General features: G+C 38.7%; 2 protein-coding genes across 6 annotated transcripts in view; both read left to right on the top strand.

The window, feature by feature from the left end:
* Positions 1-15,698: 15,698 nt before the first annotated feature.
* On the top strand, positions 15,699-52,526 carry SPART (spartin). 5 transcript variants are annotated; one of them, XM_017854135.1, is made up of 9 exons: positions 15,699-16,043; positions 27,158-27,969; positions 31,666-31,863; positions 33,778-33,933; positions 36,611-36,734; positions 42,492-42,686; positions 43,988-44,146; positions 44,231-44,321; positions 51,473-52,389. In XM_017854135.1, exons 2-9 carry the CDS (start codon positions 27,160-27,162, stop codon positions 51,738-51,740), a joined length of 2,001 nt encoding a protein of 666 aa, XP_017709624.1. In that variant the 5' UTR covers positions 15,699-16,043; positions 27,158-27,159; the 3' UTR covers positions 51,741-52,389. The 5 variants fall into 5 exon arrangements, with proteins under 5 accessions (XP_017709624.1, XP_017709627.1, XP_017709623.1 ...); XM_017854138.1 differs by lacking the exon at positions 15,699-16,043 and adding an exon at positions 16,056-16,160; XM_017854134.1 differs by lacking the exon at positions 15,699-16,043 and adding an exon at positions 16,147-16,404 and having other exon boundaries at positions 51,473-52,526.
* Positions 52,527-59,022: 6,496 nt separating this feature from the next.
* Positions 59,023-72,089, top strand: part of LOC108516582 (uncharacterized) — a 119,798-nt gene continuing 106,731 nt past the window's right edge. Inside the window, 2 exon segments of the mRNA XM_017854132.1 lie at positions 59,023-59,246; positions 61,010-61,089. Coding sequence (XP_017709621.1) covers positions 59,164-59,246; positions 61,010-61,089 — 163 coding nt within the window. The 5' untranslated portion in view covers positions 59,023-59,163.

Raw genomic sequence — 72,089 nt, 5'->3', positions numbered from 1 at the left:
CAAGCCAGCCCTGAAGGTTAGCCTGGTGGAGGAGCAGGGCCCACACTTGGCCGAGGCCATAAGCTTCCTCTTCACTGTGGTACGGACGCCACCTGAGAAGGTCTGGATTTATGTAGAGCACACAGGGGAGAAAGAAACTAGGGATTCTGCATCCTAAGAGCAATGTCTTATTCAGAGCATGATACTGAAATGCACTTTTTTCAGTAACTGAGTCACTCCTAGACAGGCTGCTTAACAAAGATGTAGTGAATACATGTTGTCAGCTATGACTCTTTAGATCTGGGTATAGCCACACCCCTTCACAGCTGGTCACCTCCTGAGCCTGATTCTTCTTCCATAAGATGTTTTTTTTATTGTTGTTGTTTTTTGTTTTGTTTTGTTTGAGATGGAAGTCTTGCTCTGTCACCCAGGCTGGAGTGTAGTGGCGCAATGGCAGCTCACTGCAACCTCCACCTCCTGGGGTCAAGCGATTCTCCCACCTCAGCCTCCTGAATAGCTGGGATTACAGGTGTGCGCCACCACGCCCAGCTAATTTTTGTACTTTTTGTAGAGATGGGATTTTGCCATGTTGCCCAGGCTGGTCTTGAACTCCTGACTTCAGGTGATCCGCCCACCTCGGACTTCCAAAGTGCTGGGATTACATGTGTGAACCACCACACCCAGGTGACATGGGTATTGCTTGTCTAGTGTCTAGTATAAGGACTGGAGTGATAATAATGCCTGCCTACAATGCAGCATCCTAGGCATTGCTCAAGGTAATTTTTGCACAGCATGCTGACAACCTTGAAACATTACACAGGCATAAAATCTTTTTATTATTGATATTCATGCAGTCAAGAATTTACCTTAAAACCAAAGAGCAAAAATATCAATTGTAAATATCAATAGAGATTACAATAGTCATCAGTAATAGCTTTCTTACTATAGTAAGAAAGAAAATTATAGTAGTATAATTTGAAATGTAAATAGTAGCAATAAATACTTAGTAAAGTTTAGAAAGTTTTCAGTTGCAATTATCCATCAGAATGAAAAGATGGTTTTAGAATGATGCAAAGGGGCCAGGCGTGGTGTAAGCACTGTGGGGGTCTGATACAGATGGATCACCTGAGATCAGGAGTTTGAGACCAGCCTGGCTAACATGGCAAAACCCCATCTCTACTAAAAATACAAAATTAGCTGGGTGTGATGGTGGGCACCTGTAATCCCAGCTACTCAGGTGGCTGAGGTGGGACAATTTCTTGAACCCAGGAGGCAGAGGTTGCAGTGAGCCAAGATCATGCCATTGCACTCCAGTCTGAGCAACAAGAGGGAAACTCCTTCTCAAAAAAAAAAAAAAAATTAAAAAATTAAAATAAATAAAATAAAATAAAAAAGAATGATGCAAAGGGATTGAAAAAAATTGTTAATGTTGCCTGAGATTTACAAACTACTTGATCTATTAGGTGAAACCACTTGAAAGTGCTGATAGTTGAACATTCATATGATTCCACCAAATATCTGCATAACAGTGAGTTTTAAAAATTAATAGCAATTTCCTCTGGTGGTGCTTGTGTTTGAAAAATTTATGGATTCTATAATTCAAAACTTGTTTTCTTTTAGAGAGTTCAGAAACATCCTGAAAAAGACACAGATTCTATTGACTATTTGAGGTTCTGCTTAATGTATTTTGTTCCTGAAAGTTTAAGGTAATACAGATGGCACGCATTTTTCAGAAGACTGGAATAAAAACAGGTATATAAGTTGGTTTGCTTCCACCTGGAAACAGTTACATTATATTAATGTTGAAATTGATACAGACAGCATTATGAGGTTAATGTGCAATATCATTACACCATGAATTTTAGATCCATCATAGTATGTCTGTGTCTAATGTGAGTATTAGAGAAATATGACAGCTCCCAAGACATTTCTGGACAGAGTTGTCTAACCATCACAGATTTCCAAGTTATTACGGAACTTTAGAGCCTGCATGGCATCTCAAAAGGTCCTTTGTCTATGGAGGTATTAAAGGACTAACTACCAAGAATAGAAAAGGGTCGCTTTCTGGTGAAAGTAGTGCCTACTCTAACATAGCAATATAAATATTGATGTGAAAATTCAGAGCTTAGTAGGGGAAGGGGGCAGGAGAAGAAGAATTCTTACCATATTTATGCAGCAATCTTTTATCTGGCAAGTTGATTCACTTGCATATATGGCAAAACACATGCCTTTAAAATTTTTCACAGATCTCTAAAAACAGAGAGAGTAAAACCTGAAGGGTAGTTATGAGAGTGAAATGCATTACTCTGTATACAAAGTGTCTAGCACAATGCCCAGTACTTGGGAGATGCTACAAATGCTAGTTCTTTTACTTCTTATTATTCCCATATGCATAATTCTTCTCTTCCCCATCTCAGTATGAAATAGTTCCTAGTGTCACACCTAGTTATCTAATCCCCAAATCTGAAAGACACTCTTAACACCTTCCTCTCTGCCTCATCCTCCTACCCCCAAATCCAGTGAACTTATTAGGGTAACTCTAACATTCCTCATTCTAGAACTGTTGATTTCGTTTGACGTTTCCCTGATGGCAATGCAGAAATTTTCTCCAAAGATCAAAAATTTAAGTTTAAAAATTTATTTTAATTCACCTGAGTGATTGCAGAACGAAATTCAGCATCCACTACGTTCAAATAGCTTTTTTTTTTTTTTTTTAACTACCTCTTACATACTGTTTAGTGTTCCAGGCACTATCCTAAATACCCTATACATACTGGCTCATGAAGCAGTTACTATCATTACCCTGTTTTAGCAGTGAGGACACAGATGGCACAGATGAATACAGCAAACAAACTTGCCCAAGGTCACCAAGCTGGCCAGTGGCAGATCCAGAATTTGGACTCTGAATTTGAACAGCTGGCTTCAGGATCTGTCCTCTTGACTACTGCCATCTGCTGTCTCTTGTGGAGTACAGAGCTTTGCATACATTATGTTACTTAATCCCAAATAAAATCATATGAAGTTGTTACTGCTTTCTCAACAAGCCAAGTTGGAAACAAGCTTTGAGGGTAAGTGACTTGCCTAAGTTCATGTAGGTAATAGGTAAGACTGTTAGGACTCCAACAGTTGCATGTGATGGTCCATGACATTAAGTGTATGTCTATATTTAGAGCTAACCTGAAGAGGTCATCTCTAGCCTTGGCAAATTACTCTTTTTTCTAACATGTTTCAGATTCTTCCAAAGTATATTACCTCTTGGGAACTGGATAACCACTAAGACACTGTGGTATAAGAAAAACATACTAAGGTTTTAAAGTCAAAGCTCCAATTTAAATTACAGTTTTACCACTTACTAGTCACAAGACCTTGACCGCGTTATGTAATGTCAGTAAACCCCACTCCATATAATTTTGTGGGGGGAAGAGTTTAAAGACAATATAGGGAAACTCATCATGCTGAGCATACAGTATTCAACAGAATGTTAATTTCAATAAAATATCAGTTCTGAAAACAACCTTTGAGAACCTTGGCTTTGTCTGATACTTGCTGTGGTTTGGAATATATTACATAAACTTTCTGAGGTTCTACTTCTTCATCTAAGCATAGCCACCTTATTCGTTCTGTGGGGATGGGAGGTGGTGAGATAGAATGATGAATAAAAAACAGTCAGCAGAAGACCTTCCACTTGGCCCCCCAAAATAATATTTATTAGTCTTATTCCCAATTTAATTTTGCAGAAAAGTTAATGGGAACTATTTTTATCTAAAACAGTTAATCAAATTCCAAAACTGCTTTAACTTATTCTGATGGAGTAACTTATAGACTTGGCAAGTAAGCCTTAATATAAATGAGTTTGTGTGAGCTTGTTAAAATAGGATTTTCTTAGCATTTTAATTTCCATGTCTCCAGGACTGCATAAGAAGCACCCTGCTGTTATAATCAAACCTCGTGACTAAATACAGTTCAGTGATGCTCAGTTATGCTGTGATCTGACACTACAGGGACTTCTCTATATGTAAATTAAACTAAGGAAATATTTTGGATTGCAGAACTGACTCTTTCAAAAGTAACAGATTCTTAAGACCTACTTGTGTCCTGAATGAGAGTTTTTAAAATGGCCAACAGCTTCTTTTTGTTGGTAATAGTAATACAGTACCAATTGTTCGAGCCAAACTGGGACTATGAGAAAAAAATAAGTAAATTCAACTTTCATTTCTCCTCTTCATATATTAGTCATGACAGCAACAAGTCTTTGCAGCTGTGTCAGGGAGATGATGGTTTTTCAAGTTAGTACTGCTTTACGAAAAAGAGCTTTATTTTTTAAAGAAACAGCAGCAATTAGAAATCCAAACATGCAAAGAAGACTAAGAAATAAAGACCATTCATAAAATGAATATGATTGAATAACAACCAAAAAAAGTGTTTCTGGGAAGAATCGTTTGAAAATTTTAACTGTAAAATATAACTGTTGGTGTATTTTTGCCAAATCTCATAAAATAGCAGGTTTTTCTTTTTTTTTCTATGAATAGTGACTTTGCTTATGAACCCTTTATGAACTGATGCATTTAAATCTGTTGTGCACTGTGTTCTTGGTAATCAGCTCTAATATCAGTTCATTTGGGCAATCGGGCTCAGATGGACCAGCTCCAAGAACTGAGAGTCCTGGAGCTGGAATTTCTGGGCCTTGATCTTTCCATCCAAACCCTGCATATTGCCAGAAAAGTGTTAGCTGTTCTGGAATGGGAATCCTCCCAAGACAATCAAGGATGTTCCACAATGAATTCCTGGTGCTCGGTGGATTTTGCCGGCAATTCATCACACATTTTTCTTCTTGGCTGCTCCCATAAGTAATCAATTCATGAAGGGCTAGTGTCTGACTGATGATACAGTGAACCAGCACTAAAGATAGTCTCTTTATTCTTGTAATCCACAATTACACAGAATTTAAAAACCGAGAATACCTGAACGTAACCAGTTATTATTTTAATAATTGCTGTTTTGCCAAGGGGTTCTTTCACATTCCACTTATAGGTTCCTTTTATAAAAAGACAAGCAGTGTATAAACAGAAGTTCTGTGGGTGTGACTTGCTGCAGGTTGCACAGCGGTAGGACCTTCTCCCCTGAATCCGGTATTTCAGCAGGATCCTTAGCAGGGGCCTCAGGGGCTTTTTCCAAGGTGGCCATACCTTCACATTCTTCTAAGAAAATGACTGTTTCCATCACCTCGCCTCTGTACCAGCAAAGATGACTTGTGCCTCCTCAGGAAGCAGGTCCCAGATAAAGTCAACCACCCACCCTTGAAAATAACTGATTAGGTATCCGTGGTTGTAAGAGCGGAAGCATCCATGCTCTGCCCCACTCCAAGGAGGGTTCTTAGCTGATGGTTACCTGGATCCCAGTGGCAACTACAACCCTGAGAACCTAGGAAGTGCAGCCTTCATGAGGAAAGGGAAAGTTGCCTTTCTCAAGTGGAGGAAGAATATCTACATTAAGACATTCACAAATTGGTGGGGAAAATAGGTTTGAGGGATAATGATTAAAACTGTCTTTAAAAGCACTTATCTTTACACTGCTTGAAATAAAACAAAGCACATTTAATACACAGAATAATAACATATGAAATATTTCGCAAATTTCAATTTAGTAAATAACGCACACTAACTTCCATGTATCCTCCCTTACTTATGTTGACAAAAAAGAGTCAAACTCTATAAGATATTTGAAGAGATTTATTCTGAGCCAAATGTGAGTGACCATGGCCCATGACACAGCGGAGGTGCTGAGAACATGTGCCCAAGGTGGTCGAGGTGCAGCTTGGTTTTATACATTTTAGGGAGGCATGAGACATCAATTAAATACATTTAAGATATACATTGGTTCAGTCCAGAAAGGGGGGGACAACTTGAAGTGCGAGGGCTTCCAGGCTATTGGTAAATGTAAACATTTTCTGGTTGATGGTTGAGTTTGTCTAAAGACCTAGGATCAACAGAAAGGGCTGTCTGGATTAAGACAAAGGATTGTGGAAATCCAAGTTCTTATTTGCAAAGGAAGCCTTCAGGTAGTAGACTTCAGAGAGAATAGGTTGTAAAATGTTTCTTATCATGCAGGAGTCTGTCCCACAGACCCTGACCCAATGACGGATGAATAAAGTACACTGACATACAGATATTCTGCTTTGCCAGTCCGGCTGAGCGTCCAGGCCGCTTACAGACTCCAAGCAGGGTGCTGTAAAGCACGGCCTCAACCAGCCAGGGAGACTCCTATTTATTCAGTAAAGATTAATTGACAAAGGCTTGAGTCAACACCACTAAGGGGTAATTGATATTGCAGACTTCCTGAGTCCATGGCAATTAAGCACCCACAGTAGATCAAAAGTTAGTCTTAGGACCACATGAGTAAACAAGCTAGTTAGGTAAACTCTCCACATTCCTTTGTTTCTACTCTAATTTATTTAACTAAAGGGACAAGACTGCCTTCAGCCAAGTACTATATGTAAAAACCCTCAGGACTTCCCAAAGGATTTGTGTATATTTTCTATAACTAAAATTTTTCCCACCAGCCTGACTGAACCCTCACATTATCAGACTTAAAGTCTGTGTTGATGTTAATGCCAAGGAGCTATTAGGTTAGTGCAAAGGTAATTGCGTGGTTTTTTTTTTTTTTTTTTTTTTTTTTGCCATTACTTTAATGAGAAAACTGTAATTATCTTTGCACCAACCTAATAAAATGAGTCATGTTCGACCCCCACTTCCCATCATGGCCTGAAACAGTCTCTCGGGTTAAATTTTAAAAAAGCCCCGGCTGAGGAGGAAGTCCATTCAGATGGTTCAGGGGAACCTTAGAATTTTATTTTTAGTTTACACTTACTAGAAACTTCTCATGATTTTACACTTTCACAGTTTTATGAGATGTTTAAAAATTTGCTTTGTTGCAAGTAACATACATAGTAGGAGTTATGTTGGCGTGTCATTTTCTGTGCTGTTCCGATATTCCAAACCTTTATTTTTTTTCCACTGAAAATAGCTGTCCTTTCCAGGCCTCACTGAGATTTCAGAGCAAGATTATGTAATGTTGATACTGAAAACAGACATGACCTCTTGGGTGTTTCCCACATTTCCTTTCTGGCACTCAGAATTGTACAGAGTTAGCTCTGCCATGATAACTTAATACAAAATACATGTTGTAGAGCTAGGCATGGTGGTACATGCCTGTAATCCCCGTTACTCAGGAGGCTGAGGCAGGAGGATCACTTAAGCCCAGGAGTTTAAGGCCGTAGTGAGCTGTGATAGTTCCACTGCACTCCAGCCTGGCAACAAAGCAAGGTGCTGACTCAAAAAAGAAAACCAACAACAAAAACACAAAGTATGTGTTGTGAACCCACATACCCACATCTGTTCTAAAGATCACTGTGACTCCATCATCAAGCAATTGCCTGATGCAAAGCAGGTGCTTAATAAATATTGTTTGAATGACTGAATGAATGAATACAATCCTAAAAAGCAGACTTACTTTATCTCTATCAAGATTTTTGTTGTAAACATTTCTACTTTCACTTTGTCTTCTTCACTTACATTTTCTGTTTCTAGGTCTAGTTTCCTCTTCAGCTATTGTTAAAAGTATGCCAAAACTGAAAACTGCTTTCTTGTGAAAAAAGATGAAAGAAGTAAATCCACATAGAGTAGAATTGGCTGTAAAGAAGACATACAGTTGGAGAATTAATCATGGGTCTCCAAGACCATGCTCAGAATTGACAGTTTACTAGGAGGACTCACAGGACTTAGGAAAGCAATTATACCCACAGTTCTGGTTTATTACAGCAAAAGAACATACATTAAAATTAGCAATGGGAAAAGGTGCATGGGGGCGAAGTCCAGGAGAAAACAGGCACAAGCTCCAATGTATCCTCTCCCAGTGGAGTTGCACAGGCATGCTTAATTCTTTTAGCAATGATGCATGACAACATGTGCAAAGTGTTATTAATCAGGATGCTCGCCTGAGCCTTGGTGTCCAGAATTTTTATTGGGGGTCCACCTTATAGGCATGCAGTGCCTGTAGGGTTGACCTCAGCAACTCAGATTCTAGCTCCCACAGGCAAAAGGCATAAAAAAAAGCCATTCTTATCAGAACAAAATATTCCTTAAGTGCAGAGGACAGTCCTGAAGACCAGGCCTTTCTTGGGACAGTGCAGGGTCTGACCAATCAAGGTCTGCTAAGTTATTCACCTTTTCCTGGACAGAGAAAGACTACTTTTTTAAGGAAGGGATGGTCATGGTGGAACATCTTATGATGTAAAAGAAAACTTCCTTTATGCTTCCTTTGTTACAGTCCTCTACCTACAAAGGACATCAAATAGATATTGCTAATCAACTAATTGACTGATTAAAACATGACATAGGTTTTCTTTTTAATGACATGGTTTAAAGGGGGGAATAGAATTTAATCAACCAGCTGTCAATCTGATAAAATAGATCTAACCCAGTGTCATCTAAGATCACTCTACTTCATAAAGTCTGTGGGAAAGAAAGAAAGCATCCTTTGACATTTGGAACAGGCCTAGCTTTCCAGGTGTTGCCAGGAGCTGGCCTGTTACCTCTATCTAGGCCTTGGAGTTACCCAGCTGAACATAAACAATTCACAGAACATGCACGTCAGACAAGACCACTCTGTGACTATTGAAGGACCAAGACAAAAACACAACTACTCTGAAATCATGTCTGAACAGAGTATATGAATGTTGTTGAAACCACAAAATTGACCAAACATCTGCCTATCTTGGCTAATACGAGAGACTGCTGTTTCTTTCCTAATTACAGGTTTGGTGTGGCTCTCATCTTCCCTCCTAGATAAGGTTTAACATCCCCAGTCATAGAATTACTCCTGATTCCTGACAGCGCCCAACCCAGAGCAAAGCCCAGTTCTTTATACCAATTCAAAATCACCTAACACAAGCCCAGGTGCTATAACAGGGCCTTTCTAACACCCCTGTACCAAGATGTCTCCTGACTCCCCGTGGTGTGTTCTCCCTCACTTCAATGAGTAATAAACCCAGTTTGCTAAAACCTCCAGTGTATTCTTGGTTGTATTTGGCTGGAAGGCATTGACATTTGCTTTGAGCTTCCATTCCCACCTCTCATAGAAAATCTAATGCCTTCTTCAAAATGTCCAACGGTCTCCCCAGGGGCTTCCAGTCTCGAGGGCATCTTTGGCTCTGAGCCTTTCCTTTCCCTAAGGAGTTCAGTTCATGGGTTCTCTCAGCACCATTCTTCGTCTCATTCTTTACATGTTTGTCTTGCTCTGTACCATGTAAACAAGATGAATGGTGAGCCTTTTTTCTACATTTCTAAACAAAGCAAAGCAAAACAAGACAAAACAGAGCTTTTTTTTTTTTTGGCAAACTGCTCTAAAGTATTCAGAAAATGTAGGCTTTATACATCACAACAGCAAAAGCAACCTCAAATGTAAAATTTGGAAACTTCGTTCTGAGTCTTTTGTCAATCTATCATGTTACTTGGCTTTTCCTCTCTTCTCAGTTTTTTATTTTCTATTTTTGAGACTGGTTCTGGTTCTGTCACTCAGGCTGGAGTGCAGAGATGTGAACACGGCTCACTGTAGCCTCAACCTCCCGGGCTTGAGAGATTCTCCCACCTCAGCCTCCCAAGTAGCTGGAGCTACAGGTGTGTGCCACCATGCCTGGCTAATTTTCAATGTCTTTTTTTTTTTTTTTTTTTAAGAAACGGGATCTCCCTGTGTTGCCCAGGCTGGTTTTGAACTTCTGGGCTCAATTGATCCTCCTACCTCAGCCTCCCAAAGTGTTGGGATTACAGGCGTGAGGCTACCACACCTGGCCTCTTCTCAGTTTTCATTGCTTCTCATTCCCTACTCCATTTGTGCAAATCTTTGCTCATTTGTAATGTAGTGACAGTATTACAAAATGCTGTGTAAGTATTCTCTCATTTTGTGTCCTTGGGGACACAGTCTTGAATCTAGGTGGCTTACCAATGTATTTTCCTAAAGGAATGCAGTTCTTAGAAGAATTATGGTGTCTGGTTTTAAATCCCACTCCACTGCTCTGTTATATATATAATAGAAAATAAGATAGCCAACCCATTAGCCTATTTATAACATAATATAAAAAATACAATTTAGCTAGTACAAAGTCAAATTAGGTTACTAAGAAATGTTAAAGAAATTGTTTTCCATTTTTAATCAACGGATTGCCCACCATCCACTATATTTGGTCTGTAAGAGGAAAGTTATACTTTACTAAGAGCATCACAATTATTGATCTTTTGTCAAATGCATGCTTTTCATATAATGTAGAGTTTAAGAAAGAAAAATGTAATGAGATCACAGGTTGGAAACCTTATCTCATGTAGAACTTTTAGAACATTATTAAAACATTGGCCCTCAACATAATGTACTCACAAGGAGTTTTAGTTTACACCGAGTCACCCACTGATTTCAACATGAGCTTGAAGCAATTAGGTTATATCATTAGTGATAACCTAAGTTCACTTCATGAGATGGATACCCTGACATCTAACTCAATTCACGGCTAAAGTAATTTGGACATTTCTCACTTTAATGATATTCACCATTATGTGATATACTCTCTGGGTTTTCTAATACCCACTGACAATATGATATAATAGATGAAAAGAAAAAATAATATATTTTCAGCACTTGAATAAAAGAAATAAGAACCTGAATGAAATTGAATCTAGCATAATTTATGATGAAACTTCTAGCACATTCATCTAACTAAACTACAGGCTTCTACACAAAAGTCTTTGGCATAATCACCCAGGATTTGTAAGTATAATGGATACTGCATGCCTAAAACCCAAATAGGCATATATCATTCCTAAAGTCCATTAACAAGTAGATTTTTCTTCTGAGAACATTTATGTTACCAAAATAATGGTATGCATATACTACTGTTTTATTAATGGCACTGTGACAGGGTTATAATAGCATTCATATTACCATTTTTTGTACAGTGAAATAAATTCTTTGCCAAGAGAAAACAACTTCATTAATCTTAAGGAAGACAATTAGACTTTAAAAAACATTCAGATTTGCTTAGAACCAAATTGTTCTTTGCTAATCATTAAAGAATGTCAGCAAGAAGAGAAGAAATTCATATATTACTACCAATATTTATTGAGTGTAAACTTTTTTTTTTATTTTTTCAAAATTAGAGATGAGGGCTTGCTTTGTTGCCCGGGGTGGCCTTGAACTCCTGATCTCAAGTGATCCTTTTGCCTCAGCCTCCTAAAGTACTGGGATTACAGGTGTGAGTTGCTGCACCTGGCTTGAGTGCCACCTTTAAATGAGTTACTTCAGTTAATTTAGGTAACCACCCTATGAGGCAGATTCTATTATCACATCCCCATGTTACAGATGAGAAAACAGGCTCAGAGTGTTTAAGTGGCAACAACTGTGAGATGAAGGTGGCTTCCAACTCGGGCTCTTGGATTCTAGAACTAGTAGTCCCAGACTCTCCACTGCAAGTATGTGATGTAAAAATATTTGACCGGGGTATGCATACCCCTGGAGGTATGCAGAAAATTTACAGGGATATAAGATAATCAATATCCAGATCTTAATTTCTTATGTGCTATTTCCTACTATCTTTTTTCCTACTCCTCTTTCCACATTAAAACTTCTCCCACTTTACACAAGAAATACACAGCCCTCGGCTCCCTAAATCTTCCTCTGGTGCATTACCCAGGGGTAAAAGCCCCAACAGTGCCAAGATTTCAAAATATTGCTCTCTTCTATAATGGTATGATGGTAATTTTCATTTAAAGACCTCAGCCACAATTATTCACTATTGTTAGAGAATTATTTTTTTTAGAAGGATCTGGTGAGAGAAAAAAGACAAGGGGGATAGGTTAGAAGTGATAGCAGCTGGTCTTTAGCCAATTATTCCTATCCTGAGATGGCCAAGTGAAAATAACTAAGTCAAATCTCCTTGTAAACATGCAAGGTATATTCTGGTGGAAAGAGAATGGGGAGTCCTTGTCTATGAAATGCTTTTTAAAGCAGGGTACACCTGGTCTGTCTAGATGGCCTAAGGTAAAAAAACCTGGAACTGATGGATATATTAATACATGGAATGGCCCAGTGGAAGATGTCAGTCTCCAGCATATAATTATTTCAGTAGAAAACGGAGATAGCTCCTGACTGAAAGAGCTCCATCTGTGTAAGTGTTCACTGGCATAGTTTACTCAGAGACCTCACCTGCTAGATCTAAGCCAGAATGTGTTCTAAGGAATTCGGGGAAGCCCTGGGGAGCTGGGTTAGTGGTTTTGGATGCTGCCATTATTTTCTTGTGACTGGGTAAAAGCTCTGAATCTTGTCAATCTGATTTGACAATCCAAGCGTTGTTTTACTTCAATAAGATATATTAAATGTTAAAAATGGCTTTTTACATGTTTCTAAATATAAGCAATTATTTTCTGCTAATCTCAAGCCCCTCTTTGGCCTAAGCAGATCCAAGTTTTGTGATGCTTGCAGCTTTCACAGTTTGAATGGCCTTCTGAAGGAAAACAATAAAAGTGAATCAAAAAATTACTAATTTTAAAAAGCTGACAAATACTAGAGATACCACAAAATCCAGAAAAGTAACATCATTCTATTATTCAGGTGCTCGGCACATCCCATAATACTTTTTCCCACCTTTCTTGACTATGCTGATTGCTTCTTCATATGAAAATGATTTTGCAACATATTCCACAGAGATAACAGATAATTCAATTTTTCCTCTAGTATGGTTTATCAATATTAGCTTTTTAATACAATTTAGGAAAGCTTAGTTCAGCTTCATAATTCAGTATTAAGAATGTCACAAGAGTTTCACAATTATTATCAAATTCGGAAGGACCCCTAATACAGGTTTTGACCACGTACTGATGAGCAAACCAAATCCTTTCCTTACACTTTTCCACAGATGAGCTTCTGGCCCTGTTCACTCGTTTCTTCTCCTCCCACATCCCTCTGGTACTGTGCACTGTAGTACACAAACGCAAAGCAATATGATGCCTGGCCAGTGTCTTTCTGTTAGGATGCCAGGTAATTCTGCAGTCAGTAGTACGAATATTCCTAGAAGTCAGCACTAGACCACTATGGCTAGCAGTAACTTAACCATACATGGAAGCTACATGGAAGCTACTGTGAACATAAATGTATCTGTATCTCATAAAACAAAAATTAACCACACTGACTTGATTACTGAAGGTTTTTTTTTCTTTCTTTTTTTTTTTTTGAGATGGAGTTTTGCTCTGTCACCCAGGCTGGAGTGCAGTGGCGCAATCTCAGCTCACTGCAACCTCCACCTCCGGGTTCAAGTGATTCTCCTGCCTCAGCCTCCCGGGTAGCTGGGATTACAGGCATGCGCCACCACGTCTGGCTAATTTTGTATTTTTGGTAGAGATGGGGTTTCTCCATGTTGGTCCGGCTGGTCTTGAACTCCCAACCTCAGGTGATCCGCCTGCCTTGGCCTCCCCAAGTGCTGGGATTACAGGTGTGAGCCACCACGCTGCCTGGCCTGCAGCTTTGTAGTAAAGTTTGAAATTGGAATGTGTCAGTCCTCCAACTTCATTCTTCTCTTTCAAGATTTGTGTGTGTGCGCGCATGTGACTATTCTGGGTCCTTATATTTCCCTGGATTGTATGAATTTTAGGATCAGCTTGCCAAGTTCTGCAAAAAAGTTATTTGGGATTTTGACATGGATTGTGTTGCATCTGGAGGTCCATTTGAGAAGTATTGCCATCTTCACAATATTGTCTTTCAACCCTTTAACATGGGATGTCTTTCCATTTATTTAGGTCTTTAAGTTCTTTCAGCAATGTTGTATGGTCTTCAGCATACAAGTCTTGCACTTATTAAATTTATTTCTAAGTATTTTATTCTTCTTGATAATATTATGAATGGAATTAATTTCATTTTTAAAATGTTTATTGCCAGTGTATAGAAATACTATTGATTTCTGTATGACCTGTTGTCCTGAATCCTTGATGAACTCATTTATTAGTTCTAACAGTGTTGTAGTAAATTCTTTAGGGTTTTCTGTATATAACAAGTTTGTGTATAGAAATTCTACATGTTTTAAACACATTCATCTTTATGGCTGTTGGAAAATTTTAAAATTGTATTTAAATGTATGTACTTTTTAAATGTAAAGAAGTAGAGTAGATGACCAATAAAAGATTTTCTTTCTTGTTTTGGTGGGGGCGGGGAGGATGGGGTCTGGCTCTGTTGCCCAGGCTGGGGTGCAGTGGCACAATCTCACTCAGTCACTGCAGCCTCTGCTTCCCCAGCTCAGGTGATCTTCCCACCTCCCTCTGGAGTAACTGGGACTACAGATGTGTACCACCATGCTTAGCTAATTTTTGTGTTTTTTTGTAGAGACGGGTTTCGTCATGTTGCCCAGGCTGGTCTCAAACTCCTAGGCTCAAGCGATCCTCCTGCCTTGGCCTCTGGAGTAGCTGGGACTACAGGCATGAGCCACCAAGCCTGGCCAATATTTGCAAGACTAAAGAAATAGTGGGATACAATTTCACAATATAGAATGGAAATATGAGTTCAAGAAGAAAAGAAATGATGTACAATTTCCTTCTGTTAAAAGCTTGTTCACATAGTTTTAAAAATTGATGATGTTAGACATTAAATTGGTATTTAGATTCCACTGGCTACATTTAAAAGTTACATAACTTTTATTTTAAAATGATAATTTACAATAAAACAGAAGTTGCTTCTTTTGTAACTATTTAAATCAGATGAGAAATTGTGATGGTCAATCCAAAAATGTGGAAGTAAGAAAACAGTCACAGTCTTCGGGGATTCCTTTGGGGGTATAAGAGCAAATCATTTGAAACCACTGTATTAATATATTCCCCTCTAACAGGTTTTGCTTTATAGGATGACTGACTGCTACCTCTTTGAGATTTGAGGGAAGTACCAAATGGCTCCCAGTTTTACATTTAAAACCCTCTTCCAGTCCAATGGTCCCCATCACTAATTACTTTTGATTAAATTAATCTGATTAATTCATCTGGAATAAATCACTGCAATCCTTAGGAGAGTCACTTAACTGGTCCTAAGGCCAGGCGCGGTGGCTCACGCCTGTAATCCCAGCACTTTGGGAAACCGAGGCAGGCGGATCACTTGAGGTCAGGAGTTCAAGACCAGCCTGGCTAACTTGACGTCCAGCGTTCGAGACCAGCCTGGCCAAAATGGCGAAACCCCGTCTCTACTAAAAATACAAAAATTAGACAGGAGTGGTGGTGCACAGCTGTAATTCCAGTTTCTCTGGAGGCTGAGGCATGATAATCACTTGAACCTGGGAAGCGGAGGTTGCAGTGAGCCGAGATCATGCCACTGCACTCCAGTCTGGGCAACAGAGTAAGACTGTCTCAAAACAAAACAAAAACACAACAACAACAAAACTGGTCCTAACTGCTCAGGGCAAATACATACTGCTTTTTCTTTTTTCTGTTTTTTTCCTAAGGCAGGCCTATTGAAGAGTACAAGTCTGTCATCTACAATATTTTACTAACTTAAAAACACTTGTCAAGAAAGGTAAAGTATGTTCATTTTGATTTTACTCTTTGTATCCTGGAGTCAGGAACTAACAGTTTTATGATAGTGATATAGACTTTACACACACACCCAGACTTAAAACACGTGGTGCAGGCGGGCTTTTGGAAACTAACTGTGCTCTGGATACAGAAGTCATAAAGCTGAGGCTGCTGAGGCGTTGAAGGGACAATCAGCCTTTGTTGTCTCTCGCGCACTGTGCTCAGCGCTCCCTCTAGCGGCTACAAGCGCTCACTGCCCACACTCTCTTCTAGCCTCTCCGGAGGCCGCGGTTTCGCGGGCGAGAAAGAGATTGCGCAGGCGCGGAGCAGCCGACGTGGCCGCAGGGGACTGTGCCCAGGGGGGTCTGCGCGAAGCCGCTGACTCGCCTGCCGCCCTCGCTCCTTTTCTCCCCTTCTAGAGTGTTACGGTGACTCTTAGGTTCGAAGGGGACGGACGTCCTCCCACGTACCATTTAGAAGGTCAGAGTGGGCAGAACCTAGTTTGAGCAGGCCGGCAACGAATCCGCTGACAAGACGCGCGCGTGGGCACTCACGTGACCTAGGCTGCGGCGGCAGCGACGACGTGCTGCGGTCCAGGTGGCTGGAGCGAGGCCGACGGGCGGGGCGGCGCGGTCTCGTGACGCGGAGCGTTCGAGAGCGCGCGTTGGAACGTCTTAGTTGCCACGGCGAGCGCGCGCGAGAGGCCTTGGGAATCTGGGGACCGGTCCCCGGCGAGCGCAGCGGCGACCCGTGTGAGGGAGCGGGAGCTGGCCAGTGCCGCGGCGGCCGCGCGGGGAGATCTCGTGGCGACGCCGGGGCGCCCGAGGTCTGGAAGGCGCAGGTGGGGCGCGGGGGAGTTCACCCCTGCGCGGTCCCCTGGGTGGGCGGGGTGGGCGCCCCAGACCCGGCGGACTCGGCTGGGAGGCTGAGCGGGCGACGGTCACGGGACAAGGGCGGAGGGGTTCGGGGCCTCCTCCGAGTCTCAGAGATGGAACTTTCGAGGAAGGGAGCGATTTCGAGAGAGAATAGTTTGAGAAGTTGTTCTCAGTCCCTTCCCCGGAATGTGGTATTTAGGGAACCTTCGGTCTCTAACCCATGGACTGTTAGATTGGAGGGAATCCTTCCCGCTCGCTTCCCTTCGCGGGGTCCTTTCGGAGCATCGCTATGGATCATTCTCGCGGCCCCAAGCTCGTTATTTACTTTGGCTTCGCAGATCTCTGTGGTCTTTTGCCCTCCTGCAGCGCCCACGGCCCGGTCAAGGTTCGGCAGCCTTTCTCTGCAAGAAGGCCCACGAACAACTGCAGTTGTATTGGGATGGATTGCGCGTGATTTTACTCTTTACAATACATTCCTTCATGCTTCCTAGAGATTGAGCTGCGCGGAGGATCCCTCCGGCTTAATTCTGGGCATGAGAAAAGTTGCTCTTGGAATTCGTAGTTTCGTGACGCGGCATTATTGCGTGACTGTAGGGCTGACCCAGTTTTCCCCTTTCTAATTGTAAAGAAGTGCACTAGTAGTCCACCGAGGATCCTCGAGGTTGGCCTTATTGTATTATAATTTAACGAATTTGCGTTCCAGGTTGTTACTGCCTATGAAATGATGGCCTCATCTTTAAGAATGTAGCAGTTTTTCTTTGACATTTCCGAAAGTGGGGAAAAAGTAATAGAAGACCGCACCCATATGGAAATATTTTCTGATTCTCAGTTATTTATAATCGTAGACTTCATTTCGTGGCTTTATTGGACCTGTTTGAAACAGGAAGCCTTTCTGTAATGTGGTTTCGGGTCGGCTTCACCTGTGGCACTCTCTGAAACGTCGTTGTCTGTGGTTTCCCTAACAAGCTAGAATGAGCGGGATGCTACGGAGGGAGGTGCATACAGGTATTAGACAAAGCCCCCTCCGCTTTTTTGGTAAAGGACCAAGTAGGCATTGGATCAACTTCTGCTAGCTCTGGGGAGATACATGCGGTATTATTAAAGACTGCTTGTAATGTTGACTGTTGAGAGTGAAGTGAGAGTGTTACTACTTTCAATGTTTTGGAATCGAACTAAATAGGTATTTTAATTCAGAATTTTACCTTTGCTCTTGGGTATTTTTTAAGACATCTACACACATACATATAGTTGTGTTGAAATAAATGTGTTTTATTAGAACGTTAACAAATTAGTATTTAGGTGAATTACTGGTATCTAGGAACAGATTTTGGTTTGTTATTGAAGACTGTTACACTGGTATAGGTACTGTTTAATACATCATATTGTCATTTCAAAGATTTTCTCTTAACTGAAAATTGAATGTGAAATCATGTGATAATGGTTTTTATCTTTTCAGGACACTTGATTGACACGTTATTGTGCTTAGGAATAGAATAGGCTTTTTTAAAAGTCACCATTCTGCAATCCTTATTTCTGTAAAATGTATTTTCTGAGACTGCTATATATATAGCAAATCCCAGTCCCAAAATAAAAATGTGATATTTTCATTTAAACCTTTTTTTTCTGTGTTGAGATTCCCCAGAGATTAGACTGAAATTGACCATTAGACTTATATAACCTCTGGATATCCAGGCTCTTCTTTCTGTGTAACCTTTTTTTCTCTTTAAGATGGAGATGCAGCAAGGAAGGTTATAAAGCAACCCTGCAGAATTAGCCCTCCCACTCCACCCTACACACAGACACACTCCTCTTTCTCAGTAGCCATCTTGTTCTCTCCATTGACACATTGTTTAGGAAATCTTTCATCATACTGTATGTTAAATAAGCTTAGAAATAAAGGTATACCCAAGGTAAATATTGCTTCTAGCTAAATGCCTTCATTCTGCCTCGCTTCTGCTTTCAAATGCTACCTACTGAAGATTTAAACCGCGTGACTTTCTACCGTGGGACACTCTGGGTTTTCTTCACCCTTCCCTCACTCTGCTGACTTGTAAACATAGTAGGATTTTTAGATTTGGAATCAAACACATTTCATCTAATTTTCATTTTCATTTTCTTTTCTTTTTTTTTTTTTAAAAGAGACAAGGTCTTGCTCTGTCACCCAGGCTGGCTGGAGTGCAGTGGTGTGGTCATAACTCACTGCAGCCTTGAACTTCTGGGCCCAAGCTATTCTCCGGCCTCAGCCTGTGCAGTAGCTGGGATTACAGGCAAGAGCTCATTTAATTTTTTTGACAAATAGTCTTCTGATCCATGAACTGATTTGAATCTATCATTTACTAACCTTGTTCTTGGGCAAGCTGCTCCATATTTGTAAAACATTTTAAAAATCAGATACCAACCTCCAAGAATGAGGATTGGATAACCTTAGAATAAGTGCCAGACACATTTAGAGAGCTTAACAAAAGATAGCAAATTTTGGTGCTTCTAAAGGCCAGAAACAGACCATGTCCGTTATATCTTTGCCATATATAATAGTAGTGAGTGATTTTTAAAGCAGTACTTTTAATTTGCTTGTGAGCCCCGAAATAGTTTTTGTAAAGCTGTCCCTCTTGCACACTTTTGGTTAACTTAGAGCATTTTACATCATGCGTTAGTTGAAAAGGATGCAATTTCCCACCTGGTATTGATATTAACATTTTAATATAATGTTGGTACATCAATCTTTTTAACTATTCAGTGGAGTATCACATCTTTGTGGTTTTATATCCATCACCATCAATTTTTAAAATACATTTTACACACTTCCTTTTGAAAAAATTTTATTTTATCACCCCACCCCACAGAATATTATCTTAAGATAATGTATTTTATGCTTGAAAGCTTTTATTAATCTCTGTGATACATGTCTTTAATAACAATATTTATATAAATTGAAACTAAGTTTAAAATTTCCTATAACTAATTCTGTAAGTTGTAATTTCTCTTTTGGGTTGAGTTATTATAAATAGTCGATCAGAATAGCATAAACACCTGATGGATTTTAATGAAGAATAATTATTAAAAGTAGAAGTTCACTGGAAATCTGTTTCTTAATGGAATGGATAGTGGGAGTTGTGCCTAAGTTAAAGGAGGGTCTTTGAACCCTTTGACTTACTGTTTGTTGGTAGGGAGGCTTTTCCGTCCTGGGGTGGTGTACCATGGTAAGAATAGGAGTGGGTGAGAAATATGCCTTTATTTTGTAAAGTGGAAGATTGTGAAAGGATCTCGGGGAATAAAAACTAGTATGATAACTGAACAGTGGGCATATTCTCAGGCAGATCAGTTTAGTGAGGAGTACTCATGGGAGTAAAGGATCTGGAAGCCTTTTTCTTAAAATTACACATGTTGGGCCGGGCGCGGTGGCTCAAGCCTGTAATCCCAGCACTTTGGGAGGCCGAGACGGGCGGATCACGAGGTCAGGAGATCGAGACCATCCTGGCTAACACGGTGAAACCCCGTCTCTACTAAAATACAAAAAACTAGCCGGGCGAGGTGGCGGGTGCCTGTAGTCCCAGCTACTCGGGAGGCTGAGGCAGGAGAATGGCGTAAACCCGGGCGGCGGAGCTTGCAGTGAGCTGAGATCCGGCCACTGCACTCCAGCCTGGGGACAGAGCGAGACTCCGTCTCAAAAAAAAAAAAAAAAATTACACATGTTGTTGGTGTATGTCCCATGGAAGACTTTATTTGTCCCCAGTTTGAAGACCATTTAGAGTGGTAATTCTCAGCGGGGGACGATTTTGCTGCCGAAGATATGTTTGGCAATGTCTGGAGACATTTTGGGTTGTCACAACTGGGATGGGGGAGGGGTGCTGCCCTGGGCATCCAGTGGACAGAGATTGGGATGCTGCTAACAAAGAATTATCCAACCCAGAATGTCAACCATGCCAAGATTGAGAAACCCTGATTTAGAGGATTTGTTTAGGAATCAGACTATTTAATTCTGTAAACTAGTACAGGGTCAGTAAACTTTTTTTGTGAAGTGCCAGATAGTAAATATTTTAGGCTTTTGGGGCCATATATGATCTCTGTTGCACATTCTTCTTTGTTTTCATAACCTTTAAAAAATGTAAAAGTAATTCTTAATTCCAGAGTCTTTCAGAAAACAGGTGATCTAAGGCAATTAATGCTTTCAAACTTCAATTTTCTTCTCTGCAAAGAAGTGCTAATAGTAATATTGCTTCAAGAATTGTTTGTAAGAATTGAGATAAACACCTAGCATACTGTCCCGCATATATTAAGTACTCTAAATGATGCATGGGGATAGTGGTGTCCTATTGTATGAAGCACAAAAGTGGGTGCCAAGTCACAGTGTTGTTCAAGAGCCTGTTCAAGTCACTTGGACAAACTTAATGATGCTGGTGAAGTTCCCAATCAACTCACAGAAGCTTATTTAACCTCTGCTGTCTTTCTTCTGTTTTACTCTGGGCCTCCTTGTATCCTGAGGAAGATAAAGTACAAAATGCCTGTGGTTTCTTTGGAAAGGTGTGGCAATCTTAGGACACAACAGGATAGAATTCCAGGAGAAGAGATTGTTAATTTTGATAGGGGTTGTGGGGTAGAGCAAATAGCTGGGTCTGTATATGGTCAATTGTATATGCTATTTTCTAAATTCATTACTGAATATATTCGGTTGACTACCATGAAGTTGTTGCATGATAAGGCCGACTAGTGGCTTCTCAGGTTAGAAAGTATAGTTATATTATTAATCGGAAGCTAGACCAATTTTAATGAATGCTTTCTGTGATGCTTCTGTGATGCTTTATAGTGTAGATTGCTGCTAAAATAGTTTCATATCACTGAAATTCTTCTATCATAAGTTTTCATGAGATCACAGGAAAATAATTGCTACATCTAATAACAGTAGCCACTAGATACATGTGGATATTGAGCACTTGCAGTGGGGTTGGTTGGAATCGAAATATCTTTTCAGTGTAAAACACATATTGAGTTTTGAAGACTCCATACCAAAAAAAGAAAGCTAAAATATTTAACTGAAAGTTTTTTTATTAACTACATATTGAAATAATGTTTTTGATATATTTGGATAAATAAGATACTATCATTAAAATCAATTTTACCTGTTTTTTACCTTTTTAATGTGGTTATTAGAAAATTAAAAATTACATATGTGGCTTGCATTACAGTTCTGTTCGACATAGTTACTCTAAAGCTTCCATTTACTTTTTTAAATGTAATAGTAATTAAATTTTCTGTCATACACATAGATTTAAGAAAAATCTTACCCCTTCCTCCCAAAGTCAGCTTGTATCATTTTCTCACCTAATTCTTTTGGTCTTTTTGTACTCTAAACAGTGCAAATATAGTGGTACTTTTTCAGTTTTAGGCATTGTCCATTAACTTCTCAGTGGGAAAGATGAAGTTTTATGTCTTTCATCCTTTGTCACATGCACATAAACTTTTTATCCATCCATCTTCCCATCTTTTCAGTATGATTGTACCATAATTTTGTTTATATTGAGATTCATTGTATATATCGTGACACCAATGGAAACTGAAACGTTTAGTACATTATGATTACTTTTTATTTCTTGCTCAACATCGTTTTCCCTAGAGTTAATCCTTAGTTTTTAATTAGTACTAATGAAACCCTGAATACTCTCACGGTTGTGTAGATCTTTTTTCAGAGCTTACAATCACATTAAGTATTCTATCAGTTTTACTTTCTTAAAACATTCTTTTCTGTTGTCTCCTACTCCACCCTGGAGTGTTTGCCTGATTGTTATCTTGGAAACTCATCATCAGTCTTGGGATTCCTTTCATAAAACATGGTACCCAGCAAACAGAGGATGTAATAACTGAGCAGTCACTTGGCTGGGTTTAGCAGTTATTTTTACTCAGAATTATGAATTAAATATATAATTTCCTTCTTCTATTGTTGCCTTCAAGAAGTTCATTAGCACTCTTATTTCTCTCTCTTTTTTTTTTTTTTGTATAAGCATTTTAAAGATGATCCTTTTGAGCCTAGTGTTCTAAAATGTCATGGTATGTTTCTTGGTGTGAAATATTTATTTATTTATTTATTTATTTATTTATTTATTTATTTATTTTGAGACAGAGTCTCGCTCTGTTGCCCAGGCTGGAGTGCAGTGGCATGATCTCGGCTCACTGCAAGCTCCACCTCCTGGGTTCAAGCAATTCTCCTGTCTCAGCCTCCCGAGTAGCTGGGACTACAGGACCCCGCTACCACGTCTGGCTAATTTTTTTGTATTTTTAGTAGAGACGGGGTTTCACCTTGTTAGCCAGGATGGTCTCGATCTCCTGACCTTGTGATGCGCCTACCTCAGTGTCCCCTTTTTTTCCTTAATTTGCCCATTGGTCTTTTTATTTACTTTTATTTGTTAGAGACGGTCTTGCTTTTTCAACCCAGGCTGGAGTGCAGTGTTGCGATCATAGCTCACTGCAGCCTTGAGTTCCTGCGCTCAAGTGATCCTCCTACCTCGATTCCTGAGTAGCTGGGACTACAGGCACACACCAGCACATCTGGCTAATTTTTTAATGTTTTCTTTGTAGAGATGGTCTCACTATCTTGCCCAGGCAGGCTGATCTCAAACTCCTGGACTCAAGCAATCCGCCTGTCTCAGCCTCCTAAAGTGCTGGGATTATAGGTGTCAGCCACTGCGCCCAACCTTTTGGTCATTTTAAATCAGGAAATTCATGTTTTCCAGTTCTAGGAAATTCTATGAATTATTTAATCCTTTCATCCCTTATTTTTTTCTCTAGTCTCTATTTCTAGGAGTTTTGTTTTGTTTTGTTTTTTGATGGAGTCACACTCTGTCAAACAGGCTGGAGTGCTGTGGTGCGATCTCAGCTCACTGCAACCTCCGCCTCCTGGGTTCAAGCAATTCTCCTATCTCAGCTTCCTGAGTAGCTGGGATTACAGGTGCACGCCATGATGCCCGGCTAATACTTTTGTATTTGTATACGGGGTTTCACCATATTGGTCAGGCTGGTCTCGAGCTACTGACCTCAGGTGATCCGCCCGCCTCAGCCTCCCATATTTCTAGAAGTTTTATTATACAAATGATATGCTTTATAGACTGGGTCCTAATTTTCTTATTTATTCTTGCCTATTTTTCATCTCTGTCTTTTTGCTCTGCTTTCTGGGCATTTTCTATAATTGTATGATCTCATCCTTCTTGAGTTTTCCTTTCTGCTTTTAAATATTTAATTTCCCAGAGTTCATTTTGTCTCTTGAATATCCTTTTTTCAGTGTGCATGCATCCCACTTTTTATTTTATGGATATATTTTCTTTTCCTTTATGTTGATATAAATGATAGGGTTTTTTTTGGTAAGTTTTACTTTTCTTGCACATTGTCCATTTCAACCAAATTACATTGCTCTTATTTTAATCTTTTATACTGGATATTTGCCTCATGTTTTGTGATCCTGGGCTCTGTGTGTATCTGTGTGTGAGTGTGTGCATGTGAGTGAATGAAGCACTAGAAAGCTGATCTGAGATTCTGTGCGTAGAACCTATCAACTATGGCTTCTGAACGGTGAATTGCTTGGACAGTTTTCCTTGGGAAACACTCACTATCACTATTCTTTGTGTCTTTCCTCTTGGTGGTGATCAGATTCCTCAAGAAGGTAACTTCCAATCTCCTTTCTTGAGGGGTACCTGGCAGCCGGAACTCCTAATTACCAAGTTGTGGGGAGGAAGGCTGTTGGTCTCAGTAATCAATGTGTAATATTTCATTTAATCCCCCTGCTTCTGGTTTTTACCCTTAATCTTGCCTGATAGTTTCTTATCCACACTTTATTTTACAGTCTTGTAGATCAAAGCACTTGGTCTTTCAGGGCTGTAGAGAAACAGTGTCCTGAGTGCTTGGTGTAGGAAAGATCTGAGGGTGCTAATTTGTAAACAGGCTTTCAACCAGTCCTCTTTTTCAGCTGTACCTCTACTTCCTTTCCACTGGAAGATTGAATTCCATCAATTCTTACGCTTTCGGAGGTTTTTGATGTGATGTAAGTACAGCTCCATCTCTGATTTTCCCACTGACAGTTTAAGGCATCTGTTTTCTCAAGTGTGTTTTGGGAGTTTTCACTTGTCCGCCTCCTTTTTTGGCACCAAGTACTGTTGACGCTTCATCCTCCCTATTTGTCCTTGTGAGTTATGGCTTTATTATTTATCTGTTTTGTTAAGGAATCACATAAAATACATCTAGTGCCCTGATCTTAAATTTATAGTTTAATAATTTTTATGTATATCCCCCCACCCCTTATCCAAGGGAGATAAGTTGCAAGACCCCTAGTGGATGCCTGAAACCATGGATAGTGTGGAACCCCATTGCTTTCAATTGGAACATGTTTCTGTTCATATCTAAGCCTTTTCCGTCTTAACTAATACACTTATCACATGCTTTGACCATAAGTTTTGCAGTTTGAGGGACAACAGCAAAACTAGCATAATTTCTTTTTGCTCCTTCACAATTTCAGGAATAGCAAATATGTTCTTAATGGTAGATCTTAGCATCCTCAGCATATGATTTTTTTCCTTGTTACGTTGAAAACTAACCTTTTCACTTGAAGGAAGCACTTCACAGCTTCTCTTCAGTGTATCCAAATTGCCAGCATCACTACTGTTGCACTTTGGGGCCATTATTAAGTAAAAAGAATTACTTGAATCCAACCACCACAATATTGGAACAGTTGATCTGATAACCAAGATGGCTGCTGTATTAGTCCGTTTTCACACTGCTGTAAAGAACTGCCCAAGGCTGGGTACTTTATAAAGAAAAGAGGTTTAATTGACTCACAGTTCTGCGTGGCTGGGGAGGCCTCAGGAAACTTACAATCATGGCAGAAGGCGAAGGGGAAGCAAAGACTTTCTTCACATGATGGCAGGAAAGAGAGAGCTAGCAGAAGCTGGAAAAACTGCCTTATAAAACCATCAGATAGTGTGCAAACTCACTATCATGAGAACAGCATGGGACAAACTGCCCCATGATCCAATCATCTCCCACTGGGTCCCTCTCTTGACACCTGAGGATTATAGGGATAACAATTCAAGATGAGATCTGGGTTGGGACATCACCAAACCATATCACCTACTAAGTGATCATGGGAGGGGAGCATAGACAGCATGGATGCCCTGGATAAAGAGATGATTCATGCCTCAGGGAGCACAGAGAGAGACAACAAGAGATTTAATCATGATACTGAGAATGTGCAATTTAAAATTTATTAATTATCTCTGTTATTTTCCACTTAATATTTTAAGATAATGATTGACTGCAGGTAACTGAAACCACAGAAAGTGAAACTGTAAATAAGGGGGGACCACTGTACACCCTTGTAGTCATCACTCAGATCAACAGAGAACATTTCCAAAGGCCATGAGATTCCCTCCTGTACCTGCAAAGTTATTAGCCTCTACCTATAAGCACTATTTTGATTTATATCATCATAGACAAGTTTTTCCCATTCTTTAATTCATTCATATAGAATCATAGTATGTGGTCTCAATATGAAGTCTTTTGTATTTGGCTTTTGGTCAAAGAATTGGTGAGATTCATTGATGTTGCAGGCAATCAGGTTTAAAAATTTTTTCTGTGTATTATCGCATTGTATGAATGAGTAAGCATTTGGGTTGTTTTAAGGATTTGCCTTTTGTGAATATAGTTGCTGTGAATATTGCCATACATGTCTTTGGCATGCACATGCATCCATTTCTCTTGGTTATATACCTGCAAGTGGAATTGTTGGGTCATTGAGTGGGTGAACGTTTAGCTTTAGTAGAAACTGCCAGTTTTCCAAAATGGTGTATCATTTTTCAGCTTTCACCAGCAAGGTAGAAGAGTTGCACTTGTCTTCACTTAGCACTAATCAGTCTTTTAAATTTTAGCCATCTGGTAAGTGTCTAGTTGGTGTCACTCGATTTTAGTTTCACTTTTCTGAGGGAATAGTATGTTGAACACCTTTTCAGATGCTTTTTAAATATTTTCTTCTGTGAAGTACCTATTCATATATTTTTCTCACTAAGAAAAAATGGTGATTCCTTTTCATAATCTTTCTAGAGTCATCTTAGTAGGATTTGGGGAAGCAACAGGGCTGTGTGGGGTAACCTGCCTGCCACCTTTAAGTGGAAATCAGATAACAGAGTTTCATTCAAATTTTTTTTTCTCATTTCTGTTTTCCCCAGTGTGTGATTCAATTCATTTTTTATTGGCTGGATATAATCTGGATTTATATTATAATGAGTTTTAGAATGAGATTCTTGTTTCAACCATCATACAAAATGTATTCATTTTCAAAGAAAATGAAAGCATAATTTGAAATATATGTAGACTACATCATTTTGTTAATGTTTGTGTCCAGTATGATATGATGTATCATACATATCATATGTATGATAGGAAACTATTATAAGAAACTAGAACAAGAAAATTATGTAATAGATGTAGTCTGATTTATTCTCTTATGTTTTTAAATTAAGGTATTTTGGACCAAGAGTTTTCATTTATTTATCCATTCATCAAATACATATTAAGTACTTTTTTTATGACAGACCTGATAGCAGGCTTAAAGGATAGTATAATAGTGAACAAAACAGAGATAAGCGAGGCACTTGTCCTCTTAAAATATATTCAGGTAGGAGATATAGATGATAAGTAAACAATAGCTAAGCAAGATAATTAAATATGTTTCCAATTTTGCAGAAATGGAGCAAGAGCCACAAAATGGAGAACCTGCTGAAATTAAGATCATCAGAGAAGCATATAAGAAGGCCTTTTTGTTTGTTAACAAAGGTCTGAATACAGATGAATTAGGTCAGAAGGAAGAAGCAAAGAACTACTATAAGCAAGGAATAGGACACCTGCTCAGAGGGATCAGCATTTCATCAACAGAGTCTGAACACACAGGCCCTGGGTGGGAATCTGCTAGACAAATGCAACAGAAAATGAAAGAAACACTACAGAATGTACGCACCAGGCTGGAAATTCTAGAGAAGGGTCTTGCCACTTCTCTACAGAATGATCTTCAGGAGGTGCCCAAGTTATATCCAGAATTTCCACCTAAAGACATGTGTGAAAAATTACCAGAGCCTCAGTCTTTTAGTTCAGCTCCTCAGCATGCTGAAGTAGATGGAAACACCTCAACTCCAAGTGCAGGGGCAGTTGCTGCACCTGCTTCTCTCTCTTTACCATCACAAAGTTGTCCAGCAGAAGCTCCTCCTGCTTATACTCCTCAGGCTGCTGAAGGTCACTACACTGTATCCTTTGGAACAGATTCTGGGGAGTTTTCATCAGTTGGAGAAGAGTTTTATAGGAATCATTCTCAGCCGCCGCCTCTTGAGACTTTAGGGCTAGATGCAGATGAATTGATTTTGATACCAAATGGAGTACAGATTTTTTTTGTAAATCCTGCGGGGGAGGTTAGTGCACCTTCGTATCCTGGGTACCTTCGAATTGTGAGGTTTTTGGATAATTCTCTTGATTCGGTTCTAAACCGTCCTCCTGGGTTTCTTCAGGTAAGCCAAAGGAAAATGAAAGCATAATTTGAAAAACATGTAGACTACATCATTTTTGTTAATGTTTATGTGTGCACTATAAGTGCAAAAGATAATAAATTCTTTGTTTTAAATATGTTCCATGAAATTATGAGCCTTAAACATGTTTGTGTTTTATAGTCTTTTTTTAAGATATATTAATAGTTTTATTTTGATATTAAGTTTGTGATGATAAAACTTGAGAAGAGTGGTCATCCTTAAACTTTTAATTCTTTATCTGAAGAAGAAACCTAGTAAGTTTAATTTGAAAAGGGATTTATGTAGTTCCTGTGGATGTATAGCTGTAAATACTCACAAATGTTGTGAAGACTCAGCTGAGGGTCTGAACTGGGCAAGACCCAGCTCATGGTCCAGAACAGTTGTTCTCAGCCAGGGGTAATTTTGCCTCCCCAGAGAAAATTTGACAATGTCTGGAGGCATTTTTGGTGGTCATACTGGAGGTTGATTGCTACTAGCATAGTGGATAGAGGCCAGGGTTGCTGCCACACATTTACACAGGACAGCCCTCATGAACAAAAAAAATTATCCTGCCCAAAATCTCAACTATGCCAAGGTTGAGAGACCCTGGTTTAGAAGTAGAGTCTGTGGTGATAATTTAAGATGTAGGTCCAACAGTCCAAGCAGAGAAATTTACCAGAATGCACTTGGTCCAAGAGTAAAGAGTGCTACATAAAGATTGATGTCAGGGCATTGCTGTGGATTTAGTGAGGTATTCTGAAGATAGTGGTCCAGTGACAATCACATTTTAAAAGATTGGATGTAGGTATAGGAAGATGAGTTCTTGAAATGAGGACTTAGTATATGTTGAGTATAACAAAGGAGTTTGCATTGAAGAAAGATCACTTTTTAAACAAAGCAGGTGTTTTGTCCACAGTCCAAATAATGTAGTTTAGTAATAGCACGGGCTAGCTCTAATCATTTTCTCTTTTGGTGTACTCTTCTGTTGATTCTTACATAGTTTTTATATGGAGTCAACTTGAAAGTTGTTTAAAGACAATTTGAGGCTTACTGGGGATGTGTGAGGGAGATACTTTGAGGGCATTATTGAAAGGAAATATTTGGGCCGGGCACGGTGGCTCAAGCCTGCAATCCCAGCACTTTGGGAGGCCGAGACGGGTGGATCACGAGGTCAGGAGATCGAGACCATCCTGGCTAACACGGTGAAACCCCGTCTCTACTAAAATACAAAACTAGCCAGGCGAGGTGGCGGGTGCCTGTAGTCCCGGTTACTCGGGAGGCTGAGGCAGGAGAATGGCGTAAACCCGGGAGGCGGAGTGAGCCAAGATCCGGCCACTGCACTCCAGCCTGGGCGACAGAGCGAGACTCCGTCTCAAAAAAAAAAAAAAAGAAAGGAAATATTTGATACTGGGAGGAAGAATATTGTGACTCCTGTAGATTATTTTAGGAAAGGAGCCTTAAGGTTAAAAAGAGTAGGCTTATTGGTTGGGGTTTGTAGTGGGGGATGATAAAAGCTGTAACAATTTCTACTAATAGTGTTGCACTGTAACGATGGAAATAAAAAATCTTTGGGTCCTTAGCAACTGGAGATGGGGTAGTTAATGGCAGAAATACTGTACCATGGTTACATTCACTCATCCATTGAAATGACTTGTACTTTAATACAAATTTGTCCTTAGTGCTTTTAATTTTGTTTTTAATCTCTCTCATATGTGTATTTTTTTGTCCTAAATGAAAAGTAAAATTGCTCCCAAAATTTAATTTGAGTCTCTTTAACAGGTTCTCATTTGCTTGTATTCAGGTATTTGTAGCAGAGTGTCCTTAAAAGAGTTAACATATGTGTTTTCTGAATGTTTTGTCAAAAAAAAAAATACAATAATAAACCAACTAAATACTAGAAGTTAGATATTTCCTATACTAAAATCACTGTTAAAATCACTATTGGTCTAAATAGGAAATTAAGATTTTTTGGTTTTAGGTAGACAGAATTCTAGAACTTCAAAAAAAGATTTTCTTTTGGTTTAGTTTTAATACCACATACTTTTTAAACCTGTTAAATCTATAGTTACAGAAATTGGACATGAATTTGCCCTCTGAAAATGAAACTGGGAAAAATCAGCCTATGGTGGATGAATTCACTCATCTGTAATATCCTGTCCTAAGAAAAGTCTATAAAGTGTTGGTATTTTAAAGACAATTTGGTGATATTCCAGTTCAATTAAGGTGACCAGGATATAGTTAATCTGGAAAAAACCATGGAATAGTAAAAAAAAAAAAAAAAAAAAAAAACCATTCCTAAGTTTTATTTTAGAATAACTTTTACAATTTTTTTGTCAACTCCATACCACTACTATTACTTGCTTTATATTTTTACTAAATTGTCCCACTTGTCAGTTATATCTTAATAATAACTGATATTAAGGGAAATGTGTATTTTTTCTCATACATATTAAAATATATAACTACTCAAATGTTAAAAGTTTGTGGGTATGACTTTTGATGTTGAGCACAGTTATATTTTGGTTTCTCAAATAATGTTTTGCATTAGAAATAAATTAGGCAGCCAGAATGTCAGCTTAAGTCTGTGTGTACTGGCAAGCTGACCTTCCCAGATGACACTGCAGGAGAGCTTTTGTTATTTTGCTTTTTATTTCACAATAGATAGACAATCCATAAACATTAACTTAATCTATTCTGTTATGTCAGGTTCTCTTGGGTTTAGTACAAAAAATTATTCCACGTTGTGAGTGCTGAGTTTCTTATTTATTTATTTATTTATTTTTTCTTTGAGTCAGAGTTTTGCTCTGTTGCCCAGGCTGGGGTGCAATGGTATAATCTTGGCTCACTGCACCTTCCACCTCCCGGGTTCAGGTGATTCTCCTGCCTCAGCCTCCTAAGGAGCTGGAGCTAGGATTACAGGCCTGCACTACCACACCCAGCTAACTTTTGTATTTTTAGTAGAGACAGGTTTCACCATATTGGCCAGGCTGGTCTTGAACTCCTGACCTCAAATGATCCCCCCGCTCCCCATTGGCCTCCCAGCGTGTTGGGATTATACGTGTGAGCCACTGTGCCCGGCCTGTGAGTGCTGGGTTTCTGATTAAAATAATTGTTCAGCTTCTCTGGTCCAGACTACATGTGTTAAAATCCAAGCTCCACTTTTCAGTTGTTGGTTCTGAGCAACTTAATTGACCTCTGTGTGCCTCAATTTTCTTGTACATAAAATGACAATAATAGTAACTGATTTCATAGGATTGTTAGGAGCATTAAATCAGTAAACACTATTATTTCAGTAAATATTTCAAGTGAATAATACCTGAAAATAGTTTATGTACCACAAAAGGAATATCTAATTTCAATAACGAAGAAAACCTTAATTTACTTTGATTATTATTTATTTAAAGTTAGAGTCATTATTGGTTAACACTGGGCTGGTTAAGGCCATCAGCTTTAAGATTGTATGATTAGTGGAGCAATGGCATATTTAGCACGGTCCTTATTGCAGGAAGATCAGACTAGCAAATGATTAATTTTCTTGGGGATTTGTTGATGTTGATGGTTCTATAAAGCCTTTTAAAATATGTTTCCAACTTTGAAGTGTTTATTTTCTAGTATAACAATTTTATTAAAACATAAGTGAAAATCTAGTTTCATTCATTTATATGTATATATATTTTTTCTTCTAACGAATCCTTTCAGGTTTGTGACTGGTTGTATCCTCTAGTTCCTGATAGATCTCCGGTTCTGAAATGTACCGCAGGAGCCTACATGTTTCCTGATACGATGCTACAAGCAGCAGGATGCTTTGTGGGGGTCGTCCTGTCCTCTGAGTTACCAGAGGATGATAGAGAGCTCTTTGAGGATCTATTAAGGCAAATGTCTGACCTTCGGCTCCAGGTAACTTGTGTGATCATCTTTAGGGTGAAAAAAATCTGCTTTAACATAAGCTCTTCAGCTTTTAGAGAAATTGTAATAACCTCTACTGTGATCAAGGTTAGGAGACTAACAGTTTATCATTTGTTTGTGTGTTCACAGCTACATGCTTGGAATTTGCTGTAATAGTGGTTAATATTGTGAGCTCTAGAGTCGAATTGCCTGTATATGAATTCAAGCTCTTCCACTTAATAGCCATTTAGCTCAGCTGGTACTAATCTTCTCTATACTTTAATTTACTTATAAAATGGGGATAATAACAGTGTCCACCTCATTGGGCTGTGGTGAAAATTAAAAATTAATACATTAAGCACTTACATCAGAACAAGTAGTAATGCTCTGTGAATGTTAGCTATTTTTTCACCACTGTTTTACTGCTCAGCTGGAAAAGTGTACTAATGGGTCTAAATGGTGACATGAAGATAATTTTACCTTTAGTAGATAGGTTATGTTGGACATTTTAAGGGGTATGGTTGGCATTCTGAGGAAGAAACAGGCTTTGGTTGAGATAATTTTCTTTGTTCTTGTGGTAAATGAAGGCCAAATAAAAAAATAAAAAGAAAATATGATTTAAAATATGATCATCGTGGAACTTTCCTTATTTGGCATGTTTCCTCTGCCCACATGCGTACCTGTGGAAACAGAGTATTTCTGTTTAACAGGGAACTTGAATAGAGTATTATGGAGAGACTTTCTTTATATATTGTTGTAGCAAGAGGGAAAAAGTATTCTTGATTATGAATATTGACAGTCATCTGGGGTGGACTGAGGTGGGCATTATGATGGTATAATATTTTATTCTCTCCTTCAGTCAGCAGATATTTGGAATTCATTATTTAACCAGTTACTGTGTTAAGTGGTGGGATGGGCAGATTATGAGAACAGGAGACCGCAAAGGTGTGTGTGTGTGTGTGTGTGTGTGTGTGTGTGTGTGTGTGTGTGTGTGAAAATATAAAATCAGCCCCTGTTGACCTGAGAATGACCTACCTGGTGGTCAGCAAACCAATACTTTAGCATAGCAGCAATTATTTAACAAAATACGTGATCAGCATACAGAAGTGTGTAGCCTCATTGTACTTGTGAAGAGGAATTCACAAAGGCAGGAGTATGGTCAAATGAAGGAGTTCATCTTCACTTCACTGTTTACTGACTGAGTAAAATGATGCTCTTAAGTATTCACAGACCTAATGTGGAACTATTTCTCCCTTCACCCCTACATTAACTGGACCTGTATTATTGGACTTTAGGAAAAAAACTAAGCAGACTTTTAGATTGTATGTTTATTTTATCTCTTCAATTTTATTTTTTGGTTGTATGTTATTTTTAGCTTGCTTTACTGTCCCAGAACTTCAACTGTAAACATAAGCTAGTTACTAGCTATAATTTTGACTGGTTTTTACTCTTAAGCATTCATTCAGCAAAGTGTATACTGTGCAGACAATTAATAAACCTTCCAGTAATGCGTAATGAAGTGGACATGAGTTTTGTTAATTGCCTTTAAATTCATTTTGTCTTGTATATTGTATATGTTACCTAAAATTTATTCATTAATTAAATTTAAATGTAGCTGCATCTGATTCAAAGATAACTTATACCAACAACTGCTATAAGTTGTCTTACTTTGTCTTTTATAAGTTGTATACTTTGTCTTTTGAAACTTACTTAAGCATATGCTATGAACCAAAGATCTCAGAGGTTTGGGGTTTGGTGATAAGACAACAGAGAAGCATAGAGAAAAAAGCAAAAGCAGTTGTTACTTGTAGACTGCCAAACTGACATTCAAACAAGTATGTCACTTGAGCATGGTGTAATATAGGTGGCAGAAAGTCATCTAAGAAAAATTCTGATTAGGGCTAGGCTTAAACCCTTATTCTGTAGGCCAACTGGAACAGAGCAGAAGAAGAAAATGAATTCCAAATCCCTGGAAGAACTAGACCCTCCTCTGACCAACTAAAAGAAGCCTCGGGCACTGATGTGAAACAGTTGGACCAAGGCAATAAGGATGTACGTCATAAAGGAAAACGTGGAAAAAGGGTAAATAAAAGAATAATAAGTGTGTGTGTTGTTTTCTAATGGTACCTTTCTCCAGTTTCATATATTTATATGATCATAGTCCCATATACTAAAGCAAAGCAACTTGTGCATAGTCAACAAAGTGATCACTGGCAAAAACAATTAGAATCAGTTGTAATATTTCCCTTTTAAAGTGTGTGTTACTTAAACTATTTTTTTAAAAGATACTCTGTGTTTGGGGGATAGATTTTTTTTCCCAACTGTTTGAGAGATTTTATTTTTTTTTGAGACAGGATCCTGCTTTGTCACCCAGGCTGGAGTGCAGTGGTGCAAACATGGCTCACTGCAGCCTTGACCTCCTGGACTCATGTGATCCTCCTGCCTCAGCCTCCACAATTAGCCAGCATTACAGACATGAGCCACCACACCTGACCAAAATATTTTTATATTTGCATTAATGATGCACGTACTTTCTTATTTGTTTTGTGTTATTCTCTGCCTTCCTATATTCACCAAGAGCTTGGAGGCTACATATGCTACTGTCTCTTTTTTTCTTACACTCTGCCATTTTTGTTCAGTTTCCTGTTTTTTTATGGATGGGCAACAGGACAGAGATTTGATTTTTAAAAATATATTGAGTGGTTTCTTCTTTCATTTCATAGGCTCTGAGTATGTGATATATTTTAACTGGTAAATTTGGATTAGAGTTCAGGAAATATTGAGTGCTAGAATGTTAGGCATACATAGTGGAAAAGGTTTAAATTTCTTGTCTCAATGAATTTACTGTCTAATGGAAAGGACAGATTAGCAAAGAGATCATTTCTATCCAATGTGGCTATTAGATAGAAGATGCAGCCTAGCCTAACAGATAAGTGTGGGTGGATGAGTGGTATGGGAAGCAGTGAGGAGCCCCCTCCTACAGGACATTATGACTAAGATGAGTCTTGAAGGATAAAGAAGAGTTGGTCATATGAATAGCAAATTTAAGGGGATTCTTGGCAGAAGTGGTAATATAAGCAAGTATATGAATAAAACAGCATTGTCTTGAGTATCATATTACAGGCAGTTTAGTATTGTTCATTGCTATATTCCACATGGTAAATGCTCAATAATTATCTTTGGAATTGATGAATATCACGTGAATATTCTACATTTATTTGCAAAGTGTCACTGTGGTTTATGTTGAACATCTTAGACCAGCTATATGAGGATATTGGGAGTCCAAAATGGTTCCAAGAAATATATTTTACTTAAAAACGTTGTTTTAATCATAAGAAACGAAAGTTACAGGGTACAAAAGAGTATATGGTGAAAAATAAGTCTGGGCCCTATTCCTGTCCACCAGCCACCTACCTCCTCTGTCCAGACACATAATCTTCCCTCCTCTCCCCCATCCCCCACAGATAGAATCTCACTCTGTCACCTAGGTTGAAGTGCAGTGGTGTGATCTCAGCTCACTGCAACCTCCGCCTCCAAGGTTCAAGCAATTCTTGTGTCTCAACCTCCCGAGTAGCTGGGATTACAGGTGCCTGCAGCCACGCCCGGTTAATTTTTGTATTTTTAGTAGAGATGGGGTTTCAATTTCACCATGTTGGCTAGGCTAGTCTCGAACTCCTGACCTCAGGTGATCCACCCACGTCAGCCTCGCAGTGTGCTGGGATTGCAGGTGTGAGCCAGCATGCCTGGCCTCAGACACATAATTATTAATTTCTATTGTCCTTCTAGATATATTTTATGCATAAATACACACACACATGGACATACTTAATATTTAACATAAAAGATGGCATATAAAACAATGTTTTGCTCCTTGCTTTTTTACTTAACAGTGTATTTGGAAATTCTTCCATATCATTTAGAACTTCATGTTTTAAAATTTAATTTCTTGTTCTAAAAAAATCAAATGATATTAAAAGTATATGCAGTGAAAAGCTTTAGATTTTACTTATGGGTGACTTTTATCCCATGTAGAAGTTGTTTTGTTTAATGTTGTTTTTATATTTTATGCGACATTCTTTGTATTACTGGCCACTTTGATTTTCAGGTTATTTTATTATATTAATATTATGAGGTCTGAGTTAGCCTGCGTCTTATTTCTTAGAATGAGTTCATTTAGCTTTGAGAGTTTGGGTGTTGGCCCAGGCTCTCAAAACAGCTGTTCAGTTAGCAAAGTACAGATAGTTCTATGTTCTCCATTTCCTCTTAAATGGAATAGCAGATTATTCTGTGTTTATATATTCCTTCTTGTTTCAAATTAGACATTTGTTTGCTCTGTCAAAACCAGTTTATGAATTCATCTTTGCTTACTGATTGAGTCATTTAACAAAAATCTTTTAATCTTACTGAGTACCATGTGCACACTAATATCTAGGGATGGTATCTGTTTGAAGGAAATCAGTCTAGTCCAGAAAAAAAAAAAAAAAGTTAGTCAATATAAATGATTTGATAAATGCCATATTGAACTTGTATTGGTATTTAAATCTTACCAGTCAAGATTTATATGGACCAGAACAGTTTTCAACTTCATGGCAGTTCTGGTATTGTGCTTTATAAGACCACACTGGTAACTAGGTTGGCTGAATATATTTTTCATTAATTATATCTAGTATTTGTTGGCTTCATATTTGTTATATAATGCTTACAGTTTTCCCCCTCTTAGTTCTAACTCTTCACATTTTGAAACATTTTTACTGTTTAGGCTAAAGATACTTCAAGTGAAGAAGTTAACCTGAGTCACATTGTACCATGTGAGCCAGTTCCAGAAGAAAAATCAAAAGAATTACCTGAATGGAGTGAGAAAGTGGCTCACAACATTTTGTCAGGTATTACAGTAATGTTAATTTTTTTCCCTGTATGACATTAAGCCTTTGGAACCAAATAAGGATAGTGTTTATTAGGGAATACTGAGAAAGATAATATTTTGTATTTTGGTTTTAAATGATCAATTTAGAAATAAATGTAGAAGGCACTAGTCTTTTAAAACATCAGATATTGTCATATAAGTATAAATTCTTCCTGGCCTATTATTCTGTTTTATTACTGGGAAAATGGATAGTGAAAAGCTTCAAGAATCTTCAAACTCTTAATAGTTCTGAATCTAAAATTAGTTACCTTCCTTTCCCCTTTGAAGCTCCCTCTTAACCTCTCCCAACCCCTATCCCTCAGCTGTGGTCTGAATGTGTCCCTTCAAAATTCATATATTGAAATCCCAACCCCTGAGGTGATGGTTTTAGGAAGTGGGGCCTTTGGGAAGTGATTAGGTCATGAGGGAGGAACCCTCGTCAGTGGGATTAGTCCCTTATGAAAGAGATCCCAAAAAGCTGCCTCGTCCCTTTCACTATGTGAGGAAGCAGTAAGAAGGTGTAATTCTATGAACCAGGAAGTGGGCCCCTCCCCAGGGACCAAATCTGCCAGCACCTTAGTCTTGTACTTCCCAGCCTCCAGAATTGTGAGAAATAAATTTTTGTTGTTAATAAGCTACTAGTTGATGATATTTTGTTATGGCATCACAAATGGACTCAGATACCCACCCAAAAAATGAGAACATGTTCATTCATCTTTGAAAGCAAAGCAGCACTAACTACACAGCCATGCAGACATGAGAACTTCTGAGGGTTATAGCCAAGCTCTTTGAGAAGTAGTCTCTGCTGTTTAATTATGGTTATAAAGGGCTTCAGATCAATTATTCTGAAACCAGAATGATCATTAGTGGCATGTCTTTCTACTTTAATTGGTTAACATTTCACGTAGCTTTTTAGCTGTAGTAACTCTATGATTTATACCTTTTATTTTGTTTTTTAAAAAATATTGCCAATCACCATTCAGTTTGTCAAATTCATAACCCCATTAAATGGGTCTTGATTCATTTAAACGACTGTCAATTCAGATTTCCGTGTCCACTAAAATCCATTTTAGAAGATGTCTAAAGCAGAGGAAATCTTCAACATAAAAAACCAACAAGCTAAAATAATTAGCTAGCTAGGAACTAAAATACTTTTCCTAGTGCCAAAGAACTGTGCTTGAGACAAGAAGAAAAGATAAAGCCAAATTTTAAAATGTAATTGCAGTCGTTAAAATTGACCCTTGAAAGAGATTCACAAAGAAATTGCAATGAAAAACCTTTTCACTTTTACTGCCCTACCCCCCAACTTTGTAGCCTGCTAAGCATTATTATTAGGAGGCCATTATTCAGAAAACTTGCCTATTACCCCTACACACTAAATTCAAAGTAATTTTACCAAGTTTTTGGAATTTATGCTATTATAAGTTTGTTCCGTTTACTATTGCTATGTAACAAACTGCCCCAAACCCAAAGGCACAAAACAACAAACATTTGTTTCTGTGGAATTCAGTGGGCCAGGTATTTGGAAAGGTCACAGCAGGAGTGGCTTATATCTCTTTTATAGTATCTAAGGACTTCATCTGGGAAGACTGAAAGGCTAGCTAGTGACTTGACAGTAAGCTGAAGACTGAAATCATTACTGACACCTCTGGCATCTAGGCTGGGAGAGGTCAAAGTCTAGGACTGCCAAATAGAGTGCCTACACATGGCCTTTTGTGGCTGGACTTCCACCCTGCATGGTGGCCTTAGGCTAGTGTGGCTTCTACATAGTGATTTGGGGCTTCAAATGTGAAACATCCAGCAAACAGACAGAAGCTGCCTTACCATTTCTGACATACTCTTGGAAATTTCCAGCATCATTTGGTTAAAAGCAAGCAACAAGCCAGCCCAGATGCAAGGAATGTGACATAGACCCCATTTCCCTCTGGGAAGAATGTCAAGATCTTGTGGAAGGATTAACATTCAGAATAGGAGACACTGTTTGTGGTCATCTTCAGAAATTACCAGCTGCCCCTAAATCTCAGGCCTCCTAGGTACTATAGATACCACACCATGGTGCTACCAGAAGCAGTACAGCCAGTTAATCCTGGGAAAAGGTCTCTTTGGAGATTTCAAAAGAACTTTCAGCAGTGCATAATTTTAAAACAAGCAAAAACTGTGTTTTGGTAACATGCAGAGGCCTTCTTTATTACTTAAGAGCTCAGTTTCTTCATGCCAGTACCTCTTTTCCTTTTTATTCTATACCTTCAGGGCTGGGGTTCTAGTAATGTCCGTCATAGTTGGTGACTGGAAACCATTTAACTGCCTATCAGAGTTTATGTCTCTTTATGAGCTTTTTAATACATAGAACGAATAGTTCATCAAATGCTTACGGTACAAGTAAAACAAAGAGGGGGCAGAAAATTAATAAAGATTTACTGCTGGGAAAATTATCTGATCTATCAAGAGACTATCGTTACCTGACTCATTCAGTCTATGTACAAAATGAGTAACCAGGGATCTAAATTGAGCTTATGTATCTTAGCCCAATTGGTGCTTGTCTGCTGTCAAAGAATAAGTAAAGATCACTAAAAGCTAGTCTGAGGTTTTCCTAATATAAAAGGTGAAAAAAGTAAAACAACCGTGCTTAAAGTTTACCTGTATAGGCTTGAGAAACCTAGACTTAACACTTTAAGAAGGCAGCGGCTGTGCAGTATCAATGGAGTAGAGCCTAGTAAGCTATTTGGGAGGCGGTAGAGGGTTGCTGACAATAGGCTGATGGAGCTCACCTTTGGAGCAACCTACCTTCAATCATTCTGGAACACTTTAGTGGTTGTGAGGTAGCAAAAGATCATCAAGGGTATTTGAATGTCCCCTCTAACTCCCTAATCTTTCCCAATTTAATTTACAGATGGACTCTGGAATGCTAGGCAAACAGTTGATATGGAATGAGAGGGAATGATCACTTTCTGCCTACCTATTCCAGCATATCATCCTAGGGCTGAGAGTGAGCAGAACGGAGGCAACTGTGATGCCTCCCTAAAGTTTCTCCAAGATTATGCTTTTTGCTACCATTTTGTGCTTCTAGGCCCTGGCAAAAACTTTTCCATTTTGGTTAATTCAGTCTGTTAAAGAATAGACAAACAAGTCCTCCTATTCTTCAGTACATTCCTTCTGGGACTCCATTGACCTAGTACAGTCTTCCAGCTGTCAGATCCACAAAGACCTTTATTCCAGCATAAATTATATAGAATGAACAAAACATCAAAGAGCAATCATATATTCAATTTATACTTTGATTGGTATAGGATGGTTAAGTGCTAAGACAAATCATTTCTAGGCTTTTAGAGGACTGCATCAAACATAAGATACATGTCATGTGATTGAAATTGGCCATGTGCTAGCCAATTTGCTGCCAGTTTTCCCCCCTCATTGCCAGAGATAAAGAATATCAAAAGCTGAAAATAAAAAGATCAGTGAATCAGTATTTCTTTTTTAAGAAATTTTTTAAGCTCATATTTCTTATGATAAAATTATTAAAACTTACCAGAAAAGTTGGGTTCTATATAATCTTAGGGTTCAGCTAGCTTTTTACCAGGAGAGAAAGCTGTGATTTGGGACTTCTGTGTTTTTGTGTTTTGTTTTGTTTTGAGACAGAGTCTCATTCTGTTACCCAAGCTGGAGTGCAGTGATGCTCTCTTGGCTCACTGCAAACTCCGCCTCCAGGGTTCAAGTGATTCTCCTGCCTCAGCTTCCTGAGTAGCTGGGACTACAGGTACACACCACCATGCCCAGCTCATTTTTATATTTTTAGTAGAGACAAGGTTTTGCCATATTGGCCAGGCTGATCTCAAACTCCTGACCTCAGGTGATCCGCCCAACTTGGCCTTCCAAAGTGCTGAGATTATAGGCGTGAGCCACTGCACCTAGCCAGGGACTTCTGTTTTTAATAACAACTGTAAATGGTAGCTTTCTTTAGTTCAGTAAAAGTGGACAGTGTCCCACAAGCTGTAGTAGTTAGGTTTGAGTTAGATAATTTTAACATCTGCCAGTGTCTCATTTATTCAGTAGACGTTCATGGTCTGTCATGTGGCTGCATTAATTCAGTGCATAGGATGCAAACGTGAACAGAATCAATCTATATCTGGCATTGTACGTGTCATTTAAAATATCTACATAGCTATCAATGAAATATTGCATTTCCTTATCTTCTGTTGCAGTGTTCACAGTTTTAACATATTTGTGTATACTGTATACTTCCATGGTGATATGTTATTGATTATTTGCATGTAGTATTTCTCTTTATTAGTGCTGTGACTTTTTATCTCATTTCCATTTATTTTTCTCAGTCATCATTTGACTTCATCCCTATTATTTCTTACAGTTTCATTATAGGATTGTAGTATCCTTTGTTTTATTATTTATTTTACGATTTCTCAGTCTTCATGTTCAGCTGGTTTCTTCTTAAAACTTTTCAACCTATAAGTTAATCTAAAAAGATAATTTTTTTAAATGGACATCTTCAAGCCTTTTATTGTTTATGGAAGCCTGTTTGCTTGGGTTTGAATCCTGCACTTCCCCAGAAATTGATTGTCAGGTAAGACAGTGGGGGTAGGATTGGAGCTGGAGGTGGAGATGTTGACTAAAACAGGAAGAGAAACATAAAATTTCCAATTATTTATTATGTGTCACTTTTCATTGTTAACATTTTAAAATAAACTTTTATGGTTTTCACATGATTGCTGGATGCTTATTCATGGGCTGGAGTAATCATGTAAAACCACACCACAGACGTTGAGAGAATATAATTAAGTACTTCGTATGTTCAACTTTGAAAGCACATTGTTAAGTCTTTGCCAAAAAAGAAATATTTTAAATTGAAAGTCTCTGCAGAGTAGGGTAATACTTCTTCCATCTTAGGGGACACTGTTCTTGTGTATCTTTTCTTTACCCATCCCTCTCCCACTCCTTCTTTCCCCACATTTCCACTGGCTGAGGACCTTTTGTCCTCACTAGAGAAGGCCCTTCCATCCCTCTGTTCCTCTGTGAGCAGTTCTGTCATTCAAGCTGCGAGAACATAAGCAAAGCAAAGGGCTAGGACCCACTGTCATGAGAAATGGCTAAATTATCTAGGCCTGTCTCTTCTTTAGATTTTCTCTTCTCACGCATTTGGGTGTTCTTGTGTTTTTGTCGTTCAGGTATATGTAGGAAGCTAAACAGTACTGAGATCCAAGAGTTTGGGTTTAGGATTCAGGAAGGAACAGGACCCCCTGACTAATGCTTTTAGCCTAAAGAAAGTAAGAATTCTGCCTTGGTGTTTGAGAGGCAGTTTCTTTGGTTTACATTTTGTGATGTTTCTATCTTTCTCCCTCAGGATTTCATGGGGAAACGTGGTGTCTGGCCTAAGGCAAAAAGAACAAGAATATCTGGGTTCTTTAGCCAAATTCTATGTTAATGGCACCAAAACTAAAAATTAATACCTAGCAGTAATATAGTGTGATAAGTAACATATAGAGATACCTGCAAGTTGCAGTGGCAGCATAGAGTAACACAGAACTCTGTCACTGAGTGACATATGACCTAAGTATTCAGGAAGAAAACTGTAGGTATAAAGTTAGCTTGAAAGTTTATGACATGGCACATTTAGCTTCTGAATATCAAACTCCTTTTATTTTTTTCTGGTTGATGTTATTTATTAAAGTGTTTAAAAGTATAGTTAGCCCTAATATTGTGCAATTTTAAATTTTCTTTTAAAAAGGTGCTTCCTGGGTGAGTTGGGGTTTAATCAAAGGTGCTGAGTTTACTGGCAAAGCAATCCAGAAAGGTGCTTCTAAACTCCGAGAGCGGATTCAACCAGAAGAAAAACCTGTGGAAGTTAGTCCAGCTGTCACCAAGGGACTTTATATAGCGAAGCAAGCTACAGGAGGAGCAGCAAAAGTCAGTCAGTTCCTGGGTAAAGTAATTCTAGATAACCTTACTTCTTTAAAGTTATATTTAAAATAATATCTTAATCCAGGGTTAATCTGCATGTTCATTTAGATGGTTTAATCTCAAGAATAACGAATTAGGACCAAGCAGTTTCATAGAAAAGGTACAGTAGGAGTGCAGTATATAAAAGATAAAAAATGGCATAAAACCTGTAGAGAGCACTTACCAGAAATGTCACTTGCAGGACTGGAAATTGCTCTGAGTGACGCAGTGAGTGAGTGGTGAGTGAATGTGAAGGCCTAGGACATTGCTATACACTATTGCAGACTTTATAACACTGTATACTTGGGCCACACTAAATTTATTTTAAAAACAAAGTAATTGCACTCTGATGTTATGGTGGCTGTGATGTTACTAGGCAGTGGGACTTAATCAGCTCCATTATAATCTTATGGGACCCTGAAATGTCTGAAATGACCAAAACATCATTATGCAGCACGACTGAATGTGAATCCTTGAATCCTTCTAAGGGATATGGCACATTCTTTCAAGGAGAGCAGTTGACTGCTTAGCAGTTGAGGGTCAAGAGGAAGGAATCTGTTGTTTGAGAAAAGCTGACTTAGTGATTGTGGCCCAGCCTGCCCAAGCAATATACTTCTAACTCCTTGCTTTTAGAGAATCACAGCACTGAAATTTGGTGTTTTGAGATGGGTAGATAGAACCTTAATGGATTACCATTAAATTTAGCAAAATGATCTTTTTTGGTATTTAGTATTTTTTTTAATCAGATTTTGGATTGTTTACTTTTATAGAATTAAACATTTTACTGTTATTTCACTGAGATAACTGAGATTTTTATCAATAGAAAAATATGAATACACTAAGCTGGAATAATCTAAAAGTACCAACCAATCTTGCATTGCAACAGTCAGATAGAAAAGGTGGTTGGTTTTCTCAAGCAGAAGTGCAAGAACATGTATATCTGAGAGGCAAGGTTATAAACATCAGTAGGCTCTGCAAGCACAGCTTTAAAGCAAACAAAAGCCTTAATTTAAAAAATAGCCAGTCTGTGCTGCATACCTGTAGTCCCAGCTACTCAGGAGGCAGAGACAGGAGGATCACTTGAGCCCAGGAGTACAAGGCAAGGCCAGCCTGGGCAACATAGTGAGACCTCCTCTCTAAGCTTCATGTCCTTAAGTAGAAGTTGTAACATTATATAGTAAAACAATTTTAGAGGCTCATTTAAGAATGTTGCAAGATGAGTGGTAAAAATCAAGCGAATAATATATATTTTCTAAGTTTTCTTTTTTTTAATGGTCATATTAGTTGATGGAGTTTGCACTGTAGCAAATTGCGTTGGAAAAGAACTAGCTCCACATGTCAAGAAGCATGGAAGCAAACTAGTTCCAGAATCTCTTAAAAAAGACAAAGATGGGAAATCTCCTCTGGATGGTGCCATGGTTGTAGCAGCAAGTAGTGTTCAAGGTAACAAAGGGGCCCAGAATTTTAACTAGGAAGGTCTGTTTGCTTTGGACTAGATTTACATACTTTTAAATATTATTTTTACAGGATTTTCAACTGTGTGGCAAGGATTGGAATGTGCAGCTAAATGCATTGTTAACAATGTTTCAGCAGAAACTGTACAAACTGTCAGATATAAGTAAGTTGAATTTTATTTTAATGACTAAATCTCTGTTTTGTTGTTGTTGTTGTTTTTCTGAGAGAGAGTTTCTCTTGTTGCCCAAGCTGGAGGCGCGATCTCAGCTTACTGCAACTTCCACCTTCCAGGTTCAGGCAATTCTGTCTCAGCCTCCCAAGTAGCTGGGATTACAGGCACACGCCACCACACCCGGCTAATTTTTTTTTTTTTTTTTTTTAGTAGAAATGGAGTTTCCCCACATTGGCCAGGCTAGTCTTCAACTCCTGACCTCAGGTGATCTGCCTGCCTCAGCCTCCCAAAGTGCTGGCATTACAGGCATGAGCCACCACACCTGGCCAACTAAATCTGTTGTAGCATTTGCAAACATCCATGATGGTAAAGATATTTTTATTAAGTATCTGATAAATAATTTTTTTCACTCACTGCTTTTCTTAAATAGGGAGAATGGTATTTCTATAATAACAGAATTTTTGTCACTTTGCTTTATATTACTAATCGTTATAAACATTTGTTCATCGTTACTGTGAAGAATAAGTTTAATTTTTTTAAAAACCCAGAATTCCTGCATACCTTATTAACTGACTACATGTTTTTGATGGGTGATGTCTGCCTGAATAAACTTGAATTATAATTAAACTCTTATAACCCTTGTTAATATTAGCCCACTCAGCATACAGACTGTTAAAAATTATGTCACATCTTACTTGACTCTGATTACCACTGTACATTTGTATTGGAATGGGTAGATGGTGTATCTTCAATTTCATATATTAAGAAATGGACAAACAGAAATGAATGATTTGCACAAGCTCACCTGATTGGTGTTATGATTGCTTTCTCATTTGGCCTTACAGTCTGTCTCTGGAGAGTGGCTATAAATTCTAGTCCTGCTGTGTCGTGGCTCAAGAGGAAAAGCTCATGGATGTTTGCAGTGTGCCTTTCACAGGATACTTCTTTATCCTGGCACATCCATGACCAGGTATCCCTCTCTCAGGGAACTTCTTTATGGCATATGCCCTTATGACTCTTTTCTGACCTGTGTCCAGTTTATTCCTACTAAGAAAGCCACTCTCTAGGAGACCCTGACTAGGAGGAGAGCAAGGTTTGGGTGTTGGTCATGTGACACACAGAGAAGGCAGCACAACCAAACACACGAAATGACAGAAGCTTTTTATTACTCACAGACCCTTGAGAGAAGAGGGGTACCCACGAGAGCCAGGAGGAAGTCTGAAGACAGCAGAGTGCTCAAGCAGTGGGTGGGGCGGGAGATGGGTGAACAGGGAGTAGCAGCAAGGGAGAGGCAATTTGTGCGACTACCTTCATGCAAGTCCATGGGTGTTCTTCCTTTGGCTTTCCAGTGGGGCCTGTGGATTGACTAGTTTAAAGAAAACAAGTGTGAACAGGGGAACATTTACACGGCTCTAGTTTTACATGACTCTAATGTTGACCATTGGATTTTCTCGTGGTCAGCAGCTGTGGGGTATGTTGGGTTTTGAGTCAATGAGATGAGAAACAAGTATACTGTATTGCAGACAACCACATGGGGAGGGGAAGTTTTAACTAGGCCAAAGGTGATGGGATACAACTAGGTTTCAAGCAACTTATGTCAGGCCTAAAAATAAATGCCGAAGCCGCAACTATATAACAAATTTATGACAAGTGGTATTGAAGGTGAGAGTTAAAGCAGGGTCTTCTGCTTTTAGCTCCTTATTCTTTCTACCTGACTCTACTTTCTTTATACAATACTAGAAGAATCAAGGTCTAAAAACTAAATCTAGTATGAAGGACCTGAGTTGCTTTCTTAGCCTTGAATTAGTTTGGATCTTACTGTTTAGAAAGAAAAAAGAAGAGCAATATTAACAGTATTCACAACTCTTGGTTATTTATGTTAATTATCCACTTATTGACAGCATTTAGTTGAGTTCATACTTTTGTATCAGGCACTGTGTTCATTGCTTTTCCTACATATTGATTAATTTTCAACACTTATCTCCATTTTGCAGATGAGGAAACCAAAATGTAAAGTTAAATACCATGTTAAAGATTTCTCTCCTAGTGAGTAGTAGAGCTGGGATATAAACCAAGTGTTTCTGTCATCAGAACCTGTGCTCTACAGTGCTAATTTAATTTCCATCCTTAATTGGTTTGATCTGCTCTGTCTGGGGCATGTATACATTTGTTTGTTTTAAGTTAGGAAATAGGAATTGCTTTATGTTTACTTTTTTTTATAATTTCAACTATTATTATAGATTAAAGGGTACAAGTGCAGGCTTGTTACATAGGTTTGTTGTATGATGCTGAGGTTTGGGGTACAAATGATACCTTCACCCAGGTAGTAAGCATAGTACCCAATAGATGGTCTTTTAGCTCACACTCCTCTCCCTCCCCCGCCTAGTCGTCCCCAGTGTCTGTTGTTGTCATCTTTATGTCCATGAGTACCCAGTGTTTATTTCCCGTTTATAAGTGAGAACATGTGGTTTTCTGTTCCTGCATTAATTCATTTAGAATAATGGCCTCCAGCTGCATGCATGTTGCTGCAAAGGATATGATTTCATTCTTTTTTAGGGCTGTGTAGTATTCCATGGTATATATGTACCATGTTTTCTTTATGCAGTCCACCGTTGATGGGCACCTAGGTTGATTCCATGTCTTTGCTGTTGTGAATACTGCTGCAGTGAACATGTGAGTGCATGTGTCTTTTTGATAGAACAATTTATTTTCTTTTGGGTATCAAATGGTAATTCCATTTTGTTTTGAGAAATCTCCCAAAAGTGGCTGAACTACTTTACATTCTGGGGGATACATATCTTTGAATCAAATAAAAGCAACATGGCATATCATTTTGGAGTGTCAGTGTTTTTTTTTTTTTTTTTTTTTGGAGACAGAGTCTTGCTGTGTCACCCAGGCTGGAGTGCAGTGGTGTGATCTTGGCTCACTGCAAGCTCCACCTCCCGGGTTCCTGCCATTCTCCTGCCTCAGCTTCCCGAGTAGCTGGGACTACAGGTGCCCGCCACCACGCCTGGCTAATTTTTTGTATTTTTAGTAGAGACAGAGTTTCACTGTGTTAGCCAGGATGGTCTCCATCTCCTGATTTTGTGATCCGCCCACCTCAGCCTCCCAAAGTGCTGGGATTACAGGCGTGAGCCACCGTGCCTGGCCGGAGTGTCAGTTTTACCAAAAGAGTTGAGAGATAAAACATATACAATAGATCTCAAATTCTTCTGATAGAAATATAAAACTCAAGTCTTCCAACTCACTTCTTGTCACCTGTGGCACTGAACTCTAATATTCAGTCATTGTTTTATGACCCTGAGGTTACTTTGGATCAGTCATGATTAGAAAAATAGTTCTTTATTTGTAGCAAGAACAGGTGAAATTCAGAAATGCCTTTTAGGCCAAAAGTGAATTATTTTCAGATTATCATATTAGAAAATAGGAAGTGCTTTGTTGGGTTTGTTTCATGGCCTACTCTAATGACAAAAAAAAATACTTACCTAACTACAATTAACTTATTAAAAGTTTGAGATTCACATAACTAGGAAATACTGGATTTTAATGTAGATTTTGCACTTCTGGTCCTTAATGAGAACTTAATATGTTGAATAGCATATTTTAACAGTGATTCTCAGCTCGTTTATTTCTATTATTGTATTATTGCTATTCTTTTGTCCTTTTTTCCAAAGATTCATGGAATTTAAATAAAAAGCAGAAAAGTGAGGATTTAGTTAGGTAGCTTTGTATTTCTAACTATGAGGATGATTCAGTCTTAGCAGTAATTTAGTTTCTGCTATTAGAAATTTAGAAAGAGGGGAGAGGCAGTAGGGAATAAAAGATTTTATCTAAGTAATACTGTTTCTCACCTTTGGAGCTAATCTGGCTCAAAGTAGAAAACGTCTTTTAAGAGAAGAAACTAAAAGTATTGAACCAGTAATAACTTAGTGATAGAACTGAAGAAATTGAAACACTTGTTGTACCTTTATTTAATTTTGTTCTTATTTGTTTACATACACTTAGGTTTATTTACACTGTCCTGTATTTAAATTTACTATCAAAAAGTATTTCATAGAATGACCATTTGTGGAGTACTCGAATCAAACTGATGGTAGTATAATAAGGAAAATTTGTGTTCTTAATTGCCTATGATAAGCGATTGCTCTCCAAAGTAGTTATTTTAAATGTCCCTTAATTTTATGCTTGAGAGAAAACCAAATGTATTATATAAACTTCCTTATCTGATTTCAGGTGGATAAGCCAGTACAGAGGATTAAATAACTATACACTTAAAATTTTTAGGTAAATGCATAGAAACTATTCATTAAGATTCAGTTTGTCAGTTAAATTAATACTTTTGTCTTATATTTGGGGATGTGAAGACATACAGGAATAATGAAAAACAGTAACTTTAAACCTGCTACACTTAATTGCGGTATAGTACCTATTCAATAATTCATCTCTCTTCTACATATGAAGCTTAAGTTTCACCTTTAAGCTTCTTTTATTCTACTTTGAAGTGTTTAAAGAATAATAGAGCTTTGATAGATCTATTTTTATTTTCCCCTAGCAATATTTTCTTTGAATGTATATTTGTGGAACATAAGCTTAATAATAGACTTTTTTTCCTGTGGAAAATTTACTGTTTTATGGTTTTTGGTACTATGCTATAATTAAGTGTAGCTGGTTTATTGGTTTGTTTAGTGAAATTTAATTAAAATTCCCCCTAAATTTGCAGTGGATGAAGAGGTAACTTCAATGACAGGTGTCATATTACCCAAAACCAGTTCTGTATAGCTGAACACATTGGAGAAATTTCAGAAAAACCTGGTTCAGTTGTAGTTTTGAATCTCATTGACTTATTTAGGGCCTACTTTGTATTCATTTTTTATTATTTTTCAATTGGTAGTGTTAGTATATAAAATCCAACTTAATGAGGTCTAAAGTAAATTTGTTTAAAATAAGAGATCAAAATAAATTTAACTTTCTGCCAGACATATGCTTTATAGGAGTTTATAGCAGTATAGTTTGAATCTGAAGAAAAGGACTAAACAGTTATTTATGAAGAGAAGAATAGATTCCTGTTAGGAAAACTAGTTCTAAGGCATATTGGAAAGCAGGAGTGATAGTTGAGGGTATATTAAAAAATAAATACAACTGATGAAAAGCCATTTTATAGGATATTTAAAAATATATGTTTAGTATTTTAGAATTTTAAAACTGCTTTCACACATATACATCTTTTTTTTTCAAATAAAGAAGAGAAAGTTGACAATATGCGAAGAGGTAGAAACTTGACCAAGGTCATGTGGCTAGTTACTGGCATAGTTGGCATTAGAATCTAGTTTTCTGAATGTTCTGTAAGCCCTTGGGGAAACTGGCTCCACCAAGAGTTATGGTCCCTGTTTGTCAGTGCAGAAACTGCTGATACCTTTTTCTTTTTGTGTAGACACAGCCATTACCACCTGACAGTAGTATTTGTGACTGGGGCTTGGTTAACAATGAGAAGGCACCATCAGCAATGGTGCATCTTCTGCACCATCAGCAAATCCTGTGGAATGCTGAGGGGTTGCATAACAGGGACTGGCCGAAGCAGTTGTAGGAAGCTTTTCTGTCTGTTGACTGGTGAGAAGGGCCCCAATTAAGAGTAGTACAGACTTGGAAGGTTTGACAGACTAGGCTCTGCCGTGTGCCAGCTCTAATATAATTACTAACATTAGGCAAAGGACAGAATAGAATCATCATTCAGAGGCACTGTAAGATTATTTCACACTGGGGTTAAAAAAGCCAAGTACAAACAAGCCGGTGGGATCACAAACCACTATTCTAGGCCAGGCTATTTAGTAATAGAGGACTCGTTAATTCAAAAGGCAGATCTAGTGTTATATAAGATGTCCAGCTATAGGTCATAAAGCACCTAGGAAACTTCACTGTGTCCTGGAGAAAATGTAAACTTTTGCCTTTTTGTTGTTGTTTGTTTAAACAATCCTCTATTTGGGGAAACCTGTGGACAAGAAAAGCTTTAAAAGCCTGTTACCAAAATGGGGTAAAGAGTAAAACAATTAAACACTAGGGAAATGTGTTTTGGTATGCTCGTATAGGACCTCAAATTGTATTTTATCATAGAAATAGTATTAAATGCAGATAGTATTACTGTCAATAATAACAACTTTTGTATATGCTTTGTAATTTCCCAGGCACTTGCTATGCATTTGATGCTCAAGAAACTCTGAGGCAGATAGGGCAGGAATTACTGATTTCATTCATTTAGTGAATATTCAGTGAGTATCAGGCACTATTCTCAATGTTTAGGATATGTTAAAGGACAAAGCTAAGAATCTCCTCTCCAATAGGGTTTATATTTTAGTGAGACAAGCAAGACATGAACAGTGATAATGAGTAAGTTCCATAGTATGTAGAAAGTGGTAAGTTATGGGAGAAGGAAAAGTAGTTTAAAGGGGAATCAATTGTCAAGAGGTGGAGGTGGACATGTGGGAAAAGGCAATTTAAACAGATTAGATAATGAGAAGATTATAGTTGAGCCAACTTGTAGAAGGTGGGGCAGAGAACTGTGGGAAGTCCAAGCAGACAGCAGCCAGTACAAAGGTCCTAAGGCCTTTGAGTGCTTGGTGGGCTCAAGGAACAGCAAGGAGGACAGTGAGTGTGCAGTAGGGTGGGATGCAGGGGAGAATGCCATAGAACCTCTGTTTAAAGACAAACTCAAATTCCCATAATTAAAAGACGTAGCCAAAGTCTGGTTAAGGTAGAACTTGAAACCACTTATATGACTCTAGAGTAGTTGCTTCTGTGAATATTTTCCCTCATATTTCCAGAAAGGGAGGATTAAAAAAAAATGACTGATTAATGACCTAGATTATAATTTACACTTTATTTTTACTTGAGGGTCTTTATTACATCTTTCTCAGCTAGTCTGAGTTTATTTTCACACACTGTTTTTACTAAAGGAGAAAATACAGCTTTGTCACAGTGTGATTTCATTCTCTACTGTGTTTTAAGTTGTTAATTAAATTGAAACCTAAGCTTTAATTTTGCCTTCAGGGGTAACACACAGTAATCATTTGACTTATTTAATACTAATTCAGAAGACCTTATTTTATATTTATCATGTCATTGTATGTCCTCTAATCTTTCTTTTAAAGATACGGGTATAATGCAGGAGAAGCTACCCACAATGCGGTGGATTCTGCAGTCAATGTTGGCGTAACTGCCTACAATATTAACAACATTGGTATCAAAGCAATGGTGAAGAAAACTGCAACACAAACAGGACACACTCTCCTTGAGGACTATCAGATAGCTGATAATTCTCAGAGGGAAAATCAAGAAGGAGCAGCAGATGTCAGCGTGAGAGGGGAGAAGGATGAGCAAACGAAGGAAGTAAAGGAGGCAAAGAAGAAAGATAAATGATGGAGTGCTGGGAATCACCTATACCAAAGCCTTATGAAATGGATGAAATTTTGTTATTTAAGCAAATGTGGAATTCCTCACAGATTAACCAGTATTTTTTAAATGTATTCATTCCTACAAATTAACTTTCATAAATTTTATGGCATGTCTTCTATTTAAAAGGAAAAGAATAAATATTCTTGCTTCTGGCCTTAGAAATGTGAAGTAATATTCTCAAGTTTATTTTTTCCAAGTGTAGCTGAAATATTTTCGCAGGTAAAATGAAGCTAATAATACATGTGCTGTTTAGACCTTATTAAACCTAATGTTGAACTATTTTTATATCTGCTATATTTCAGAAAGCAAATTAGGAAACTATATATTTGCTTAAAAATTGGCATTTAGTAACCTTAATTCTTTTATAGAAGGAATGACTTAAAGTATTGTCTACTTTTTTTGCACTAAGTGTGGATTTTTTTAGATTCTTCTCAATATTTTCAGTGTGTAAGCCTAAGCAAAACCTAATTCCTAAACTAGAAATTCTCAAAAAGATTTGGTTTCAAAACGGAAAGACTGATGAAAAGTAAAATGGGACTTACTTTTGTAACTTACCGTGTTTGTTTAGGAAGGAATGGTCTTTTTTGTTAAATGAATAAATAGTATTTGCGTCTTTTGTATTGGACCGATTGTTCTCATTATGAAAAGCCTAGGATCATTTCGGGAACATGTATTGTTTTGTATTAAAATTTCCAAAGTGGGATTACTTATCAGGCTTTTAATCGGATTACCAAAGTACTTCAAGAATTTTTTTATCATATCTGTTCTGTTTTCTTCCCCAAAAGGTAAAAAATTGTAAAAAAAAAAAAAAAAAATATATATATATATATATATATATATATATACACACACACACAGAATTGAGTTTACTAATGGTAAACATTTTTATTCTGGGATTCGGTCATAAAAGACAAGTTATTAAAAAGGAAAGGTTCTGTTCATAATCAAGGTAAAGAATATGAAAACCTTAGGCGTAATCCCGGGTGGATAGGCATTGTGGTTTCCACTTTGGCAGGAGGCAGACTATTCACAGACCTATTTACTTACATGGGCTAAAAAACTATGTAACTAAATACCTAATGGTATTTTATTTTTGTTTACTGAATTTAAGAGATTGGTGTTAGTTTTCATAGCTGTAGTCCATTCTAATAATTTCTGATCTTCTAGTGGCTACTTAGACGTTATTTGAAGCTGTCTGAAGAATGCACTTTATGAATTAAAAAACTCTGAATTGCCTGACCTCATTGTCACATGGGCTTATATTTTGGGAACACATGGAACTGATGTAGGCTTTTCCTAAGACCAAGGATAATGTACTAGTTGATAAAATGGAAATAAAAGTGAATTGGTAAATAGCTTACAGTCTATGCTTTAAGTTTAAGAAATAGAATGGCACTTCATATATTCTCATTTGTGGGAGCTAAACATTACAATAATCGAACTTATGGAGATAGAGAGTAGAATGATGGTTACCAGAGGCTGGGAGGCATTGAAGGGATAGGGAGGGAAGTGAGGTTGGTTAATGGGTATGAAAATACAGTTAGAACGAATTAGTTCTAGTGTTTGATAGCCTAACAGGGTGACTACAGTCAGCAATAACTTTTTATATACTTAAAAATAAAAGAGTGTAACTGGGACATTTGTAACACAAATGAATGCTTGAAGCAGTAGATACACCCTGATGTAATTATTATGAATCATATACCTGTATCAAAATATCTCATGTATCCCATACATATATACACCTACCACGTACCCATAAAATTAAAATTAAAAAAAATTTAAAAGAAATGGAATGGCAAATAATGGAATGTAAACTTTAAAAAGTTAGCTTTGACCAGAAGTCAGCAAATATCCTCCATGGGCTAAATCCAGATGGCCACCTGTTTTCAAGCCTAACTTACTCACACTCTCTGGCCCTTTGCAGAAAAAGTGTGCTGTCTTAGACTCTAGAAAATGGACTTTTCCCACCATTCATTGAATCATTAGGAGATAGGCATCTTCTAAAGTTTTTTTATATTTTGTAATAATTGATACATAGATAAAATTGTATATTACACGTAAGGTATGATGAATAACAGAATTAATACTTAAAAACTCATCACACCTAACTAAAGACACAGAAAACTGCCAATTACGTATATGTATGTTCTTCCTATTTTCTTACCTCTTTCCACACGTCATTTTTTATTGTTCCTTGCCCTTTTTTAATCACACATGTATATTCTCCAAACATACTGTTTCATTTTTTGAAGCTTTCTACATATAGTGTCTGAATGTGAAGTCTTACTCAACTTGCTTTTTTGAGTTTATGTTTAAAATTAATTCTTGTGCTTATATGCATGGATGGTTTAGTTGCTCTGTAGTATTCTGTTTGAGTATACCACATCAAGTGTTCATTTTCCTATCAGTTGACATTCGTTTTTAGTTTTTGTTGGTAGAAGCAGTACACTCAAAAAATACTTGACTGTCCCCTGGTACACATATGCAAGAGACTTGATACATAAGAGTGGAGTTGTTGGCTTGTCAATTTTGCAAAATAATGCCGGGTATTTTCCAAAATGATGATATTCTCTTGAGTAGTACTTCCTTTTGCAATGTTTTTATTGTTAATGTAGCGTATATAAAAAAGTATCTCATAATTTTAACTTGTGTTAATTTTTCATGTTCATTTGCGATTCATTTCCCTCTACTGTAAAATTTGCCTGTTGTCACTGTTGACAATGTTGCTTTTCCTGTTTAGGTGTGTACTGAGAATTGTGTGTATGTGTGCAACATGTAAGGTATCTAATTCCTCCCCTCCTCCCCCACCCCGTGGATAATCAGTTATTTAACCCCCGTTTATTGAATAGTTCTTTTCTTCAGTAATTTCCCACAGGTCTTTCTCTATATATCAAGTATGAGTGTTTCTGGGCTCAGAGATGTTTGTTCCATCTGTCATTTCTTTTTTTCCTGGGCCAGTCCCACACTGTCATCATTATAAATTAGTAAGTCCTACTGATTGTTAGGGCAAGAGGCTCAATTCCCTAGACCAAATTCTTTAAGGGTATTTTGGCTGATAGTTCCATAAGGAGTTTAAAATCTTCCCACAAAGAAACATCAGCCCCAGATGGACTTACAGGTGAGTTCTAACATACCTGAAGAAAACAATGTTACATTGGGTGCGGAGGCGCACACCTGTAATCCCAACGGCAGCTGAGGTTGGGTGGATCTCTCGAGTCCAGGAGTTCTAGACCAGCCTGGGCAACATAACGAGACCAAAGATATTGTTGGACATTGTGAATTTTACCTTATTGGGTACTGGATGTTTTGTGTTCCTATAAATATTCTTGAACTTTGTCTTGGGAGGGGATTAAGTTACTTAGAACCAGTTGGATACTTTTGGATCTTTCTTTTAAACTTGTTAGGGCTAGTGTTTTTTTCCACTCCTAAAGCAAAATCCTCTGTGTACCTGATGCCCTGTGAATTCAGAGGTTTTCCATTCTGGTGGGTGGTAGCAGGTATTATTCCTACCTCTGTAAACTGTAAGGATTTCTCCACTAATCCTTTGTGATGGTTCTTTCCCCAGCCTGAGGACTTGCCCCACCATGTGTGTGCATTCATCAGGACTCTGCTGCAGACTGTACCCTGTGGCAGGCCAGGTCTCAACACAGGCCTCCATAACAACTGTTTCAGTACTGAGTGAGTGGCTAAGTTAAATGCTAAAAGATAAAACAGCCAAGGCCCTTATACAAAGGCTGGAATGTAACAAAAGCCCACCAAGAATTTTGCCCAGGCCTTCACTGGGCCTTAAAGCATGACAAAAAAAAAGAAGGAATTCTTAGCTGGACCCATTTAGGATTAAACAAGTTTATTGAGGGTCTGAAGGAATCACTAAACCTCCCTGATTTAGCGGGAGACAAGGGTAATCACCCTAGCACCTGGACCCATTTAGATTAAGTGAATTTACTGAGGCTGCAGAGGAAGGTCTTCAGGACTCAAGACCTTAGTTGTAGATTATAAGAAGTTAACCACTTATGTCTTTAGATGAATGCACACTTACACATAGACATATAGCTTAGAAGGTATTATAAGCTCTGGAAAATGTTGTAATTTTGAGTTGGTCTGGTGATAATTTCCAGGCCTTCTCCCTGTAACTGGTTCCAGAAATAAAAACTCTTCCTCCCCGGTTCATCTACATCTTGTTACTGGGTCACAAGAAATAGCAGCTCAACCCTCAGTTTGGTCTGGGAACACCGTGCGCAGCTCTTCCCTCCAATATCTGCCCTGCAAAGTCTAGCTGCCTTGTTCTCCCTAGGCTCTTAGAGAAACTCCGTTTCCTCAACTTAGGGCAACCACCAGCCTCTGCCTGTTTTCTCCCTTTCTGCTTTGTACCCTGGCAGGCCCAGGCCAATTTGGGAGCTTGCCTCATTTGTGTCTCATCAAGAGATCATTGTCCCTTATTGCCTGATGTTCAATGTCTTGAAAACCATTGTTTCTTTTTTTGTTCCTCTTAGTTTTTAGTTGTTTCAGGCAGGAGGTAAATTCAGTTGCTTTATTTCTGCCAGAAACACAAATATATGGTTTCTGCAGTTGTTGACAAACCTGTTTTCTGCTTGCCTTTGCTCTTAATTTCCCAGTGAGATTCTGCTAACAGATCTTTTTAAGAAATCCCCGGCCGGGTGCAGTGGCTCACGCCTGTAATCCCAGCACCTTGGGAGGCAGAAGTGGGTGGATCACGAGGTCAGGAGTTCAAGACCAGCCTGCGCAATATGGTGAAACCCCTGTCTCTACTAAAAAATACACAAAAAAATTTAGCTGGGCATGGTGGTGCGTGCCTGTAGTCCCAGCTACTTTGGGAGGCTGAGGCAGGAGAATCGCTTTAACATGGGAGGCGGAGGTTGCAGTAAGCTGAGATTGTGCCATTGCACTCCAGCCTGGGAGACAGAGTGAGACTCCATCTCAAAAAAGAAATCCTCTGTACATTTGGATTTGTCAACATAATCTAGTCCTTTTCACTTCATTCTATTCTGTTTACTTGGTTGTGAGTTGCCCTTTCAGACTTAGAGCTAGACAAAATTTTGATAAGCATACCTCCTATATTAGGGTAATTCACAAAAACAGAACTAATAGGGAGTGTGTGTATAAAAGATTTATTATAAGGAATTTGCCCATACAATTATGAAGGCTGAGAAGTCTCAGGATCTGCAGTTGACAAGGTGGAGAGGCATGCAAACTGATGTGTAGTTCCAGTCTGAGCCCAAGGCTGGAAAAGTGTTGCCAAGGCTGGAAAAGTGTTGCCAAGGCTGGGAAAGTGTTCCAACTCAAGCTGTTTGGCTGTAGGAGCTCCCTGTTACTCCTGGGAGGTCAGCCTTTTCTATTCCGTCTTCAGTCGATTGGCTGAGGCCCACCCACATTGGAGAAGACAATGTACTATACTCAGTCTCCCAATTGAAATGTTAATCTCATCCAGAAACTCAATTGGAAAACTATTTATGTATTCACAACACGTCTGACACCAAATTGTGTTTTCCACACCAATCAATTATCCCATTCTCACTAAAACCTTGGTCTCCACAACCCCTTTATTTTCTAAAGACATTCCTAAGTCTTTAGTAAATAACTTTTCAACCAATTGCCAATCAGGAAATCTTTGAATCTAGCTGTGACCTGGAAGCCGCCCCCTGTCCCCCATCCCTTCCAATTGCCCTGCCTTTCTGGATGGAACCAGTGTATATCTTAACATGTATTTGATTGATATCCCACGTCTCCCTAAAATGTATAAAACTAAGCTGTACCCTGACCACCTTGGGCACGTGTTCTTAGGATCTCCTGAGAGCTGTCACCAGCCATTGGTCACTCATTTGGCTTAGAATAAATCTCTTCAAATATTTTACAGAGTTTGTCTCTTTTTGTCAAGGAAACACAGATGTATCAAGGGTAGGAGGTAAACTTTGTGATTAAAAATATGAGGCCGGGCGCGGTGGCTCGCGCCTGTAATCCCAGCACTTTGGGAGGCCGAGGCGGGCAGATCACAAGGTCAGGAGATCGAGACCATCCTGGCTAACTCGGTGAAACCCCGTCTCTACTGAAAACACAAAAAATTAGCCGGGCGTAGTGGCAGGTGCCTGTAGTCCCAGCTACTCGGGAGGCTGAGGCAGGAGAATGGCGTGAACTTGGGAGGTGGAGCTCGCAGTGAGCCGAGATCGTGTCACTGAACTCCAGCCTGGGAGACAGAGCGAGACTCCGTCTCAAAAAATATATATATATATATGTCAGGCCTCTGAGCCCAAACCAAGCCAGCGCATCCCCTGTGACCTGCACATATACGCCTGTGACTTGCACGTATAAGCCCAGATGGTCTGAAGTAACTGAAGAATCACAAAAGAAGGGAAAATGCCCTGCCCCGACTTAACTGATGACATTCCACCACAAAAGAAGTGAAAATGGCCGGTCATTGCCTTAAGCGATGACATTATCTTATGAAATTCCTTTTCCTGACTCATCTTGGCTCAAAAGCTCCCCACTGAGCACCTTGTGACTCCCACTCCTGCCCGCCAGAGAACAACCCCCCTTTGTAATTTTCGTTGACCTATCCCAAATCCTATAAAACGGCCCCACCCTTCTCTCCCTTGACTGACTCCTTTTTCGGACTGAGCCCGCCTGCATCCAGGTGAAATAAACAGCCATGTTGCTCACACAAAGCCTGTTTGGTGGTCTCTTCACATGGAGGCGCATGACAATATATATATATATATAATGAAATTTCAAGTTGCAGTGAGCAGCTCTGAGGTATGTTCATCAACAGCACACAGATGCAAAACAATAATCTGGAGGGTTAGCGGTCTTCCCGAGTTCAGGAGGTACCTTTTTAAGGCCAGTTCCTCTCGCTCCAACACTGCCAAATCAGCGATTCTGGTGCTTGTTCAACTGAAGCAAAGAAGGGCGCAGCTACTCTTGGATCCAGCATTTTCCTAACAAGGGCTAAGAGTGAAGCCGACTTTGCCACGCACGTCTATGTTTAGGAAAGCAACCAGCAGGAAGGAAGAAAAAGGTGAGGAATATTCTCAGCCTCCTGACACTCCTCTGTGTGGTCGGGGCAATGTAACCCCAGTGTCTTGAGCAAGGAGTGTCCCTCGAGCTGTTCTCCAGGGTCGCTCCACCGGACAGGGCAGGTTTCTCTTCCAGTCTCCCCGGCTGCCCTCGCCCCGCCCCCTGCCGCCTGCGGGCATCGCTTTATGACGTCACCACGTGCGTCTGCAGGCACGCGCGGGAGGTGGCACCGGGAGGCGGTTCGGGTGCCACGCCTCGTGCCATACTCTCCTTGCTCGCTTCTGGGTGGCCTTTAATGTCTTGTGTTCTAAGGTGTGCTGAGGGGAAAGACACGGGAGGTCTCTAGCCTGACACTATGGAGGAAGAGAGAAGCTACAATTTCGACGGTGTGAGCACCAACCGCCTGAAACAGCAGTTGCTGGAAGAAGTCCGCAAGAAGTGAGTCGGGGGGCGGCGCGGTGTGGAGTCTGGTCCACGCCCCCCCGAGCCTTCACCTGCGGCGTCTCAGGGCCGAAGCCGCTGAGGATGCTGGGAGACCGGCCCCTTGATTAACCCCTGGGCACTTCGGTCTACCTGCCCAAGTGTTCCATGCGAAAGATTCATGTGCCTCTTTGACTAAGCCTTTGGTATTGTAAGTAGGCAGCTTTCGAGGTAGGATGTTCTGCCCTTAGGATCCAATCATATGGCGTGTATTTTGCCTATATACTGTAATGCCAAAAGTTGTGTTTGGTTTTGATGTCTCCATAAATCCAGGTTTTTTGTTTAAAATTCCAAAGATTTTATTTAGTTATGCGTGTTTTTTTTTCATCCCTTTAGGGGGAACTTCATAAAATGACATTTAGTAAAACTGTTACTCCTCCTTTATGCTTTTAAAACAGTATTCGTACTTCGTGTTAAATTTTGAAACTTATTTTTTGGACATACTCCCAACTCCATCCACAAGTCCCGTGAGAATTGGACTCTCCTTTGTGCCTAGATAGCGTTCTGGGTTTTCCTCTATTGTAGCTCCAATCACAGTTTTTTAATTGCTTGTGTGTTTCTTGTCTTGCTACCAAACTACACGCATTCTGAGGACAGGTTCTGTGTATTCTGAGGAAGTAAAGAATAAGAGCAAGTACTTGAGGAGAGTCCTGAATGAATGCAAACCCCATCTGTCACTCAGTAATTATGCAATCTTAGACAAGTTAATTAACCTCTTTACTCTTCAGTTTTCTCCACTCTAAGACGGGTATACAAATAGTCATCATCATACTCCTGCAGTTGTTCCCAGGTTGGAATGAAATGCACTATAAAGGACTTAGCATTGGCTTATAATATGCATCCAGTGGAACTTTGCTGCCGCTATTGCTATTTTTCTGTTCACTGTTCACTGAATTCTTCCGTGTTTAATACAATGCCTTGAACATAATAGCATTCAAAACTATTTATTGAATAAATGGTCCTGTCATATGATAATGTTCTATTTACTGATGTCCTAAGTAGCTAACCTTTTAAATTAGTGTTTCTTTTTTTCCCTTTGTTTCAGTTTGTCAGCTGTTATGTATTGCCCTAAGTATGCCTTTCTGTAATAATGTACAGTGCCTAATTTGCTTGGTTCTGAAAAACCAGATAGCTAACTTCTTTGGGATGATATTTAAGTTAAAGGATTTCCGAGGGCGGGGCATGCTGGCTCATGCCTGTAATCCCAGCACTTTGAGAGGCCGAGGCTGGGCGGATCACAAGATCAGGAGTTCGAGACCAGTCTGGTCAGTATGGTGAAACCTCGTCTTTATTAAAAATACGAAAAAAATTAGCCAGGCTTGGTGGCGCATGCCTGTAATCCCAGCTACTCAGGGGGCTGAGGCAGGAGAATTGCTTGAACCCGGGAGGCGGAGGTTACAGTGAGCCGAGATTGCACCACTGCACTCCAGCCTGGGCGACAGAGCCAGACTTTGTCTCATAAATAAATAAATAAATAAATAAATAAATAAATAAAGGATTTCCAGTGGTTGCCTGGGGGTCTTTGAGCTTTAGTGCGTATTTGAGTCCTAGAACTGACTAATTGGAAGCCTTCCTTTACCTGAGTCTTGTTTCTTAACCAGTACTTCAGTAAATGATATGTCATAGTAAATTGTTCCAGAAGTAGTAGTGGGTTACTATGTATTATTTTTCTGATGTTATTTTTAATTGAATTATAATCAACAAAACATTTTAAATAACAGGGATGCAGTGCAACTCTCAATATTTGAACTAAGACACAAGATTACAGAACTGGAAGCCAAACTCAATACTGACAATGAAGGTATATAAGTAAATACTTACATTTGTGACTCCTGTATAATTATTGTTCATTTTACCAGGATATCTATAGTGCATTAAATTCCATATATTTAATAGTACCAAGGTTTCAGTATTGCTTTTTGGCCACATTAATAATAGTTTGTGATAGAGGCTTTAAAACTGATACTTCAGAATATCAAAATTACTATTTAATTATTTTTCTACCTTTCAAGTTCAAAATGTTCATTAATTAGCAAAACCTTTGTTACATGACATCAATATATTATTTCTTTATTAAATAAATATCACCAGTTTTCTATTTACCTCAAGTTACACTCTTTGTATCCTAACTTCTAGATTTGGGATATGTTTAAAATCTGTATCTAGGTTTTGGCTGTTGTTGTTGGAAGCCTGTTGTTTGGTGTGGAGGATGTTGTGTACATACACACTCATATATCCTTAAAATTTGTAATGTATGCAAGATATGACCCTGCCATATGTAAACACTTTAAATGGAAGACTTTTGTTTTCCCTGTTCTAAAGAGGTTCATTGACTATTGGGAGAAAGTATCAAACCAGAATATGGATATGAAAAGTCATATGAGTTCTATGTAAGGATAAATGAAAACGCAGGGAAGAGAAACCTAACAGAATTTGGGTGAGGTAATAAAGACAGGCTTTCCAGAACAGGCAGTGCTTGAACTGAATGCTAAAGAACAGGAGGAGTTTATTAGGGTTATCAGGGTGGGCATTTATACTCTTCCTCAACTGGGGAGCCATGAACAAAAAGGATTAGTGGCCATATGGGAAATAAAATGCCACTTTCTATAAGTACCCAATGCTTTGTTAAAGCTTGGTTGCAGAATACTGCTTTGTCCCGAGGCTGAAGTAGCTTCCTCTATCTCCATATCTATATCTTAGATATAATTGAGTCTCTGGGGGCAGGCTCTAAGTGTACTTGTCAAATACTTTCATTGGCAGGGTAGCTGGACCTTCTTCATGTACCCAGTTACAGGAAAAAACAGAAGGCATGCCTACAGGTACACATGCAGTAACTATGCCCACTAGTAAAATGTGGCTCAACAAGTTGTACCAGTTCTCAAAAGAAGGAGCTAGTATGTGGGTGTAAAGAGAAAAGGTCAGAATGATACAGAAAGTTCTTTCCTCCATGGGCCAAAAGTAAGGCCTAAGGTGAAGGACAGAAACATTTACTCCTTTAAAGCCAGGGACTGTGTCAGGTGAGGTAGTTACTATTATTCCCATTTGTGGAAGAATGAGATTCAGGAATTCAAATAACTTCTAAGGTCATATAGCCAGGGAGTGGCTGAGCCATGACTTGATCCTAGATCATCTATTTACCATGCCTTCAGTAAATGATAATACAACTGCCATTATCACAGCACACTCAAAACAGTTCTGCTTGTCTGTTGCTACATAGCAAACCACCCTATAATTTAGGAGCTTAAAGCAACAAACTTTCTCTTATAATTCTGGGGATTAACTGGGTTGGTTCACCTGATGGTTCTTGACTGGGGTCTCTTGTTCGGTTGCAGTCAGGTATACTGAAGATTCAAGTGAACTGGTCATTCCGTGATGACTCATTCACTTGGCTAACATCTGACACTGGCTTTTGACTGGAAGCCCAGCTAGGGCTGCCTGTCAGAAATGCCTCTTGTACCGTTTTCTTCCACAGCATGGTGGTTAGGTTAGGATGTATCCCAAGAGCAAGCATTCCAAAAGACATAAGTAGAGACCGCCAGGCCAATCAAGGGCTACTCCCAGAACTGGCACAGGTGTATATCCACTGTATTCTATTGGTCATAATAGACACAGATTCAAGGGACTGGAGAGGTAGACTGCTTTAAGGTCACATTACAGAGCAGCACATGGGATGGGATACATTATTGCAGTCATCTTTGGAAAATACAGTCTGCCACAGGAGCATTAAACATAAAGCCATTTGGGGAATATGCTAAGTAACTGATAAAAGTGGAACATAGGTCATAATGAGAATGCGGTAAAAGATGAGATTAAAGTTTACGAAGGAGATGAATCAAGAAGATTGCATGATGCTAATGAATTTACATTTATCCTGAAGGCAGTGGGGCGATATTAAAGGTGTTTTAAAATGAATTTATTATTGGAAAAAGGTGCACATACGACAAATATGGGTACATTCACTGTTCAGATAATTTTTTCACCCTTTCTGCTTTCTTCTCAAACCTCTACCACCTCTCTATTCAATCACACTGTAAGGTAATGAGCTTACCCTCCTCTTTCAAAGAAAAAAGAGAAGCTATCAGAAGAGGACTTCTGCATGTTTCTACCAACAGAGCTACCCATCTACCTGCACCCTTGCACATCCTCTTCCCTCTTGTTTTATGAATTGTCTGTCCTTATTCTTGTCTCAGGTTATCTCCTCCCTTTGTGCAGTAGATCCTACCTACTCTTACCTAGTCAAGGATATCACTCTAGTGATGGCCCTCTCTTCCCTACACTGTTTTCCCTGCTCTACTGGATCATTCCCAACAGCAGACCAACATGCTGAATTTATTTTATCTAAACAACAAATGATAGGCTTCTTTTGGTCCCACTTTTCCCCTTCAGCTAGCATCCCCTGTCCCTGCCCCATTTATAGCAAAAGCCTTTGAAAGAGTAGTTTTTATTTCTACTTTCTTATCTGCTTATTGTTTGATCTTGCTTGTCACTGGATTAATTTCTAGGTAAACGGTAAACACAGCCAACTCTAAAGATCTTTATATTCTCAGTCACCTCTTGAAGCCTTTTAGGGTTTGTAGGAAACTATAGGTAGAAAATGTGGTTTTATGTTTTAATTTGAATTTTACAACGAAGTTTAGTAATGAGAAAATGGTAAAGAAATGTTCAGGTGACTTTTTTTTTTTTAAGTGAGAAGAATTAGTATTTGTGTAGAGCTTTAAGTACGTTTTTTAAAAAAATTGAAACCTCACAACTACCCTTTGAAAATAGTATCATTGGCCGGGCGCATTGGCTCAAGCCTGTAATCCCAGCACTTTGGGAGGCCGAGACGGGCGGATCACGAAGTCAGGAGTTCGAGACCATCCTGGCTAACACAGTGAAACCCCGTCTCTACTAAAAAATACAAAAGCTAGCCGGGCGAGGTGGCTGGCGCCTGTAGTCCCAGCTACTCGGGAGGCTGAGGCAGGAGAATGGCGTGAACCCGGGAAGCGGAGTTTGCAGTGAGCTGAGATCTGGCCACTGCACTCCAGCCCAGGTGACAGAGCGAGACTCCGTCTCAAAAAAAAAAAAAAAGAAAAGAAAATAGTATCATTACCTCCATTTTATAGATTGAAAAATGGAGGCCGGGCGCGGCAGCTCACACCTGTAATCCCAGCACTTTGGGAGGCCAAGGGCAGCGGATCACCTGAGGTCAGGAGTTCAAGACCAGCCCGGCCAACTTGGTGAAACCATGTCTCTACTAAATATAACAAAAGAAAAATTAGCCAGGTGTGGTGGTGGGTGCCTGTAATCCCAGCTACTCTGGAGGCTGAGGCAGGAGAATCACTTGAACTGGGAGTTGGAGGTTGCAGTGAGTGAAGATTGCGCCATTGCACTCCAGCCTGGATGACAAGAACGAGACTCCATTCAAAAAAAAAAAAAAAAAAGAGAGACTTATTGACAACACACAAGTTTACATCTTCATCCTGGATTTCTCTGTTGAGTCTTTTATAGGCTGGTTTCTATGCCCAAATAGCTTTGGCTAGTGGGTAATATATTAATAGATCCAATATATTTTTTTAAAATCACCTCAGTAAATGCTAAAATTTTTAAAATAAAATTCCATTTGTTTTTCTTATTTCAAAACAAGGAAAAGAATGCTTCTATTTATCTCAAACTAGCGTAATACTTAACAATGAAATAGAGGCATTTCCATTCTTGGGGGAAAAAATACCAAAGCTGCCTGCTGCCATTATTAAAATGCAATATAGTTTTAAAAGTTCCAATTAAGCAACACAATATGATATAGAAATAAGAGTTATAGCTGTTAGAGAGGAAGTGATACAATTATTATAAAGATTAGCATGTTAATAAAGAACTAGAAAATGGTTGGATACAATAATGAAATAAATGTTTATTTTAAAAAACAAATGCCAGCAATAACCAGTTAGAAAAATAGGGTTTTTAAATGATCCCACCCACAACTCCAACCCAAACCATAAAAGATCTGGCAATATTCCTGATAAGAAATATGAGGACCTATATGAAGAGATAACAGAAGACTGTAACTATAAGGGAATAACAGTTCAGTCCAAATTCTTACTTATTTAACATAAGAGATATCATACAGGAAACTCCAGAATAAAATGAATTTGGGAAAGCTTTGCAGCATTAACACTTGTTTGCTGAGCTTCTGAGAGTCTTTGTTAGTAAGTGAAACAGGTAACAGTGTGTATCTTATTGCTACAAAGAGTCTGTCGTGTCAGTCTTAGGTGATCTCTATTTTAATGTTAATGCTGGTCATTTGTGCCTAAACTCCAAAGTGGGGGAAGGTATAGTGTGGCCTGTCCAACCCTCCACTTCTCATAATGGCCTGAACTAGTTTTTCAGGTTTCTTTGAGATTCCCTTTGGCCTAGAGGTGGATACGTTCCCTCTGTTGGGGGGACTTAGGATTTTTCTTTTTTTAGTTTATATTCCCCCTTTTGTGTTCAAGGTATGCAGAGGCAGTATCCATAGCTAAGCTTTTATTAGCTTAAGTTCTGGGGTGGTGTGACTACTTGCCCCTGGTCCATCATGCTTCTCAGTGGGACTCCTATTGCCAAGAACTTAGAGTCAAAGACTTCCATCCAATTAAACGTTTTAGGCTAGATAGGAGTGGAGGTGAGCAGGTATTCAGTAATCTTTAAAACCCCTTTTAGGTAACATAAGAGCCAAAAACCAAAAGCCAAAAAATAAGGTTATAAAGTTATCTAAATTTTCTGCATTGAGATACTGTAATCTTGACTTGTAGCAATTAGCTATACAAAACACAAGCATTTTGTTCAGCTGTTTAGGCATCTGTGTGTCCTTGATTTGGAGGGTCTTAATTAATTTTATCCCTCAAAATCTGGCCCTTACAATGACACACTTCTGCGATAGCCCCTGGGCCTGGAGGGATTGAATAGTTTCAAATTCTGGAGGTAAAAATAAATGTGAAGTATTAGCAATGTTTCACACAAAAAGGTTATAAGCCCTGCCTAGTTCTGACAATTACAGGAAAGGAAACTTATAGGTAGCTAAACATTTAAATTATTTAGTATCAAGGCAAAGAATAAATTATATTATTTTAGATAGAGGCAAAATTATTAAGTGAATCTTGATTGTTCTGTTGTACAGGTGTGTCCCTGTGTCTCATGAAGGTAGTTTACTATGATTGTCATCTTTTCCCAGATCTAAAGATGGGGCTTTGGTTAACTTAGATTTGCTGTCAGATACCGGCAGGAGTCAGTGCCTTCTTTAGATGAGATATGTGTACCCAGGAATCAAAGCCCTGTAACTTCATAGCACAAGGATTAGTTAATAGCAGCTGATAAGGACCTTTTTAAGGGGCTGGAGGTGGTGACACTAGAGTCCATGACTTGACTGGAAGCTGTGAAAAGATTCTATAACCTTGCAGCAATTAACTTTTATAGCTTTGATAAACACCAGCAATAAGCCAGAGACTTAATTTTGGTTTCAATTTTGAAGATGTTTCTCAAAAATGTTAAAGGGCTCAAAACATTTGATTAAAACAGATTCACAGGTCACTGTAAACCAATCGTTACTAATTTAACCAAAATGATCATTGAAAGACTTAAAGGCAATACAGAAGGTTACATGCATGTAACAACTTTCAGCCTTTTAGGTCGCAGTTTTCTAAGCAATTAAAATCTAATAAAGACAACATATGAATTATTTTGATAAAAAGTAAAATATTGTTTCTTATGCCAGTTACCAGAAAGGCAAAGAAAATCCTGCAGTGTGACTACTTCTCCTTATAGGAAGGCTATTTAGACAACCTGGAAGTTAAACCTGATGAAAAATGTACTTGAATTTAATCAGACACAGGAAGAATGTGTTCAGGGTTATGAGTATAGCAGAGGAATACATAGTTCTTAGTAACTGCATGAGAAATTTCTTGATTACATTGAAAAATTTAAACCTATCAAGAAAGCCAAGAGTACAGGTTCAAATTATACTGGAGGAAAATATTGCTTTTCTAGACCTTTAAGATAAAACATTTTATCATCAGGCCACAACAATGGAACCAGAGGAAAAAAGTTACAGAAGCTAATTTAAAAGCTGAAGGAGAGAGCGCTCATCTCAGGCCTTCTCAGGGGGAGGAAAAACTGAAAGCAGTGAGACAGCAATAGTTGAACTTCTGAGATACGATTCTGAGAAGTTTTAAAAGAAACAGGCTCTAAAATTTTAAAATCTCTTGTAATTTTATTAAGAGAAAAGTAATACCTTAAGAAAACCTTGTTGTAGGATAGGGGATCAATCTTAGAAAGACTATTAAAATTAATTCCCTTTTAATTGTAGCCAACTTAACTGACATAAAATAACTTTTGTGATTTTCTTTTATGAAGCCTTATCATAAGCTGACATAGGGCACCATTTATTACATGCTTAGGGACCTTTCTGATTGTCTGAAAATTTTCTGTTTTCGTGAATAACCAGACATGGGTATTTGTAGTGACAAGGAATCGTTGATATTATAAGAATCTGTTCTCATGTAAAGTTATTTGCTTGTTTTATAACCTTTTATTTTGTATCCCATACAACTTTCTCTTATATCTCCCCTCTCACTGATTCTTTTGGTTATCTTCTTTTAGAAATAACTTTTAAATAACCTTTGAATTACTTAAATTACTCTTTTTAAAAAATGAAACATCAACTACAGGATGATCTAAGTATATTATGAATTTCTTATTTACTTGTAACCTTAAATTTTAGTGAAAACTTAGGGAGAGCAAGAAATCCTGGAACTGTTTATCGGCCATGTTAGATTTTCTGGATGAAACCAATTCTCACCATTCTACAGTTTTAGAAATATGTTTTCCCACATCATAATCTTTTCTTAATTGGAAGTGTCCCAGAAATCTAATTATTATCAATTGGATTGGAGCATCTATTATTTAATTCAAAACAATTTTAAGATTTAAAATTACATAAAAAGTCCACTTACAAGCATTTATCTCATTTACATGTATTCACTCTTTCCATTTTTTAATAGTTTATCTAGATTACTTCTGAAAATTGAGATACTACACAAAACTAATCATTATTTAAAGTTATTACTGGGCCGAGCACAGTGGCTCATGCCTGTAATCCCAGCCCTTTGGGAGGCCCAGGTGAGCAGATCATGAGGTCAGGAGATCGAGACTATCCTGGTGGCTAACACGGTGAAACCCCGTCTCTACTAAAAAACATACAAAAAAATTAGCTGGGCGTGGTGTTCGGCGCCTATAGTCCCAGCTACTCGAGAGGCTGAGGCAGGAGAATGGTGTGAACCCAGGAGGCGGAGCTTGCAGTAAGCCAAGATTGTGCCACTGCACTCCAGCCTGGGCAACAGAGCAAGACTCTGTCTCAATAATAATAACAATAATTTCCCTATTAACCATTTTTAAAATCTGAACAGTAAACAGTGAGCACCTAATTAAGAACCTTAAAATTAAATGTATTTGCTGATGACTCAGAAGATTTAGCTGTTTCATTGAACTAACAATCTTAAGTTAATCTTATTTGTCAAAAAAAATACACAAAGATTATTCTGTTTTTGGCTAAGTGTAAAGTCTTAGAACCTTTATGTCAACCCTTGACAGTTTAGTATACACACTGATACAAATATAAAACCACTTAGGTAAAACGTATGTGGACAATTCTGAAGACATTTCTATTTTATCAATAATTTTAAAACAGTTTTATTAAAGATTCACATGCACTTGAAAAGCATTTGGATTTAATTTTTGAGTACTCGTTTACTTATAAGCCAATTTGATAGCATGCTAGACACAATACAGAACATAATACGTGAACATTACATAAATATATCTAAACATGAATACATATATGCACAAAGAAATAACCAATAGCTTTTACCTTGGAACGCTAGCCATGAGACAGCATTACAAACTCACAAACATAAAAGTTAGCTGGCTCCAAGTTCTTTTTCTGACAAAATTGAAACCTGTTCATATGGCCAAACTTCATTTGCCCTAATAGGTAATCCAAGGAAATCTGTGAACCAAAATTTTGGGTAAAACAGTCTTTATGGCAATTTTTTTAAAACCCCTTTTACCCTTGTTTTTTTGTTTTCAGTTTCAAACAACTTTCCAGTGTTTACATTCTAGTTAGACCATAAATGAGTCTTAGCACCAGCAGCTTAGTAACAGCAGATTTAAAGCAGGCAGAAAAGAGAGGAAGATAGCTTTAGAAGACTCCACTTAACTCTATAGCTTCAGGTTAACTATTTGAGCTCTAAATTTTTCTTGCTGTAATTTGCCTGTCGGTTTAAAATGTACACAAAAATGTACCATATGTAATCAGCTGGAGTCCCAAAGAGGATGACAAAATCGGGCCAGGATGTTGAAAGTTGTTTTTCCTCTTCAGTACTGGTTTCCTGGTTTGAACAGGAAAAGATAAGAAGAAAGGAATGGAGAGGAGAAAGGAGGTCAGGTTTTGTGGGCAGGAAGAGGAAAGAAAAAAGAAGGAAGGGAGGCTTATGAGCCTTCCAGCCACTGCACAGTACCCCTACCTCTCTTGTTTATCTCCTCTTAGGGAGAGCCTCAGCACCCCAGACCGGGAGGGTGTGGGATGAATCCCTCCCATTTCCTCAAGTCACCAGTCAAGGTAAACTGTTTCGAGCCAGAGGGAGCTAAGGGAGGTTTTGGCTGAGAAGAGTAGGGCTGTAGATGGCTTCTGAGATAATCAGGATGATGAAGTTGGAAAAAAGGGGAAAGAGAGAGAGAGATCAGGGTGCACAAAGATCTCACATGGACAAACAGGTGGTGTGCCTCCAAACAAATCCCTGGTTAAGGGGCTGTGTAGACTCCCACATCCCTCATTTCAGTTTCAAATGGCTCCCCCCAGGCAACTGAGTCAGAACTGAGCAAAGGCCCAAGGTTACAGCAAATACAAACAAAACCAATGCATAAAATGCTCATATAGTGTCACTGGCAGCCAAGTCTAAATAAGGCAGAGCCCCAGCAACACCCCAAAAGAGGCAGAGGGTGGTTGGGTACACTCTGACTAATGTACCTGGTTCCAAAGTTTGTCAACTTCTCCAGAGGTCACTTTGCACCAGCGAAGCATTGAAGGTAAGCAGACACCATAGCAGGAAGAAAAGAGAAGATCCCTAAGACAAAAGATTCTTGGCAACTGCTGGGAAATTCCCTAATATCCTAGCCATGGGTCAGCTAGCTGTCAGCAACTAGTACTCACAGGTGGCCCTATGCCCCGTCTGACAGAAACCAGACTGGCGGGCTCAGGCCCTGGAGCATACAGCACTCACCATACGGGACGCTAAAATTGTAACCAGCAATTGTAAGTGCTGATTGCATAGTTCAATTAACAAGAACGAGGTCTGATAGAGAGGAAGTGACTTCATTGACCAAAACTAATAATGGATAAGTGGCCAGATTCCCATCCAAAATAACCATGTCCAATTTCTAGGGAAAAGGCAGGGGGCTTACAAAGGGAAACAATATGGGAGGCATGCAGGAGTTGTGCTGGTTACAAGGTCTGTGTGTCTTGTTTTGGTGTCTATGTTGGGTCTTTTGTGTTGTCCCATGTTGATGTTGGGGTTAGTAAAGTCACTTTCCACCAGACCTTGCTCTTATTAATTGGACTCTGTAAGTGGCGAGCAGCCAGATTGCATTTGGTTACAATTGTATACTAAAAGGTCAGTCTAGCTATCTTATTTTTTTCTGAGAAAAATTTTTATTTTTTTGAGATGCAGACTCGCTATGTCACCCAGGCTAGAGTGCAGTGAGTGGCGCGATCTCAGCTCACTGCAACCTCCGCCTCCCAGGTTCAAGCAATTCTCCTGCCTCAGCCTCCTGAGTAGCTGGGATTATAGGCGCCTGCCACCAGGCCCGGCTAATTTTTGTATTCTTTAGTAGAGACGGGGTTTCACCACATTGACCAGGCTGGTCTTGAACTCCTGACCTCAAGTGATCTGCTGGCCTCAGCCTCCCAAAATGGTGGGATTATAGGTGTGAGCCACCATGCCTGGCTGACTTGTCTATATTTGATGATTGACTTAAAGTCAATAATATTTTAAAATAAAATGGTGTCAGAATTTATAAACTGTACTCAGATGTGCCAAAAATAAATTGCGTTTTTAATTTTTCGGTAACCATTCTCATCTTGGTCTGAAGCATCCATTCCCATGGTAGGAAAGGGGATAGCATGACAGAGGGAGACTTTAGGTAGCAAGTTACAAAGATGATTCCATGCAGCTGGGCTCTACTGTGTCTTTTGGGTAACTGTTTAGTCTTTCAGGGCTTCTCCTTTCTTCTTGTTCCTTTCCAAAGCTTTTGGGTTAATGACTTTCAGTTTCAGTATGGGAGGGTGTTCCAGCCCCTTTGGTAGGCCGTATTTGCATAAAGATGAGGGTGTAAGGGAGACCTGTGTCTGGGCTGAGGAGGTTGGTAGTAGTATGTGCTAATACTCTTTCTCCTTAACTCCTCCACCAACTGTTATGTAGCAGCAGTTATTTCAAACATGTGAAGAGCATTTAAAGTTGAACAAGAAGCCATTTTTTTGCCCTCTACAAAGCCTGACTTTAAAGACTAGAAAAAGTTAGCTTTGGGCTTTGAATCTGAACAAAGACCTTTTAATTTTAGGCTGTATTCTTCTTTTCCCTAGGCATAAGAAAATGCTTTGACTTTAATAGCTAAAGGGGTTTAGTGAAAGAAAATGCTTAAGGTTAAGAGAAAATGCATGAGAAGATAGCTAAATGTACATTGTTCCTTCAGCTTAGCAGTTAAGAGGATTTGATTTCAAAGGCAGATAAAACTGGA

This window comes from Rhinopithecus bieti, unplaced genomic scaffold (assembly GCF_001698545.2).
Source record: "Rhinopithecus bieti isolate Rb0 unplaced genomic scaffold, ASM169854v2 scaffold_35538, whole genome shotgun sequence".
NCBI classification, from domain to species: Eukaryota; Metazoa; Chordata; class Mammalia; order Primates; family Cercopithecidae; genus Rhinopithecus; species Rhinopithecus bieti.
The sequence above is the reverse complement of the archived record's forward strand: the minus strand, read 5'-3'. Positions and strand labels throughout refer to the sequence as shown.

Bases quoted from the DNA above. Each gene is read 5' to 3' on its own strand.
- SPART (XM_017854134.1), top strand. From the start codon at position 27,160: ATGGAGCAAGAGCCACAAAATGGAGAACCTGCTGAAATTAAGATCATC. The intron at 44,147-44,230 runs GTAACAAAGGGG...TTATTTTTACAG, and splicing joins AGCAGCAAGTAGTGTTCAAG to GATTTTCAACTGTGTGGCAA. The intron at 44,322-51,472 runs GTAAGTTGAATT...TTTCTTTTAAAG, and splicing joins GTACAAACTGTCAGATATAA to ATACGGGTATAATGCAGGAG.